This window comes from Neoarius graeffei, chromosome 12 (assembly GCF_027579695.1).
Source record: "Neoarius graeffei isolate fNeoGra1 chromosome 12, fNeoGra1.pri, whole genome shotgun sequence".
NCBI classification, from domain to species: domain Eukaryota; kingdom Metazoa; phylum Chordata; class Actinopteri; order Siluriformes; family Ariidae; genus Neoarius; species Neoarius graeffei.
This window is the reverse complement of record NC_083580.1, coordinates 10224116-10296204: the sequence shown is the minus strand read 5'-3', so window position 1 is coordinate 10296204 and position 72089 is coordinate 10224116.

Below are 72089 nucleotides of genomic sequence, written 5' to 3'. Positions count from 1 at the left end.
TGTTTGGATTTTTGTTTGTCTTGGGTTAACGTCACCATTTTTCAACGGATCTTCACCAAATTTGACATGGAAGTCTGGGGGCAACCTAGAATTTTGCAAAACCTGGACAACGCCGGGTAACCTATTATTCATCCATCCATCCATTATCTGTAGCCAATTATCCTGTCCTACAGGCTCGCAGGCAAGCTGGAGCCTATCCGGTAACCTACTAGTATATATAAATAGATATACACACACTCACTGGCCACTTTAATAGGAACTTATTGTTGATTCTAAGACTCCTGTTCTTGGCCGGCAGGAGTGGAACCCAATGTGGTCTTCTGCTGTTGCATGCTGAGATGCCTTTCTGCTCACCATGGTTGTAAAGAGTTGCTACGGTATGAGTTACTATATCCTTCCTGGCAGCTCAAACCAATCTGGCCACTTTCCTCTGACCTCTTATCACCCATAGAACTGTCGGTCACTCAATGCTTTTTGTTTTTGGCACCATTCTGTGTAAACTCTAGAGACTGTTGTGTGTGAAAACCCCAGGAGATCAGCAGTTTCTGAAATACTCACATCAGTCCATCTGGCTCAAACCAACACCCATGCCACAGTGAAAGAAAGTCACACTTTGAGATCACAATTTTTCCCATTCTGATGTTTGAACATTGCGAGCATTAACTGAAGCTCTTATTTTGATGCATTGTGCTGTTGTCAAGGGATTGGCTGATTAGAGAACTGCATAAAACAGCAGGTGGATGGGTGTTCCTAATAAAAAAGGCTGGTAATATATGGTGTATATATACATATTTTCTTTTGGGAAAGATATTGCTTTACATAGTTAACTTGTGTACTCAGTTATATTAGATAGAACATCGAAAGTTTGCCAGAAAGTTCTACAGGACATCTGGTTCAGGAACCCCCTGTGTGTTTTCAAGTGTTTCCAAGGATTAGTAGTAGGGAAAAAACAAATCTTCCAGTCTAGAGCATGCTCACTTCTGGTTAAGAATTCAGGTCTGAATATTTTGAGCATTAAACAAATCTAGATGCAGGTAGTAGTAGTCGCATTGCACCCCAGTCGTTTCCTATTTGAGTGAAGTCAATTAACTGGTATGACATAGTAAGCATTTCTTTTCATTCACACATGACTAATTTATTTGTAATTTCAATCCTGAACTTCAACTCTATGGCTGCTAAGAGTTTCCAAATACAGAGCAGAGATGTGTATTGATGTGTGTATATTAGCACGGCTATAGGGAATTGTTGCTGACTGGCCATTCACGGCAATTCCTGCCTGTGTCTTTAATCTGTTAAATGTCCTCTTTTCTTTAAAGCTTTGCTTTCTAGAGGTTTAATTCTGTAGAATCCCATAGCTCAGTACCATTTTCTTAAAGGTAGATTAATTTTGTCAATATATAATGAAGGTCTTGAAGTCAACTCAACAGGAAATGAGCATGTCAAGGCTGATTTTTCAGCAGCGGGGAAAAAACTCATCTCCAATTTCTCATAATTTTCTCCCTTGACACATAGCAGCCATGTATATGGCCATCTTCAATTTAAATTCAATTCTAAGCATTCAGCATGACTGAAGAAAGGCTTCTTAGAAAATGTGATTCAATAATCTTACTTTCTTGAAAACCTTAAATATCCGTAACCTTGAAAGTTGATTTATGACAGCGATGTCTCATACAAGACAGCAATTTTAGAAGATTTTTCTATACACCTACACAAAATAGCCCTGTGATGACCTGGCGACTTGTCCAGGGTGTACCCCGCCTTTCGCCCATAGTCAGCTGGGATAGGCTCCAGCTTGTCTGCGACCCTGTAGAACAGGATAAAGCGGCTACAGATAATGAGATGAGATGAGATGAGACCTACACAAAATGATTTGTGCTGGACATGTTGTACTGTTTATATCTGTCAATGCAAAAAAAAAAAAAAAATCCACCATATTGGAATGTTCACTTTGAATGTATTTTAAGATAAATCACTCAGTATCTCAGCATACTGTGTGTCCATTTCAGGAGCAGTGAACAAATTGGGCTGTATCTGGTTCGCATTGATATTTGTCCTCTTAACCAACTATCCTCAGTCCATGATTTTGGAACTTACATCAGCGTTGCTCAAATATTAGAAATTGGTTACAGTTCATTCCAAGCTTAAAGGTCGACTGACTTTCAGATTTTTCAAGTGTAGGTCATAAAAATAATTTTCCCTGATACCCAATTATTTTTGTTTAGTGGACTGAAAGCTACTGAATTCGAATCACAGACTTCCAATTTTATTAGTTTCTTTCTTTTTTTAAAATAGAACAATTAATGAATTTATAGCTACGTGTCGTAAAATTCTCTGCTATTTTTTCCTGCTTCACCATGATGCAATTCAAGATACTACATCATGCATCACGTGGTGGGCTTCCCCTGTTCGCACAAGGCATTGTGGGATACAAATTTGAAACAGGAGAGAAAAATGGAGAATGTGAGTGTGCGAATGAAACATGAAAGACCGACTACAGTAACGGAAAGTGAGAAGAAAAGACGTTATGTCATATATGAAGGAAAGGAAACACAGGACCTAACTAATAAATATTGGCACTCAGCGAGCACCTCGGTGTGATCAGCTGTTCGTTTAGCGACAGAACGATGGAACTGTCAGTGCATGGTCAAGGTAAACCTGTAGATGGCAGTAATGCAACACTGGATGCCAGCTGCCGTAAAACCCAAAAGAAGAAGAAGAAGGTAAACCTGTACATGTGCACATGGACTTCCTCTGTCTGCTTGACTGCGCAAAGCGGGCGATTTCATGCACATTATTTGCTCAGGAATCTCTTCAGATTAAATAACTTCCCAGCCACAGAATGGCCTGATTTTTTTTAGATATTACAGAAATAAACATGGCGGCACGGTGGTGTAGTGGTTAGCGCTGTCGCCTCACAGCGAGAAGGTCCGGGTTCGAGCCCCATGGCCGGCGAGGGCCTTTCTGTGCGGAGTTTGCATGTTCTCCCCGTGTCCGCGTGGGTTTCCTCCGGGTGCTCCGGTTTCCCCCACAGTCCAAAGACATGCAGGTTAGGTTAACTGGTGACTCTAAATTGACCGTAGGTGTGAATGTGAGTGTGAATGGTTGTCTGTGTCTATGTGTCAGCCCTGTGATGACCTGGCGACTTGTCCAGGGTGTACCCCGCCTTTCGCCTGTAGTCAGCTGGGATAGGCTCCAGCTTGCCTGCGACCCTGTAGAACAGGATAAAGCGGCTAGAGATAATGAGATGAGATGAGAAATAAACATATATCACAATGACCAAATTTCAGAAGGAACTAAATTTCAGCGGTTTTATGAAATCGAAAGGCCGTCTACATTTAATAGTTTAACATTTTTTTTTGTAATCATTGTAAAATCCAGTTCATTTAATTTAGTTTATCATTAATTTATTTTACAGTTAGGGCGCATGTTTTATTTTTGTTGCTAGCTTCAGAAAATCAGCATTTATTTCTGACCCATACATGGGTCTATCTGTTGCAACAACAATCAATGTTGTAGCCAGGAATTACAAGAAGAAGCCTTTAACCCTGCATTTAACCCATCTGAAGCAGTGAACACAAACACAAACCCAGAGCAGTGGGTAACTATGGTACAGCGCCCGGTTCGGTGCCTTGCTTAAGGACACTTCAGCCATGATGGAGAAGGAGGGGAAAGTGCTGCTTATTCACTCATCTCCTCTCACATTTTTCCTGACGGTCGCAGGAATTGAACCAGCAACCCTGTGGGCCCAAGGCTGCTTCTTGAACCTTCAGGCCATTTATAATTAGAATTAATTTAAAATTAATTTCTCTTCCATGTGCTTTCGTTTATGTTTGGCCACATTCTAGCTTGGTCTCCACCCCTTAATTACCCAACTGTGTTCACCTGTTCCATGTTAAGTCCTTGATTATTTTGTCTGTTTATGTCTTGTTATTACTTACTATCTTTGTGAAGTTTTGTTGATTTGTTTCATACATTTCTGAGTTTTGTATTTCCCAGTTTCTTATTCTATGCTGGTATCTTAAAGCTAGACGGCCTTTCGATTTCATCAAATCGGTGAAATTTAGTGCCGTCTGAAATGTGGTCATTGTGATATATGTTTATTTCTATAATATCTAAAAAAATATCAGGCCATTCTGTGGCTGGGAAGTTATTTAATTTGAGGGGATTCCCGAGCAAATAATGTGCATGAAATCGCTCGCTTCGCGCAGTCAAGCAGACAGAGGAAGTCCGTGTGTGCATGCGTAGGTTTACCTTTGACTGTGCACTGATGATTACATCATTCTGTGAACAGCTGATCACACCGAGGTGCTCGCTGATCACCGATATTTATTAGTTTGGTCCTGCATTTCTTTTCCTTCGCAACATAACGCCTTTCCTTCTCACTTTCTGTTACTGTAGTCAGTCTTTCACATTTCATTCGCACACTCACATCCTCCATTTTTCTCTCCTGTTTCAAATTTGTATCCCACAATGCCTTGCGCGAATGGGGAAAGCCCACCACATGATGCATGATGTAGTATTTTCTATTGCGTCATGGTGAAGCAGGAAAAAATAGTGGAGAATTTAGGGCCATGTGGCCTTAAATTCATTAATTGTTCTATTAGAAAAGAAACTAATAAAATTGGAAGTCTGTGATTCAAGTTCAGTAGCTTTCGGTCCACTAAACAAAAGTAACTGGGTGTCAGGGAAAATTATTTTTATGATCTACACTTGAAAAATCTGAAAGGCAGTCCACCTTTGATTTCACTTGGGTCTGCTTTATTAATTTAAATTATGGATTATCTTCGTTTGATGTTTGAGGTTGCCTACATGTGTTTTGTGCCCTGCCACAGACCTTGACAATGGCAGTATTGTTTGAAAATAAGGTTCGCACCTTATTAAGTTTACGCAGTTGCATACTGACTTATATTCCATAAGTTCAGTGGAAGTGATGAAATATTCAAAATAAAATCACAACATTATCTGGACAATTAAAATGACAAGCCTGATATACCATTTGTGGTCGATGTCAGATAGTAGGAATAGCAGCAGTAGTGATATGCAGACCTGGCCATGGGGAAGCCATGGCTTAATGGTTAGAGAAGCAGCTTTGGGGCCAAAAGGTTGTCAGTTTGATTCCCTAGAACAGCAAGAATAGCTGAAGTGCCCTTGAGCAAGGTATCTACCCTTAGCAAAAAGTAGTATACTTAAAGTTCATTTTATTAAGTATGCTTCAGTATGAGTATAAGTATAGCAAGTATACTACAGACCATGTACTTTTAGTGTACTAGAAAGTATACAAATTTAATACTTTTTCGGACTAAATTGGAACATTTCAAGTTTATAAAAGTATACTTTAAAGTTCATTTTAAGTTTGCAAAAGTACACTTTAAAGTATACAAGTACACTCATCTATATACTATCAATGTACTTGGTATATCCCTCTTGCATGCTTAAAGTATACCACAAGTACACTTATCGATATACTTCTTTTTTTGGGCTTTTTTCACCTTTATTGGATAGGACAGTGTAGAGACAGGAAATGAGCAGGAGAGGGATCAGGAAATTACCTTAGGTTGGAATCGAACCCAGGTCCCCAGATTTATGGTATGGCGCTTTAGTTGACTGAGCCACAACACCTCTTAGTTACATACTTCACGTCCCTATTTTTAGTTTATTATTGTATACTTTAAGTATACTGTTATAAACATTGGTTATTTCACTAGTTTACTTGTTATACTTTAAGTTTGCTTGGCATATTACTTGTAGCTTACTATTTATATACTGGAAATATACTCCTTAATGTATTCTTAAAGTTTACTCATACTGTATGTACACAAGAGTGTGATGCATTTACAAAATCACAAGACAGAATGTTGAAAACAAGTTTGATATATTTTCAAACATTTCAAAAATAAAGACCTATGAAATCAAGTCCTTCCTTACTGGAGAAATTGATCAATAAAGTCAAGTCAAAAGTTTTTCTGTTTTTGTGTATGATTTTAAGGTACATAAAGATAATGCAATTGAGCACACATACTATATACTGTAAAGTTTTAAACTCCAGCATTATATTATATTAATATATAAATTAAATGTTAAGCATGAGTCAATGACTTGACCTTATTATGCACTTGGCGCAAGATATACTAAGTATTAGTACTTTGTGGCAGAAAAACGTGAAAAGTATACTAAAGTATACGTTTTAGTATTAAAGTATAAGTCTTAGTATTAATGTACTTAGTCTTAGACTTTTATTTATACTTTTCAGTATAAGCCAAGTATACTTCACTATACTATTCTTAAGTATATAAAATATAGTTTATAAAAAGTCAACTTCAAGTATACTTCTGCAGTTTTAGTAAAAAATAAGTATACTCATAGTACACTTGAATAAACTTCTTTTTGCTAAGGGTAACCCCCGACTGCTGCTCTGGGTGTGTTGTATGTTGTTCTGGATAAGAGCATCTGATAAATGCCATTAATGTAATGTAATGGACAAATGTTTAAGATGCAATCTGCCATCAACCTGTCTTGCCATCATGCTCTTTGGTGGAATAAAAGTTCTGGTGAAAAAGATTGATAATAGTAATCAGGGAAAATGGAAAAATTACATATTATAAAAACAGATCTATCCTTATTTTTCTCTTCCATTAGACCTCCATTGGCTGTCACATCGAAATCCCTGAGCTCAGAGAATATCCTTGAAACAGAAATGGTAGAATCCTGTATGATCCTGATTGGTTAATCCTGTTTCTTAGCACAACAGCCAATAAAATGTTACGGGACATGTTCTTTTGATGAAGATAAAGCAAACCAGAAAGTTCACATCAACCCATTTTATCCCAAATCAACTTCAGGATTCCAATGAGTGAGCCAAAAATGATTGGTAGGATTTTGTTCCTCCTCAATTTTGCACTATGAAATAATAGAAATGTTACAGTGACATCCCGACCCCAACCTTAAGTGTTTGCAGACTTGATCTTGTCATTTGTACAGACATACTGTACCCGCATTCCTGTAGCATGTTAAGCTTCATTTTGATTGAAGGTCTTGTAAAAGATCAAAGGGAATCAAATGTGAGAAGGTGTCAGTGAACATGAAGATCAAGCCCTGCATTCGAAGAGGATCCTCGGTGTGGTTTGATGAGTCTTTCAAATTATCAAGCGCACATCAGCCACTCAGTCTTTTCCCAATGGGATTCAACCAATGCGAAGATCAAGCACTTGGTTTGAATTTGTAAGTGAAGTTCTCTAGTGGAATTCTTACCACTTAGAAACTTACAAACAGAAATTAAGGCATAAAATATGAATTTGGAAAATTTAAATAAGGAGTGTCACACTTCTCTTCCCATACTGAAGCAACAGCATTGCTTGATATATCCAATATCATGGAAATATGTCAAGAGTTTTTAACAGATTTGCAAAAACCCAGGTCTAGTATGCCTTTAGGATGACTTAGACAACAGTAATGCACGTATTGATGCTTACCTGTGGCTGTGCAATCACTTCATTTCTATTCATGGCACCAAGTTACCTTTACAGATTACAGATCCATCCTTGGATTTTGTCATCTAGCATTGCAAACTGACCTTCCATCCTGGAGGATTATCATGTATCTCACTTGGAGCACCTCATTCACTGGACCCATTGAAAGTGTTAAACCTTTCCCCTTTTAATCTCAGGCAGCTTGGATAACTGGATATGGCTTATGGTTCAGACACAATTCCCATGGGAGTGATTGCAATGCCTCTTTCTGAAGGATCCCAGTCCAATGTTCTGTCTTTTGTTGAACTCTTGTATTGTGTCATCTGCCAATTTATCGCAGGGGAGATTCAGTCTGAAAGGTGGAGTCTGGTATCTTTCTTTTCCCCAATCGGATTTTTCAATTGTTCCACTAGATGAGGTATTTGACCAGTCTTTTTATTCCAGGAGTGATTTTTTTTTAAGATTATGTTCTCTTTAAGAAATGTCTAAATTGTTGCAGTATTCTTCAGGTTTTATCTTTTGTTATAAATTCATTCAAGGATTTTTCATTCATGCATTTTCAGGAACCACTTTAGCCTGGTCAGGGACAGAGTAGATCCAGAGCCTGTCCTGAGAAATCTGGGTGGAATGGGACACCAGTCCATCGAAGGACAGGATTTATTCTAAACCCCCCAATTCTGCATTCACACCATCAGATAAATAGAAATAATAAAGGGATTATTTAATAAAAATGATCAAAGATCAAGATTGTTCCAATTGTTATTGGCGCCTTGGGTTCAATTCCAAGGGCGTTAAAAACATACTTAGACATGTTCGATGTGAAGTATGATATTATGACCCTACAAAAGTCAGTTCTGCTCAGAACTGCCCAAATATTGTGAAAGGTGCTGTTTGTCTGCGGTGCTTGTTCTGACTTGATAGATAGCTGAAAACTCCAGTACACTAATGTCACCACAATTTTGTACTGTGTGACAATGAAATAATAATAATAATAAGAAGAAGAAGAATCATGGGCGGCACGGTGGTGTAGTGGTTAGCGCTGCTGCCTCACAGCAAGAAGGTCTGGGTTTGAGCCCCGTGGCCAGCGAGGGCCTTTCTGTGCGGAGTTTGCATGTTCTCCCCGTGTCCACGTGGGTTTCCTCCGGGTGCTCCGGTTTCCCTCACAGTCCAAAGACATGCAGGTTAGGTTAACTGGTGACTCTAAATTGACCGTAGGTGTGAATGTGAGTGTGAATGGTTGTCTGTGTCTATGTGTCAGCCCTGTGATGACCTGGCGACTTGTCCAGGGTGTACCCCGCCTTTCGCCCGTAGTCAGCTGGGATAGGCTCCAGCTTGCCTGTGACCCTGTAGAACAGGATAAAGTGGCTAGAGATGATGAGATGAGAGAATCATCATCAAAAGTATTTTGACCAATGTTCATAGTTCGCTTTTTCATAGTTATGTTTGCAAAGCAAAAAAGTAAAAAGAATTTCAAAATAAAGACAAAGTAAAAAATTAGAGGGTTTAAAACATAGTTAATTCAGACACAGACAGAGAGAGAGAGAGAGAGAGAGAGACATGAAATAGATGAGGAAGTTAGATATTAACTGATTAGATAGATAGATAGATAGATAGATAGATAGATAGATAGATAGATAGATAGATAGATAGATAGAACCCTGATTCCAAAAAAGTTGGGACAAAGTACAAATTGTAAATAAAAACGGAATGCAATAATTTACAAATCTCAAAAACTGATATTGTATTCACAATAGAACATGGACAACATATCAAATGTCAAAAGTGAGACATTTTGAAATTTCATGCCAAATATTGGCTCATTTGAAATTTCATGACAACAACACATCTCAAAAAAGTTGGGACGGGGCAATAAGAGGCTGGAAAAGTTAAAAGTACAAAAAAGGAACAGCTGGAGGACCAAATTGCAACTCATTAGGTCAATTGGCAATAGGTCATTAACATGACTGGGTATAAAAAGAGCATCTTGGAGTGGCAGTGGCTCTCAGAAGTAAAGATGGGAAGAGGATCACCAATCCCCCTAATTCTGTGCCGACAAATAGTGGAGCAATATCAGAAAGGAGTTCGACAGTGTAAAATTGCAAAGAGTTTGAACATATCATCATCTACAGTGCATAATATCATCAAAAGATTCAGAGAATCTGGAAGAATCTCTGTGCGTAAGGGTCAAGGCCGGAAAACCATACTGGGTGCCCGTGATCTTCAGGCCCTTAGACGGCACTGCATCACATACAGGCATGTTTCTGTATTGGAAATCACAAAATGGGCTCAGGAATATTTCCAGAGAACATTATCTGTGAACACAATTCACCGTGCCATCCGCCGTTGCCAGCTAAAACTCTATAGTTCAAAGAAGAAGCCGTATCTAAACATGATCCAGAAGCGCAGACGTCTTCTCTGGGCCAAGGCTCATTTAAAATGGACTGTGGCAAAGTGGAAGACTGTTCTGTGGTCAGGCGAATCAAAATTTGAAGTTCTTTATGGAAATCAGGGACACCGTGTCATTCGGACTAAAGAGGAGAAGGACAGCCCAAGTTGTTATCAACGCTCAGTTCAGAAGCCTGCATCTCTGATGGTATGGGGTTGCATTAGTGCGTGTGGCATGGGCAGCTTACACATCTGGAAAGACACCATCAATGCTGAAAGGTATATCCAGGTTCTAGAGTAACATATGCTCCCATCCAGACGACGTCTCTTTCAGGGAAGACCTTGCATTTTCCAACATGACAATGCCAAACCACATACTGCATCAATTACAGCATCATGGCTGCGTAGAAGAAGGGTCCGGGTACTGAACTGGCCAGCCTGCAGTCCAGATCTTTCACCCATAGAAAACATTTGGCGCATCATAAAACGGAAGATACGACAAAAAAGTTCTAAGAGAGTTGAGCAACTAGAATCCTACATTAGACAAGAATGGGTTAACATTCCTATCCCTAAACTTGAGCAACTTGTCTCCTCAGTCCCCAGACGTTTACAGACTGTTGTAAAGAGAAAAGGGGATGTCTCACAGTGGTAAACATGGCCTTGTCCCAACTTTTTTGAGATGTGTTGCTGTCATGAAATTTAAAATCACCTAATTTTTCTCTTTAAATGATACATTTTCTCAGTTTAAACATTTGATATGTCATCTATGTTCTATTTTGAATAAAATATGGAATTTTGAAACTTCCACATCATTGCATTCCGTTTTTATTTACAATTTGTACTTTGTCCCAACTTTTTTGGAATCGGGGTTGTAGATGAGGACAGAGAGAGAGAGCGCTGTACAGACTGCAGCAGTGACACTTGACAGTGTTGAATGTTAGTCATGCAGTAAACACTGCACCTTTCATTTCAATGGGATTTTTTTTTTTACTAATTTTTCTTTAATATCTTAAAAAGTATAAAAAGTGCAGTGAAATTAAAATAGCATCGCTGAAGTATCATTTACAAAACCTACTTTGTTTTCCAAGCACTAAAATAATAAAGAGCTGAAGTTTTCCTTATTAAAAATAGTCCCAATAAGAAGCAGTTTATCAATCTGTGAGCCCTTAATGAGGCGAGTCTATCGATTTAAAGTGGATGTGAAAGTTAAAATGCTGTTCAGCGGCATGTTGTTGTGCCAAATTGCAATTAAACTAGTTTTAATCTTTAGAAGTTATACAGAATTTATTGGTGCAGAGGAGGAAGTGTGTTTAGAAACATCTTTGTGCTTTCAGAGAGCAGAGCGCATGTGGGATCTGAACGAGATTGTGTCCGACTGTGAGGGTTTATAGTGAGCAGGCCTTTTATAACTCTTTCTTATTCGCCCTCTGTCTCGCCACAAATCCCTCCTTCCTCTCTGCATGTCATAAATTATGAAGCCCTCATCACCACAGACTACTCTTATAATGTGGCCCTCGTGAAAGATTTCTCTGTCATTTCTCTGGTTAAATTCAGTCGCATTGCCTTGAACATGCATAGACAGGGACCCAATGGGAAGCAAGCATCATCCATTACTCTAGAGCAGCCTACTATATGTATATGTGAACGTACGTGTGTGTGTGTGTGTGTGTGTGTGTGTGTGCGGGCGCTCACTGTGGCCCAGATTCCCTCTCACAGATGCAAAAGGAACGATGATGGGAGCGCAACGTGAGCAGAAAAGCAATCAAGTGGTTAAGCTTCCTGTCAGACACTGTAGATTTGGGTTTTTTGTTTTTTTCCCCTCGCTTTCACAGAAGGGGTGGAAGAACATAAGCATTTGCAGCCTCACTTTCCTGCATCCATATCCTCGCCACCAAGTACTGATTCGGGCAATTTCAGGGTCAAAGCGATAAAGTGAATAGACGTTCGGGTCATACACCTGTAAATCCACCTGCCTGCTTGGCTTCTCGTTCACATCATTTAAGACTCTTGACATGAGAACAGATTTACTCTGGACAGATCCGAATCAGCAAAACTTTATTGTTGGTTACAAAAGGAGATGGGAAATGATCTTCGACATGGCCTTGTCGTATACGCACACACACAGAACACGGCCAACAGTATAATTAAAGTACAATTAATGGAAAATTCTAGCATTTTTCTTTCAAGCTGATATCTAAAGACTGTATTTCAATGATGCGAGACAAAGTGGGAAGAGTGAACAACAACAACAAAAAAATCAGGGTTCTCCAGAAAATCTGAAGTAGCCGGCTAAAAAAAGTCGTAGGTGGCTCTGGTATTTGTGGCGACAAAGCCGCGGCAGTGTGCTTAAGATGCGCTAATCTTAGGAGGGTCTGGGGATGTGACCCCCCAAAAAATTTTTTGAAATTTACATGTCTTCTGGTGGCTTCTGGTGCATTCTTAGCTAATAAATTACTAACCATTTAACTGTAAAATACCTGCAAAATATGTATGAAATTCCCGTCCAAGATGTATGTGTGCTTGGCTTTTAGTCGCCCTTTGGAGTATGCTCCCTGGCTCTGTAAAATAACTACATATGCTATGACATGGTCACATGGTCCGGCTCAGCCAATCAGAGTACGAGAATTGATCAACAAATATGGCATCGCTTCCGGTCATGTGAGACCCAAATCGAAGACAATTTCGTAGTGGAATAATTGGATTTGCAGCAAATTATGGGCAGCAGAGATTATATCAATCACTTGAACATTTGAAAGGCAAGTTTTAATTTTTTTCCTGGAATTGAGTAGCCAGTGCCAGTCTGTGTAGGTGGAGAAAACCGCCAGTCACCAGCGCTTGTGGACATCTCTGAAAATGGACAAGCACTTGCTTTTATCCAAATAAAAATTGGGAAAAAAATGTTGGATACCAATGTTAACACGGAATATCATAACAGGTTTTTATCTGTACTGTGAAAAAACATTACGTGTTTTTTTTTTTCTATTTCATGTTGCAGCACTTACAGTATACCAGGTTAGGGTATTGAAATATTTGTTTTATTAAGACATTTTATGTTTTGTTTTGTTCTCTTTTAACTGCATATGAAAATAACCAAGTGAAACCAAGATACAGCCTTGAGGGACACCTATATTTCGAATAAAGCAATGCAATATTATTTGACATAAAAACATTAACCACTACAGTTGTTGCCTGTAGATGATGTAAAAAAGATGATGATGGAGTAGTTTTATGATGGACCTTTTTCATTTTCTGGATAATATATATATATATATATATATATATATATATATATATATATATATATATATATATATATATATATATAATTTGTATATGCTATGTAGGAAAGCATAAATTATTGTGATTTCAATTTCTAGCCATTGCTGAAACACTAAAGTGCCATGAGGAATCAATTGAACTGCTTTCTATTTGTGTCTTTGTTTCTTGTCAAATCATAGACCATTTATTAAATTTGTTCAGAGGAAAACCTGCACAAAGTGACACTTAGAAAAACAAAGACAGCAAACAAAAAAGTATTAATATCCCCTGTCCCCATTTTCCCAATTGATAATGTCTGTTTAGTCATTATTTTTCAATCCATCCACATACTCTCCTCAATCATCATTTTCTTTATATGCACCTTTTTTCCTCTATCATCTTGAAATAGATGCCAGCACACATAATGGCTTCTGATGGCGGTAATTTGTCATCGCATTGTTCAGCTGTAGATTGTTCTCTGGGCATTGTCTGCCACTCTCTTTACTCTCAACATTTCCATATTTTGTTGTAGTATGCTTGATTAAACTATTGGCTGGGCAATTTCAGGACCAGAAGACATGACTCTTCCTGATAAGCATCACTAATTCTGGTTTAGCTCTAGTTGTTAAGGAGCCTTTGGTAATGAGTATCCTTTGGTTGGCATGATAACGCTTTACCCTGACAAGACCTGAACTCTCATCCTTCTCCTAGAGGAAGCTCATAAAAAAACAACTCTGATGAATAAGCAGAAGAATCCAAACTGTAGTGAAGTGATGATGTGCTTATGCGGTTAATGAGTGCACTAGAACTTTGTATTCAGTGTAGTGGCTAGCACTGTAGCCTCACAGCAAGAAGGTTCTGGGTTTGAGCCCAGTGGCCAATGGGGACCTTTCTGTATGGAGTTTGCATGTTCTCCCATGTCTCCGTGGGTTTCCTCCGGGTGCTCCGATTTCCCCCACAGTCCAAAGACATGCAGGTTAGGTTAACTGGTGACTCTAAATTGACCGTAGGTGTGAATGTGAGTGTGAATGGTTGTTTGTCTCTATGTGTCAGCCCTGAGATGATCTGGTGACTTGTCCAGGGTGTACCCTGCCTCTGGCCCATAGTCAGCTGGGATAGGCTCCAACTTGTCTGCAACCCTGAACAGGATAAGCGGTTATGGATAATGGATGGATGGATAGATGGATGGACTGTTGAAAATTCCAGTAAGTTATATGGTCTATCATCACCTGAACTTATCCTGTATGGGTTACAGAAATGTTGCCTTAATGGATAGAATTATAGCAAATCCACATCTATGTGGAGTACCACTCAAATATGAACTTGAAACTGTAACTTAAATGTATTGAATGTAGGTTTTTAATAAAAAAACAAATAAACCAAAAACCACATATAAATTTTGTCACAAATTCCCAGCATGGCAATGCTGTTGTGATGTTTATATTTTGAGTTCAGTTCCCTGTCCTTTTGTCTGTTTTTGTCATGCGTTTTTCTCCCTGTCTTACCTTTACCTTGTTTTCCTAATGTGTGCACCTGTACTGTGTTCAGCCCTGAATTAATTTGCGTATTTATTTATTTCCTGTTTCGTCCAGTTTTCCAACTCATGCCTGTTACTGTTTTTGATTATGGCTTGTCCGATTCTAATGTTGCTCTCCTGTGTGTCAGTAACGACAGTGAAAGCTTGACTTCGGAGCAGCCTCCAGACATGGCCACTCTGGACTACACTTCCCAAAAGTCACAGCCTCCCACCTTCACTAGAATTCTAATTACATCACCTGTCACCCATCTACCCGTACTTACCTAGCCCATATATACTCAGCTCTCACATGGAGTCATTGTGACATATTGTTCTGTGTCCCTGTACCTGACTTTACCAAGCTGTGTTGACTTCTGCCTGACTTCCTGTTTAGACCACTGTTTAAGTTTAGTTCTGACTTCATCTTCTTATCTTTCCTCTGTTATCCTGTTTACCGATTGACTGACCTCCCTGACAACGATTCCAGTTTCCCCAATTTGGCTCACTTTGTAGTTTACGATGCACCCACTCTCCCCTGTGATTGCATCCATAAATGCCTGCACACTGACACTGTATTGACTACGCTAAGGATTTTGATTATGAATCATAGATTTCCCAGAATAAATACCACCCTGGATTTACAATTTTATTTAGTTTTGCTATGATGGCTGAGGACTACAATCACCATGATAACTTTAGAACTGCAGTTGTCATCAACAGTTTTGCACTCAAGTCTCCATCAATGAACAGTTGGTAACTTCAACGAAACAGACTTCATGTTAAAACTATAATGAATTTCCTGGTTTCACAGTTATACTTTGTGACTATATAGGACACAGTTATAGAAGCAAGTTATTTATAATCACTCTATCTGTTATCACCAGATGAGGATGGGTTCCCTTTTGAGTCTGGTTCCTCTCAAGGTTTCTCCTTCATGTCATCTGAGGGAGTTTTTCCTTGTCACCGTTGCCACAGGCTTGCTCATAAGGGATAAATAAATTTATTAAGGATAAAATTAGCTCATATATTTAAAGTCTTTCATTTTCTGTTAAAGCTGCTTTGTGACAATGTCAGTTGTTAAAAGCACTATACAAATAAACTTGACATTTTTGCATTCGTGTCTTGGCTTGAATAACAGCTATGCATTTATTATGCACTATAAATAGCATATACATATCATGTCTTATATACCTGACAAAATCTGGATAAAAATAATAGGTGTTATTTACTTTTCTAGAACAGCAGCTCTTACATTAATGGTGTCTGAAAGGCAAATCACAGATTTACATTTCTGTGCTTGTTTTAATGCATTTTCATTTCTATAGTAACAGTAAATTTACGTGATTCTGACACAGCGCTCCACATAATTGAACACTTATAAAAAATGGATAAGAAATTATTTTTGTTGTTGTTCTTTTTTTCAACAAAGAAAAACATATATTTAACAGTTATTCCATGAAATCGAGTTGTACATGAACTGATAGCCGAAAGGGGCGTAGCACCTAGTCGGCTATAAGCCATGTACCGGTATGACAAGACTGAGTGGAATAATGGTTTTATTCTATCCACATTCATTGGATTTTGAGAAACAGAGCATTTTTATTTTTTTGCAAATTTGATAAATAAAAACTTTACACAAAACGTTCGACAAAATCATTTCCACTTAGAATGTCAACAAACCGGTGAAATGACAGGAGCAATTTGTGAAAAATGCTGTAATAATAATTCTTGAAAAATAAAAAAGATATGTTCTTACCATCAAATACTTTCATTCCATATTTTTTTTTTTGTATTTTGGGGGGTTTTGTTTTCAAGTAGAGTTTTTATTTCATCCTCGGTTGCTTCAGCAACATGCGCCGCCATTTTGTTTTTCTCTACTCACAGTATATGAGCTGATATCCTAGTCATAGAGTAGCCAATCAGAACGTGTGATTGCTCATATCCAGTGAATGTGGAGAGAATAATTGCTGATTTCTCGAAGGAGTCTCCAATGTCGGCTCTGTAACTGCCACAGGAAACTCTTCAGAATAGATGGCTTTGTGGGTTTGTTTGTTTGTTTGTTTGTTTGTTTGTTTGTTTGTTTGTTTGTTTGTTTGTTTGTAACAAGCTACATTTTTTGTCTTTCCAATTTCAAGAAAAAGTGAGAGAATGATTGTTATAGATGCAACAATGTAAGTTAAAACAGGAACTAACTTGTTTCACAGCCAACATTAAATGTAGCTCGAAATGGATAAAAATTACAATGCGTTCTTCTTTAATTAAAAAAATGTAATTATTGTGCTATAAGAGGACTCAAAAACTTCAGAATGTGCTGTTACAGGAACAGTAATTCTGCTTTGTCTCAGTCTGCATCACACGATGTTGTCATTGATTAATTTCCTAAAACAGCATGCCACTAATATATTAGTAAAAACAAGATATAACAATCCATTATGTCACTCTATATATTATGAATGGAACTACAATGTCTTATTATAAGCTATCATTACATGTATTATAAGGTAGCATTATAAGATATTCTCAAGATATGTCATTATACAGACATTAATAATGCATGATGAATACCTCAGAAAACTGAGTAAAGGCCAAGAGTGTGCAAAGCAGCCTTAAGACTAATAAAACATCGAAAATATAAAGTAATTTTGATTCTACCCTATGCATATATCAGTGATTTTGTTTCATTGTGCTCCATGATGACCTTACACAATGGCATTAATCATGTATTCTGAGAAACAAATGATAAACAAAGCCAATCTTTATCCTACGAATTACGCGAAATGTTAATATTGAACAAGGGCAATCCATTTCTCATAACAAATAGCTAAATAAACAGAATGCAGTTGGAAAGGTCAATTACTCTGCTGATTTTCTCCATCTGAATTTTGCATTTAAACTCAGTCAATAGCCTGAATATCGATAGCAACTGGCAGGCTTGTGTCAATGCTGAGGTTACAAAACCAGGGACAGAAATGCAGAAATGTCTCCTCGCCTTCGGGCACAGTATGAGATGAGAATCGATGCTTTTTCAGCATGATGGCAGAGCTAGGGTCTCGGAAGGGCCACAAGCAAATTGTTATGCCTCTTTATTGGAATTATATATCTGTTTTTATGCATTACTGAGCGCCTATATCTGCGATATTTACATTATCCAGGACACACACAATGGCAAGCACTCGCAAAGTGCCTGCAATCTAAAAACAATAAAGAGCAGTCTCTGTCTTTATAGCTGCCATTTGATGAAATGACTGGAGGCAGAAGATGATTTTATTGTTAGGGCTGAGGGCACTTCTTGGCTCTGTCACCAAAGCTTTTTAGAGTCATTTTTATGTATTGTATTTTAATACAGCTTCATGGCGAATGCCGTCTTCAAGAAGCGAGTGCGTCCCTCGTTTTGATGGATCACTTGCTGCTGGTGAACTTTTCGGCATAGCGGGTGCCATGTCTCGCTCTGTCTCTGTCTTTGTGCTCTATGACAGCTCAGTGTCATGGGAAAGAAAAAAGTTCTAAAAAAAATGTTTGACAACAAAATAACTTCACTGTGCCCACTCCTTTGCTATTTTAACAAGACTGGTACATAATCAATAGATTTAGATCTAGATCTAATGTCACCATATCACGTCCCAGCCAATTATAAATGCAAAGAACCGACTAGTCATGACCGTATTTAAGAATTCTGAAGTTTTCAAAATGTGGAAAGCGCCAAGACCATGTAGCCTACCCAAGATTGATTGATTTTTTTTGGAGGATCTCTGTAGCAGGCTTGTAGTACTCGAGTCCGACTCGTGCCCTACAGTAATTTTAAGGGCTTGTGACTCGACTTGGACTTGAGCACTGATAACTCGGACTTGGACTCAGACTTGTGCATTAACTGTATTCAGACTCGTAAATTGGAGACAAGGACTTGGATTTTTTCTTTATTTTTTGTAACATGCCATGATAATTTGGCATAAGATTTAAATATTTATATCTACATTCATTTTTATACTGATTTTGTGCAAGAGAATGCACATTCACCTGTTCATACATCAGGTTCAAGAACAAACTAATGTTAATGGTGCTAAAATGCCTGGAGAGGACACCCCTAGGATTGTCCGCTTTGCTCATACGGACTTCTCGTGCAGTGGGAAAAAATGCACTGCTATGTGTTCCATACTGTACAGTGGTGCTTGAAAGTTTGTGAACCCTTTAGAATTTTCTATATTTCTGCATAAATATGACCTAAAACATCAGATTTTCACACAAGTCCTAAAAGTAGATCAAGAGAACCCAGTTAAACAAATGAGAGAGAAATATTATACTTGGTCATTTATTTATTGAGGAAAATGATCCAATATTACCTATCTGTATTACCTATCTGGTGACTCGACTACAACACTGCTATGGAGTACTGTCTTGTCATGTTACTGCAAAACCCATAAGCTTTGTCACCTCCGAACCTTCCTAGCTAACCATACACATAAAGGTAATAGGCCAAGTTGAAATATGCCCCATGGATAGTTTAAATGCCAATTTTCTGGATTTATAATCTATTTTGACATTTTATGACATGTTGATTAGTTATGAGGAATTCAAACACGACTACATATCACCCCTTACAGAAAAACCACATGAACTTCACATGTGATTTCTCACATGTGAAATATGTGGAAAATGTTTTGCACATGGGAAACATGTGGTTTTGGCCAAATTTTATGTGAATCACATGTGGGAATGTTTTACACATGTGGTAACATGTTTTCCACATGTGCTCTACATGGTAACACATGTTACAAAATCTGATACCATGTATTCCACAAGCCCTGTGATGACCTGGCGACTTGTCCAGGGTGTACCCCGCCTTTCGCCCGTAGTCAGCTGGGATAGGCTCCAGCTTGCCTGCGACCCTGTAGAAGGATAAAGCGGCTAGAGATAATGAGATGAGATGAGATGAGATAATGAGATGAGATGAGATGTATTCCACATGTTACCACATGTGGTAACATGTGATCACATGTGAAATACATGAGAAATTCATGTGTTTTTTTCTGTAAGGGACATAAACACAATTTTGGGTAATACTGAGCTGCGACGAGATGAAAATGCTTTACTTTAAAATAGCAATGGCTGATAATAAACACAATGAACATGTTATAGTATGTGTTTGTGATGCAGCCCAACACAAAATAATAAGCTCAAGTTCCAACGCTCCAATAACAGCAAGTTCTGGATTATTCTGTAGCTTTCTTTATATCATGGCATGGTGGTGTAGTGGTTAACACTGTCGCCTCACAGCAAGAAGGTCCTGCGTTTGAGCCCAGCACCTGGCGAGGGCCTTTCTGTGTGGAGTTTGCATGTTGTCTACGTGGGTTTCCTCTGGATGCTCCATTTTCCCCCACAGTCCAAAGACATGCAGGTTAGGCTAATTGGTTGCTCAAAATTAACCATAGGTGTGAATGGTTGTTTGTCTCTATGTGTCAGCCCTGCAATGACCTGGTGACTTGTCCAGGGTGTACCCCGCCTCTCGCCCGTAGTCAGCTGGGATAGGCTCCAGCTTGCCCATGACCTTGTAGAACAGGAAAAGTGGCTACAGATAATGGATGGATAAATAACAAAACATTTTAAAAAAATTTAAAATAATCAGAATTTGTCTCAGTTTTTACCGATTCAGTTCACCAATACATATAAATTCCAGACAGCAAACATATTACTTTGTCTGCTTTTAGTACACATTTAATTATCTCATCTCATCTCATTATCTGTAGCTGCTTTATCCTGTTCTACAGGGTCGCAGGCAAGCTGGAGCCTATCCCAGCGGACTATGGGCGAAAGGCGGGGTACACCCTGGACAAGTCGCCAGGACATTTAATTATGTAGATTAAAATTTAAAAAAAGTTCATTTTCCACTGACAAGAGGCGAATATAATTGTTTGATTAAGCATATTCGTTTTTTCGCATGTCATTAGCCAGGTTTCCATTGCAGTTCTGAGAAAAATTCAACAAAACACAATTGTGAATGAGGCGACATGGTGGTGTAATGGTTAGCACTGTCGGCTCATAGCAAGAAGGTTCAAGTCCAGAGGCTGACAGGGGCCTTTCCATGTGGAGTTTGCATTCTCCCTGTGTCATCGTGGGTTTCCTCTGTTGCCCCTTTTCCACCAAAGCAGTTCCAGGGCTGGTTCGGGGCCAGTGCTTAGTTTGGAACCGGGTTTTCTGTTTCCACTGACAAAGAACTGGCTCTGGGGCCAGAAAAAATGGTTCCAGGCTAGCACCAACTCTCTGCTGGGCCAGAGGAAAGAACCGCTTATGTCAGCGGGGGGGCGGAGTTGTTAAGACCAACAACAATAACAAGACCGCGAAAGATCGCCATTTTTAAGCGACGAGAAGCATCAGCTGTACAAACGCAAAGTCAGCCATTATTATTATTGTTGTTGTTGCTGCTGCTGCTTCTTCCGTGTTGTTTTTGCTTCGATATTCACGGCAAGGTTTAAGCAAACGTAGTGACATAACTGACGTATACAGCGACGTAATGACGTATACAGCGACGTAATGACGTGGCACCACGAGCTATGGAAAAGCAAACTGGTTCTCAGCTGGCTCGCAAGTTGAACAAGTTGTGAACCAGCACCAGCACTGGCCCTGAACCAGCCCTGGAACTGATTTGGTGGAAAAGGGGTATGGGTGCTCTGGTTTCCCCCACAGTCCAAAGCCATGCAGGTTAAGTTAACTGGTGGCTCTAAATTGACCGTAGGTGTGAATGTGAATGGTTGTTTGTCTCTATTTATCAGCCCTGTGATGACCTGGCGACTTGTCCATAGTCAGCTGGGATAGGTTTCAGTTTGCCTGCGACCCTGCACAGGATAAGTGGATAATGGATGGATGGACAGTTGCAAATGGTCTGTGTTTCCATTGAGTGAGGTTATGCGATTGAAGTTGGGTTTCTCCTCTTGAGAGAGCTTCACAGTCCACTCTTTTTTTCAGAAAAGTAGCATTTCCATTTGCTCTTCATGTCATATCTATCTTAAATGCAAAAAAAAACATGTTTCTGTTTCACTTTTTGCAAAATATTGCTTTTCAAATTGTCTAAAAAAAACACCTCATGTAGCTTATTTGTGAGATATAAATCCCATTGAAAACCTGTGGGCTGAGCTGAAGAGGAGAGAGCACAAGAGAGGGCCTCAGACCCTGGATGATCTGGAGAGATTGTATAAAGAGGAATGGTCTCAGATGCCCTGCTCTGTATCTCCAACCTTATAAAATGTTATAGGAGAGACTCAGTGCTGTTTTACTGGCAAAGGGAGGTTGTACAAAGTATTAAATGCAGGGGTGCCAATAGTAGTAGCACATGTGTTTTTGTAAACATGTGAAAATAATTATTTCTTGATGAGGAATTTGTTTTTCTTTGAATACATTTATTTCAATTAAAGGTTGGATTTTTCTCATTTTTTTCACTATTAGATGACGCGACTTCACCAAAAGGTGGTTTTATCTAACCCTTTTTACTAATCTTTACAAGGGGTGTCAATATTCATGGAGGGCACTGTATATATAGCTAATATAACACCATAGGCTTTGCAGCTAAAAAAAAACGAAGAGTGAATCACTACTGCACCTCATGCTTGACAATTAAATGATAAACATCTATGCAGTTTGGTTGGCTGCATGTCCTCTTAATAAAGATAACTGATGTTTGCGACCTAAAGAGCTAAAACCATTACACTCCCCCAAACACCATCCCCCACCCCTCAACACAGTGGGACCACTTCGATAACAATATCTTTAGTTCTAGCGGAGCACTAGATCATGAGGGAGCTTAAGCACCCACACTATTTGGGCACAATTCCACAACAGAGAGATGGCTGGTAGGCATTCTCTAATGCCCCTTCTAATGGCATGGCTCTAACGAGAGGCTAAGCACTTTGGAATGAAGTCACAGCAGAGAGAGAAAGAGAGAGAGAGAGAGAGAGAGAGAGAGAGAGAGAAAAGAAAAAGAGCGAATGGAAAATGATAATGCACTCGGCGGTCGTACTCCAAGCCAGAGGAGTGGCGCTCGTTGTCTTGGTGACATGGACTGCAGAAATCTAACTGCCTCCATAACAACCCTATTTGGTTGGTGATATTTATGATCTGCTTCTCAAATGGCTTTTCTTTCCTTTAAAACGTTTTGCTTTTCCTGATTTGCACTTACGTTGAAAATGAACCACTAATAGATGTGCAAAATGGATAAGAAATATCATCTTTTGAATTCCCAAATCTGATTGGTCAGAAGGTGGTGATTAATTTTCGATAACAGCAGCTCTGAGTAGTTTAGGCTGTGAGGAGTTTCAAAGCCCTCATTCTAATACGCTGTCATTTCTGTTTATTTTGAGGTATTTCACTCTGCTACAATTTCAATTGTCTCTATTATAGAATAAAAAAAGTCTCTGTGAACTACAGTGGTGCTTGAAAGTTTGTGAACCCTTTAGAATGTTCTATATTTGTGCATAAATATGATCTAAAACATCATCAGATTTTCACACAAGTCCTAAAAGTAGATAAAGAGAACCCAGTTAAACAAATGAGATAAAAATATTATACTTGTTCATTTATTTATTCAGGAAAATGATCCAATATTACATATCTGTGAGTGGTAAAAGTATGTGAACCTCTAGGATTAGCAGTTAATTTGAAGGTGAAATTAGAGTCAGGTGTTTTCAATCAATGGGATGACAATCAGGTGTGAGTGGGCACCCTGTTTTATTTAAAGAACAGGGATCTATCAAAGTATGATCTTCACAACACATGTTTGTGGAAGTGTATCATGGCACGAGCAAAGGAGATTTCTGAGGACCTCAGAAAAAGCGTTGTTGATGCTCATCAGGCTGGAAAAGGTTACAAAACCATCTCTAAAGAGTTTGGACTCCACCAATCCACAGTCAGACAGATCGTGTACAAATGGAGGAAATTCAAGACCATTGTTACCCTCCCCAGGAGTGGTCCACCAACAAAGATCACTCCAAGATCAAGGTGTGTAATAGTCGGTGAGGTCACAAAGGACCCCAGGGTAACTTCTAAGCAGCTGAAGGCCTCTCTCACATTGGCTAATGTTAATGTTCATGAGTCCACCATCAGGAGAACACTGAACAACAATGGTGTGCATGGCAGGGTTGCAAGGAGAAAGCTACTGCTCTCCAAAAAGAACATTGCTGCTTGTCTGCAGTTTGCTAAAGATCACGTGGACAAGCCAGAAGGTTATTGGAAAAATATTTTGTGGACGGATGAGACCAAAATAGAACTTTTTGGTTGAAATGAGAAGCGTTATGTTTGGAGAAAGGAAAACACTGCATTCCAGCATAAGAACCTTATCCCATCTGTGAAACATGGTGGTGGTAGTATCATGGTTTGGGCCTGTTTTGCTGCATCTGGGCCAGGACAGCTTGCCATCATTGATGAAACAATGAATTCTGAATTATACCAGCGAATTCTAAAGGAAAATGTCAGGACATCTGTCCATGAACTGACTCTCAAGAGAAGGTGGGTCATGCAGCAAGACAACGACCCTAAGCACACAAGTCATTCTACCAAAGAATGGTTAAAGAAGAATAAAGTTAATGTTTTGGAATGGCCAAGTCAAAGTCCTGACCTTAATCCAATCGGAATGTTGTGGAAGGACCTGAAGCGAGCAGTTCATGTGAGGAAACCCACCAACATCCCGGAGTTGAAGCTGTTCTGTACGGAGGAATGGGCTAAGGCCCTGTCCACACGGCAACGGATTCAGGTGACTCCGATACAATTGCTTATCGTTTAGGCCTGGCGTCCACACGGCACCGGCGTTTTGGGTGCCCAAAACGCAATCTTTTTGAGAACGGGTTCCAGAGTGGAAAGATCTGGCAACGTTGCCGTTGTGAAGTCGTCTGGATGAGTAGAACGGATTTGTTTACGATGACGTCACAACCACATGACTGTGAGTGCTTCACGCCGGGTAGAAGTGTAACGAACTCGATGCGAGTTGTCAACAAATCCTATAACTTGGTTCATGAAACGTGCTTACAAAATATTTTCACTGTGAATATTTATTGTGTAATGGTGCAAAGTGAGAGAGAGAGAGAGAGAGAGAGAGAGAGACTCTGCCCTTAGGGCAGAGTCAATCCCGCCAGCAAAAATAGGGAAAAAAAGGAGCGATCTCACCCCTTCAGATGTTGGTTTAAGTCCGACAATACATTCCTCAAAAAGGGCGTAGAAGAGCAAATTAATCCATCAACATGTATCATTCAATTTATTCCGGACCATTAAAGACGCCGCCTTCCATGTAGAATCATACGTCATCCTCGCCACCATATTGGATAGGTCAAAGTGGAGAATAAAGATTCATGTGCTGCGTTTAACTGTACCAACAGGTTTACCGTCCAAACAAGATCACATGGGATTACCTTTCACAGGTGAGAAACAACAAATTAATCCATCAATGTGTAGCATTCAATTTATTCCGGACCATTAAAGACGCCGCCTTCCGCATAGAATCATACGTCATCCTCGCCGCCATATTGGATAGGTCAAAGCGGAGAATAAAGATTAGCTGCGTTTAACTGTACCAACAGGTTTGCCGTCCAAACGAGATCACATGGGATTACCTTTCACAGGTGAGACTGGAAAAATACTTTTCATTGTATTTGGTCATTATAATGTAATTTTACAGATTTTCCTGACTTTGTGGCTAATATGAAGTCTCGCGCATAATAGTTTATGCGCATGCGTCCTTACTTCTTCTATTGTTCTGGTGTCTCCGAAGGGACCGTCTTACAGCGCCACTAGAGGTGTGGCATGTGTATTGCATCGTTTTCAGCAAGCGTTGCGTTGCCATATGGACCTGATATTTTACTGATCGTTGCCCATTGGGACGCGATATATTTTTAAATAACATCTCGTTGCCGTTGTCTTGTGGATGTAGCCTAAAACTCCTCCAGTCCTCCAGTGTGCAGGACTGATCAACAGTTACCGCAAACATTTAGTTGCAGTTATTGCTGCACAAGGGGGTCACACCAGATACTGAAAGCAAAGGTTCACATACTTTTGCCACTCACAGATATGTAATATTGGATCATTTTCCTGAATAAATAATGACCAAGTATAATATTTTTGTCTCCTTTGTTTAACTTGGTTCTCTTTATCTACTTTTAGGACTTGTGTGAAAATCTGATGATGTTTTTGGTCATATTTATGCAGAAATATAGAAAATTCTAAAGGGTTCACAAACTTTCAAGCACCACTGTATGCACCATGAAAATGACATGATCATCTATGCCAAGAAGACAGCAGGGACATGTTCAATCTGAAAATGGTGTGCACCAGTGTTGTAGTCAAAACCACCTAAACTGAGGCCAAGTCATGACCAAGACCAAAGTGTATTGAGAAAGAGACAAGACGAAGACTTTGAAGGGTTGTGATCAAGCCAAGACCAAGCTCAAAGTGTATCAAGACCGAGACAAGACCAAAACTTTGAAGGGTTGAGATCAAGCCAAGACCAAGATCAAAGTGTATCAAGACCGAGACAAGACCAAGACTTTGAAGGGTTGATATCAAGTCAAGACCAAAATCAAGGCAGGGCAAGACCAAGTCAAGACCAGGACTAGACCAATGTGTTTGAAGGTAGGTGGGGTGGGGTGATGGCTGTTAACAGGAAGAAGAATTTCAAATTAGCAATGAGTCATGTTTTTGGTCGCACTTGAAGCAGGACATTTTACATCCAATCACAGTACTGATGTTAACAAATAGATCAGACAATGCACAGGCAATTTAGTGAAATCCCCACAGTTGTGGTCTTGACCAGTCTTGAAATAAAATCCCGAGTCCTCTATGTCTGAGACCGAGATAAGACCGAGTAAAAATGTGGTCGATTCCAAGACGAAACTGAGACCTTCAAAAAGTGGTCTTGAGACCGGTCTCTAAGCCAAGACCGGTCTCAAGTACCACAACACTAGTGTGAACAGTCTTGCTCCAGGTTGAACGACATGTTTCCTCATTAAAGGTTCTGCGATGGGCTTTGAGGTCCATTTTCTCTCGTTTGCTGGGTGTGTCTGAGGTGTTACCCAATCAGGAAAGATATCTATACATTAAAAAGGCATAATTTAAAAGGCAGTGTACACAACAGATCCTAATAATGTTCTCTACAAATGCATCCTCTGCAGCTTGGTGTGTGCAACAGCTGAAGACACTGGAAGACATTTGTCCTAAGTATATCATAAAATTATATGTAATGGAATAAGATACAGGCTCCAAAAGGTCTGAGAAAATGGCCTTTGCAGTTTCAACACTTGTGTAACAATGCACCATCATTTCTGATTAAACAAATATTTTGCTTTGGATTTGGTTTTTTTGTTTTGTTTTGTGGGGGGGGGGGGGGTGCCGCAGGAAGCCCAAGTCAGCTGTTCCATAGGACCAGAGCAATTATCCAGGAACTTTCATGCCGTGGTGTGGTTATTGCCCCTTTTTGATGGATACTTTTGAATCTGAATGGTGGATAATGGATTCCGCAGGTATTTGATGATGAAATACATTAAAAAAATGTTTTTTTAAATGGTAAAAGTATAGTTGCAATGACATACCAGGAGAGTTACATGGGTACTTTGGCAACTGATGACAGGTATTGGTATTTAGATAAACTTCATGGTATTAGTGGCCATTGTCCTTTTAGCCAAACACTGGAATGGATTAATGATCCCTCCTAGTCAATGGCCAGAGGTGTCATATCCTGACATTTACAACAACCTCATCAAGTGTCTAGGCAAGGTCGATTTCTGTCATCTATGAGTTTTTCTGTCTCAAGATACTTCTATCTAGCTGCCTTCTTCGTCTGTCCACATTGTTTACCTTATTGCTGTTAACTAGAGGATCCAGTTTAGCCTCTGCAAAACTAGACTGGACTGAAGACAGCACTATTTCACCCTCTTCTTCCTAGTTTATGTAGATGTACATTTACTACCACTGTCATAAAATCTGCCTTTGGTCCTCCCTTTCCCTACTCGGTAGCAAGGAGAAATGGATATGTGGGTGTGTTTTACTGTTGATGGTCCAGGACACAACACAGCAACTTTTACACATGGTGACTCCTATTTGTCCCTAGTCGATTTTACCGCTTTGTTTTCCCACATAAAGGGGCGTGTCCGCTAAAATTACTTCAAGCTGACGTCATGTTGCTCTGGTCTCTATTTTATCACAGAACTGAGAGAAGTTTTTCTGTGTAGGAGTATAAATGATCAGAATCGTTTTAATACAACCTAATTGCTAAATGAAAGGTGTATGTGCACCCTTAGAGGGCCCTGTTTAGAAATTACAATATGAAAATGGGATAGGATCAGTTGTTTCTAAAATAAATACTATGGCTTGATGTTCATCATTTCAAGCAGTTTGTAACTTTATCTTCAACATATCTGTAAGCAAGAAATGTGCTTTATCAAATGTTAGTGTCGAAAGTTTTGTGTGAATGCAATAAATCCCAGCTGTACTGTATGTTATGTACGTGTTCTAGGGACTCATTTAGAGGAACTACACACTGGGGAGCTCCCCCGAGAACTACATACCTTCTGTTTGCATTTGCACGTGATGTAAGCCCGTTGACTTTTGCTACAGTAACATCACTAGTTTGAACTAGCACTACTTCCTCCAACAGTTCTACAGGCATTTAGCAGACGCTCTTATCCAGAGCGACGTACATCATACCGGAGCAGTTGGGGGTTAGGTCAAGGGCACTTCATCTAGCATTCCTGCTGGTCCAGGGAATCGAGCCGGTGACCTCTTGGTCCCAATGCTGCTTCTCTAACCATTAGGCCATGGCTTCCCCATAGTTCTAAGAACTATGAAACCATTCCTCCAGTCTGAAAGCTTCTTATCTGCATCTCGCCAACCACACAGTTGTTAAAAAAAGGTAACAAATTGACCTTTACTCAAAGTAAATTTTAAATAAGTTACTTTTTTACTTTTATTTGACAAGTAATTTTACTTTAGTACAAATTACCATAGTAACAGTATTTTTTACTTGAGTAAAATTATTTAGTACTCTTTATACCTCTGGGTACTTGTATGGTTAATACTTCATACAAGAAAAAAAAAACTTAATTGATAGTTTTAGCATTTATGGAAGGAGTCTCCAGTGTCAGCTTTTTGAAACAGTCCGAGATAAAGCTATAAATTTCAGTTTCCTGCCAAAGGAAAGTCTTGAGAACAGACTTGAGCCTTGAGCCTTCTCAGTAAAATGACAAAGCATTTGTTTGAAAACTTCATGAGGAACAAAGAGAGTCTGGTGAAGGTAGAACTGTTTACTGCTGCTATAACATAAGTGATAAACAGACCTTGTTTTATTAGACTTTCCACAACATAACTATAAATGGGGGCGGCACGGTGGTGTAGTGGTTAGCGCTGTCGCCTCACAACAAGAAGGTCCGGGTTCGAGCCCCGTGGCCGATGAGGGCCTTTCTGTGCGGAGTTTGCATGTTCTCCCCATGTCCGCGTGGGTTTCCTCCGGGTGCTCTGGTTTCCCCCACAGTCCAAAGACATGCAGGTTAGGTTAACTGGTGACTCTAAATTGACCGTAGGTGTGAGTGTGAATGGTTGTCTGTGTCTATGTGTCGGCCCTGTGATGACCTGGCGACTTGTCCAGGGTGTACCCTGCCTTTTGCCCGTAGTCAGCTGGGATAGGCTCCAGCTTGCCTGCAACCCTGTAGAACAGGATAAAGCGGCTAGAGATAATGACATGAGATGAGAACTATAAATGGATAAAAAGTATGACCTGTTGATGTAATGTTGGCAAGTTCCTGCTGTATAAGATGAATAAAACAGTTAAGAAATTGCTATTATTGTTATTGGAATATAATCCAGTTTATGCTCTGCTTCATGTCAAGCTGGATCATTGATTATTTTCCGATGATGGCATGTCTTCCTTAATAAGTATATTTCAAATTCATGACAATTAAGAGGCATCACCCAATACATACTCACCCTGCCTCCCACAGGCTAGCACTACCTACCGACTAATCAGAAAGTAGGATTTTCTCTGGTCATGACATGACAAAGATATAACGACATGGATAAGAACTTCATTTTTCATGATGTTGATTGATATTGATTGACTTTTTCTTTTTTTAAATTAACTTACATGACAGAGACTTGTAATGGCACACTGCTGGGCTGATTTAATCAGGCATCCAGCACTAGTGTGCAAACACACATACGCACACAGTACATAGTTGTACAAAGGTCCTCACAAAGCTCCCTAACCAACCGACTCTAACTTTTTTTGTTTGTTTGTTTCTTTGTTTGTTGTTAAAAATGTTTGTATATGTGACACTGTACGATAATTATGAAGACATTTGTTTGATCCTTACAAATTCTTACACACACACACACACACACACACACACACACAGAACATAGTTATACAAAGGTCCTCACAAAGCTACCTAACCAACAGGCTCTTTTAATTTTTGTTTTTATTTGTGTTTGTTTGTTTATTTGTTTGTTTGTTGTTAAAACACTGTTTTGTATATGTGACATTACATTATGATTATGAGGACATTCGTGTGGTCCTTACAAATTCTTACACACACACACACACACACACACACATTATATAGCTGTACAAAGGTCCTCACAAGACTACCTAACCAAAAGGCTCTTTAAACTTGTGTTTGTTTGTTTGTTTGTGTTTGTTTGTCTGTTTGTTGTTAAAACACTTTTTTGTGTATGTGACACCACACTATAATTGAGGACATTTGTTTGGTCCTCACAAATTCTTACACACACACACACACACACACACACACACACACACACACACCGTATATAGTTATACAAATGTCCTCACAAAGCTACCTAACCAATAGGCTCTTTAAATTTTTGTTTTGTTTGTTGTTAAAACACTTTTTTGTGTATATAACACCACACTATAATTGAGGACATTTTTTTGGTCCTTACAAATTCTTACACACACACACACACACACACACACACACACACACACACACACACACACACACACACACTCACCACAGTACATAGTTGTACAAAGGTCCTCACAATGCTACCTAACCAACAGGCTCTTTAACTTTTTGTTTTTGTTTGTTGTTAAAACATTTTTGCATATGTGACACAACACTATAATTATGAGGACATTTGTTTGGTCCTTACAAATTCTTGCACACACACACACACCACAGTACACAGTTGTACAAAGGTTCTCACAATGCTACCGAAACAAGTCTATTTTAATTTTGTTTTTGTTTGTTGTTAAAACACTTTTTTTGTATATTATGTGACACTACACTATAATTATGAGGACATTGTTTGGTCCTTACAAATTCTTACACACACACACCACAGTACATTGTTGTACAAAGGTCCTCACAATGCTACCGAAACAACAGTCTATTTTAATTTTGTTTTCATTTGTTTGTTTGTTGTTAAAACATTTTTGCATATGTGACACGACACTATCATTATGAGGACATTTGTTTGGTCCTTACAAATTCTTACACAGTACATAATTGTACAAAGGTCCTCACAATGCTATCTAACCAACAGGCTCTTTTAATTTTTGTTTTGGTTTGTTTGTTTATTGTTAAAACACTTTTTTGTGTATGTGACACCACACTATAATTGAGGACATTTGTTTGGTCCTTACAAATTCTTTTACACACAAACACACACACACACACTGGGGCTGGACAACATAGCAAATCCAGAAACATCTGTTGTATTCTTCTCTAGACCGTGTGTTTGGAGATTGGAGTGTACTGAGCAGACTGTGCACTGCAGGGGAGAATGACTAATACCTACTCAGCAGGTCTGTATATTACTCTCTCGCTCTCCAACATGCATGCAAACTAATTTAAAGGATATCTTTGGAAGGTTAAACAAGTTGATTCTTGTTGATAAACTTATGGCTGAAACATTTAGATTCACTATTTCCCACCCCAACTGTCATGAAGATGTAATGACTCAAATTCCTGAGCACTAAAAGTTACGGCTGTGTGGAAAGTAACTCTCAATTACTAGATAAAAAAGACACAATTGTATGACGTTATAATTGGGCGGCACGGTGGTGTAGTGGTTAGCGCTGTCACCTCACAGCAAGAAGGTCCGGGTTCGAGCCCCGTGGCCGGCGAGGGCCTTTCTGTGCGGAGTTTGCATGTTCTCCCCGTGTCCGCGTGGGTTTCCTCTGGGTGCTCCGTTTTCCCCCACAGTCCAAAGACATGCAGGTTAGGTTAACTGGTGACTCTAAATTGACTGTAGGTGTGAATGTGAGTGTGAATGGTTGTCTGTGTCTATGTGTCAGCCCTGTGATGACCTGGCGACTTGTCCAGGGTGTACCCCGCCTTTTGCCCGTAGTCAGCTGGGATAGGCTCCAGCTTGCCTGCGACCCTGTAGAAGGATAAAGCGGCTACAGGTAATGAGATGAGATTAGATGTTATAATTGCAAAATAAATAAAGAGGATAGTTTCCTCGAGAATGCACTTAAAGTGACTTGCTGAAGACTCCAACTCCCAGGGTTCATCGTGGCCATCAAACATGGCCACCATGGACTACAATAACCAACGTGCACTGCACCGCCAGGTCTCTCCGGAATTCTGATTAGTGCAACACCTGTTCCACATTTACCACAATCACAGTTCAAGTATATAAGGACTTTCAGAACACATGGTTTGGATTTGGCTCACCAGTTTACTGAATAAACTCTCTCACACATTTACATCCATCTGTCATCTGCACTTCTGACATTGGTATGGTGGAGATTATCCCACAATTGCAAGTTTTCTTCCCACAATTGAGAGATAAAATCACACAACTCTGACTTTTTATCTTGCAATTGTGAGTAGATCGCCAGGTCATCACAGGGCTGACACATAGAGACAAACAACAATTCACACTCACGGTCAATTTAGAGACACCAGTTAACCTAACCTGCACGTCTTTGGACTGTAGGGGAAACCGGAGCACCCAGACATGGGGAGAACATGCAAACTCCATACAGAAAGGCCCCCGTCAGCCACTGGGCTTGAACCTAGAACCTTCTTGCTGTGATGCGACAGTGCTAACCACTACACCACCCACAATGAACAGTTGAAAGAAACATTTGCATTTATATTTAACTTTTATATTTACAGTTACGTTCATCATTTATATATCAACACACTATTTACGTTTACAGATAATGAGTAACTTTACACAGCGAGTCATTTTACATGGAAAAATAATGTGAGGATATGGAACACTTTGTTTGCATGTATTTATCTGTAAATTTATGAGAATTGTGGTAAATGATTAAAAAAAAGATACCCATGAAATTATTAAACTATTTTTTTTATAAACAGCACCCAGTAAGAAACTTAACCTAACCTCAAATAGCCTAACCCCTTATCCACGTATTTAACCTACCCTGGTCAGCCGAAGACGTTGTCCACATACAGTATGAAATGGGTAAACAGCATTATCAAAAATTGATGGAAATAGGTACGGGTCCAATCCAGGAAAGTGGGGAACTAGTAAACACAGAGAACAGACAGTACCAAAGCACGATACGACTTTGCAAAGAAAGTAAAGACAGTAGGATATGCAGTACATCGACAAAGTAATCAAGAACTAACACGAAACAGGTGAACACAATCAGATAACAAATAAATGACAGGATGGGAAGAGATAAGAAAACAAACATGAGCATGTGCCACTTGTTAATCAATTTGGAAAAAAAAATAACTTGTACAGTTATTACCCATATTTTTTTTTCATTCTTCATCACTATGAAATGAAAATGGGTGTTTTTTTTTTTTTTCCATCATGTCATTTCACCACCATCTCCTCTGGCTTGTTCATTACAGATCTTAATATAAGTCTACTTCCTGATTTCTGTAAAGCTGTTTTGTGACAATGTCTATCGTTCAAACTTCTCACCTTTCGCACCCTGTGCAAGGTAAGCACTTAAGTGCTTGTCAGTTGATCAGCCTTTTACTCAAGCATCTCCATTTCTGCTGGTCAAGGAACAGCTCCTCCTCCTCCACTTTCTTCAAGGTTGTTCCCCTTTTCTCCAGAGCTGTTTTGATGTTATCTGTCCATCTTATCCAGGGCCTTCCCACGGGCCTGGGACCCTCAGGCTCGTAGTGGTAGTACTTCAGTGGGAGCCTGTTTTCATCCATTCTTCTCAAGTGGCCAAACCATCTCAGTTGTCATCGCTCTATGAACTCTTCTATAGACCCTTTTCAGTCACGTGACCTTCGTAAACGCGACCACCATTTTGGACATGTAGTGGACTTCGGCTCGAATCGGTTTGAATGCGAGGAAGGCGACAAACGAAAAACATAAAAGAAAAAGGAGCGAGATGCAGAAAACACCTTCACTATCCAGCGACGTAGGACATTTACAGGGCGAGCAGAGGGAGAGGTATTTGCAAAAATTGAGGTTAGCAGGCTTAGAGAACGACGTTTACCTGCTTCCACCAGGATTGTTCACTGACGTACGGAAGTACACGAAGCCCTCGTCTTTACCTGACTTCGGCCCACATGATCTGTATACCTATGTCGTTAAAAACCCATCGCCATACACAGGTATTGATCTGAAAGCGTATAAGAGTTTGGATGCCTACAAATATTTTGTGTCAGGCTGGGTAACATGCCTACATCAGTGGGTCGTCCCTGGAGCCGGTGGTTGCCATCTTATTACAGCTAAGGTTTGTTCACATTTTCATTTACTTTCGGTCCTCAGGATAAACAAAATGTTATTAAATGTCATTGAAATAACTTCTTAGTCTGTTGAGACATGGCCCGTTATAAATTTGCTGTTACCAGGCAATGACCAAGAACTGTATTATTAGGGTTGGTGTCTGTGTTGTAGCAGTGTACTAGCAGCTAGCTGTTAGCACTAGCTAATGTCAACAACATAGTAGCTAGTATGTTACTGTAGCAATGTTTACGTTCAGTCATTTGGATGACTGTTAACCTTTCAGTCTCAAGTTTTTCCTTTACTGTATTTACTAGTTTACTGTAATTATGATCCGGCAGCTATTTACACCGGATCCAGTGTAAATAGCTGCCGGAGCCAACGTCCAAGGTTCCGGAGCGCGCTCCGGCTTGCTCCCCCTCAAATTAAGCCCCGTACAGGTAAATAGCTGCCAGAGCCAATGTCCGAGGTTCCGGAGCGCGCTCCGGCTTGCTCCCCCTCAAATTAAGCCCCGTACAGGGCTTAATTTGAGGGGGAGCAAGCCGGAGTGCGCTCCGGAATCTCGGACGTTAGCTCCGGCAGCTATTTACATGGATCCGGTGTAAATTGCTGCCGAATCATAATTACAGTAAACTAGTAAATACAGTAAAGGAAAAACTTGAGACTGAAAGGTTTTAACAGTCATCCAAATGACTGAACGTAAACATACAGTAACATACTAGCTACTATGTTGTTGACATTAGCTAGTCAACAATAGCTACTACAGAAGAACAAAGAGGTTACAATGGGTTATTTTAACCTATTTGGTTACACACTCGCCGCCACAGAATGTTAACAGCAATGTAATGCCTTTTCTGGCTAATTTTATTCGTCTTACCTCCAACAAAGTGGTCACTACACAAGCGTTGGTATGCCGAGGGCTGCCAATCTTTCCTGTTAATGGCTGCTATCCATCTTCTCTGTCGGGATCCGATAAAATGATAAACCTTGCCTTGTTTGTTGATGGTTACTACATCCAGGTGCACAACAATATAGTGGCATGATGGAAGTCTTGCTGAAAGTAAAAACTTTCTTTGCTGCCGTTCCTCAATGTTGGCTGTGGTAAACTACTGGTAGTACATGTCCAAAATGGCGGCCGAGTTTGTCGTGACGTCACGTGAAAAGGGTCTATACCAAGTATGTTCAAGTCCTTCTTTCTGTCATCGTTCCTCACTCTGTCTTTATGGGTCACCCCTTTTATGATTCTTAACACACTCATTTCGGCAGCGTTGAACTTACTTTTGGTTTTGGAGTTTAATGCCCAAGCTTCAAGTCCATATCTGAGGATTGGTTTGAGTATGGAGGTATATAAGATGGTTTTGATTTTGACAGGGATGTTTCGGTCTTTGAGTAGAGGATATAAGAGGCCAACAGTGCTGCTCATCTTGCTGATTCTATGATTGATCTCTTTTCATGAGTCATTTGATTGTGAGAACATAATTCCAAGGTATTTGAAGGTTTTGGTCTGTTTCAGTTGTTCTTCTTCTTCTTCCAGATAAATTGAGATTTCATGTGGCTGTCTTGATAGGTGGAGCACCTCGGTTTTGTCCCTGCTAATTTTCATTCTGTTGTCTTTGAAGGTGTTGTTGGTCCTATTAATAGAGTTTTGGAGCCATATTGTTGAAACTAAAGGGCGATACAGATACAGTTGAATTGCACATCATTGTAGTCACATCGTGTTGCATTTAATGCTGTCACACAGACCAGCAGTCAAACGCGTTGAAAAATAAAAAATAAAAAATCCATGGTCTCCGTGTGTTCCCTCCCGCTGCTGCTCCCTCGATGCGCAGTGAGAATCTGACAGGGTGCCATGTCATTATCTGAAGGGAGAAGAAATGTTCCAGTCACCACTGAATTGCTCTTTCTTTCTGTCTTTCCGTCCCTTCTGCTCTCTCACTCTTCCTCTCTTCACGCCTGTTCTCTCCATTTAACTTCTTCTTTTCTCTCACCCACAATGTCACAGGTACATCCTCGTTCTTGGTTTCTCATCTCACTCCTCTTCACACATATATATTACAGAGTACATACCGTACCTCTTGTTGCTTGGGGTGGAGAGAATGAAATCTAGAATTGTGCAAAAGTATCAAACAATATTAAAATATTACATGTCAAAAATGGGAAATTTTCTAAATACTTACCATAGGAACCATGAAACCGAACTGAACTGCTTGTACTACTCCCACTCTTTATCTCGTTTTTGTCATTTTTTTCCATGGGTAGAGTTTAAAAAAAGAAAAGAAGACACCATAAATATTGATTGTTCAAATATAATCTAAAGCTTCTTAGCCATGCTAATCCCTAACCTTGAATCGTAGCTATTATCAGTTTCTTTACATGCATAACCATAAGCACTTTTAAACAAATATGATTAGCTTGCATTTTATGAAAACAGATACTGCTTTTCATGCATTTTAGTCATAAAGGCGTCTTTAACCCTTCAGCAATATAACAGCAACAACAAAAGAAGAGCAGTGAATGGTGTCTACTCAGCATCATGTGCAACCCAGTTATTATCATTTACATGTACAATAGCCCACATAAAGGCACACACATACACACTAGAACATGCTAGCAAACACAGAATCTAATCGTATTTTCCTCAGTTAATTGCATTATTTATATTAACTATATTTTTTTGGACAGCGAAAGAAAATCACAGAGAAGGAAACAAGATGGTTCAAACATAGGGTGACCAGACGTCCCGGTTTTACCGGGACAATCCCGATTTGGGGTTGTGTGTCCCGAGTCCCGACAAAAGTCTGTCGGGACACGGATATGTTGCGGTTTTCGCCACTCGCGACGTTTGCGACTGAGCAGCGTGGGAATCATTAGTGGAGAAATGTCTGCATTTACTATTTTGATGAATTGACAGGAATCGCAAACTTTCCTGGTTACTGCCCCCTGGCCCTGTGGCATGGGTGTTTATTTAGCCACATTATTCCAGACAACAGAACGTGTTGCCATGCAACAGTAAAATAAACATTAACTGGCGCGAATGTTCTTTGTCTAGCAGCTAGCAGCAGTAATGCCGCAGCAATTATGCCGAAAAGAAAATGTACCTTTTCCAAAGATTTACAGGGCACCTACCCCTTCCTCCGAGAGGTGCAGAACAATGCGCACAAAGCCTGCTGCACACACTGTAAGTGTTTTGTTCTTGTACTGAGTTGGGTAGCCTATGTTGCAAATGATGTGCGCTCCTATGGGGGCTTTCCTCGGGCTGTCGCCCCTCTCCTCCTTTACTGCTGTTTTGTTTGAGTGTATATTCTCAAATCACTTGTCTCTTTTTTGTTTCTGTTTAACATACCATTCTGACAGTTTGGCCATATTGCTGTGTTGAACAGCTTGTTGCACCTTCCATTAAAGTGTTCACTTTTGTACACATCATCTTGCTTTATTCATTCAGTTGTGGGGAACGGTTAGTAAGGTTGATTCTGACCTAGGCTGTGTTGAGGTCACATATCTACTTTCTAAGTTCATGCTATAGTGCATACAATTTTAGAGATATAGCCTACATGTGCATATGCATTCTTTTTGGTGTTCTCACAAACAGGTGAAATAAATCAGTTTAAATTTGGCCTATGGACATAGCCTGGCCTATTCTCAGCCATTACAAAATCTGTTGTCTGACCATAATTTAACTGATCTGTATACCACTATGCTACTAGATAACAAAATGCCTGTTTGTTTTATTTCATGTGAGATGTTGATAAATGTGAGCTTCAACAAAATAAGAGCACCTCTCTGAGTGTCACGTTTACGTAAAAAAAGGTGTGCATGGACGAGCATGGTCGCGTGCAAAAGTGTCCCGGTTTCAGACTAGGGAAATCTGGTCACCCTATTCAAACAACAAGTGCCCGGAGTGCCCTTTGAAATGAACAAGCTAGCTTCAATGAATACATAAATATAGAATAAACATTTACCATTTTAAAGCTAGACGGCCTTTCGATTTCATAAAATCGGTGAAATTTAGTTCCCTCTGAAATTTGGTCATTGTGATATATATGTTTATTTCTGTAATATATCAAAAAACAGGCCATTCTGTGGCTGGGAAGTTATAGTATTTAATTTGAGGGGATTAAAGCAAATAATGTGCATGAAATTGCTCGCTTCGCACAGCGATTGCAAATATGCACGAAGAATATCTAATGAAGTTTTGGTAGTCTTTTGGGTGCTCAACTTGTCTTTTTCTTTCCCGGTGAACAAAGAAATGGTTGAGCGCATGTACAGCAGAAAAGTTTCTCATTGAATATTTGCATCAGCGCCGACGTGTGATGTCATGTTGTCTTTACAACCATGCAATATTGTAAACCATATTCAATGCTCATTCTTCATTGGGTAGAGTGATGTAATACATGTAGGATAAGCGATATGCTAACAACATTGCATGCTATCAAACCGAATCAATGAAACCCGCTAGATGTTTTTACTCCAATGAAAAAGTGTCCTGTATGTATAATAATTTCATTTGGTTCCAAAATGCGATAAACGGCAAATTTGAAAAATTGAAACTCCCACCACCAAACCATCAGCAATTATTATATCTTACTGAATATCATACCATATTCAGTTTTTGCCAAAACACGATATCTGCTATTGATTTACACACTGCATTATGGCCTTTCATTCCAAAACGCAACAAGTGCCATCACTGATTTTTCTCAATACCAGACATATCCATTTGGCCAATCAGAGGCCGCCATTGGCATGAAGTCTTCTAAGATGGCTGCGCCCATGAAGTAGGAAATCGCTTCGTCACTTCTCGCATTTATTGGACAATTTCACACTGAATTATGAATAATTTCGATGGAACAGAAGAGGCCATGATGATTTCAGCAGTGGGGAAGAAATGTAGGCCGGCAAAAGCAAATCATAATCGAGAACACGTTAAGAAAATGTGGCATTCGGGTGCCGGGAAAATTTTTGTAGTTTATTATCATTAAGGAGGTAGTCAATAAATTTTAAAACAGGATACAGTGGTTTTCCTTTTATCACTTCCCATAATCAGAAAAAGTGATTTTTTTTTTCTTGAAACAATGGAATTGGATATATAGCATTTTGGAACCAAACTCTTCATTTACTTTGACATTTCCATACTTCATATTTTTCTTGTTGCTCGTAGAATTTTGTTTGATGTTCTTACATCTTAATGACCTCCATGATGAAACTCTTCATAATCCAGCACTGAGAATGTCGAACAATTGTTCCGCTGTCAGCTCAGACACAACTGGACGTCCACTATCCATGCATGAGTGAGACAATGTCAGTTAGATCACTTTTACATATGTCTATCCTCATACAGGAAATATCCATAATTCAAATGGAGAATCTACCAAGATGGTCTCTTTATCCCAAAAGGTCTCCTGACCTAATTTTTGTGTTCAGCCTCAGCTCACATCCAGTAGTTGACTAAGGTTTGTTATGTATGAGGAATATATTCATGACCCAGTGTAATCATATGCTTCAAAAGGAATATATGAGGCATGTCTGAAATATGATGTCTCACATGGAACTGATATGGATTCACCAGTTGATTCTGAATATGAACCCTGCAGCCGTTTGTTGACGACTTTACATCTCGGTTTCTAGGTGAGCTGCCCTGGAGTTTTCACTCCTGACCATGAAAAATGCATTCAGTTATTGTGCAGGGGTGTTGCTTAAAAGCGTCCCATATTAGAAATGCATAAAATATGTGCATATCTGTTCTGCACTGGCTGAAATGTTTGTGTTTCCATTGATTTTTTTTTCCAAGAAATCCCAGTGTTTGTGTATGAAAATGAAAATGCATTGTGAATATTCCACACCAAAATGGGAGCAATAGTCATGGATTATATAATTCAAATGAAAATATTTTGTATTCGGTAACATTTACAATTTAAAAAAGCAAAGAAATTGGGAGCTGGTGGAGAAGTAATAACATGAGGTTTCTTTTCTTTCTTTTTTTTTTTATTTTCCAGGGAGTGGAAAAACTGCAGTGGAGAAGAAATTCCATATCTGAAAGTCAGGTCAAGTTAATTTTTACTGTCTAATACGTTATGCCCTCCAGAGTTACTGGCAACTATAAAAGTAAGCAAAAAAGTACTACAACCCCGATTCCAAAAAAGTTGGGACAAAGTACAAATTGTAAATAAAAACGGAATGCAATAATTTACAAATCTCAAAAACTGATATTGTATTCACAATAGAACATAGACAACATATCAAATGTCGAAAGTGAGACATTTTGAAATTTCATGCCAAATATTGGCTCATTTGAAATTTCATGACATCAACACATCTCAAAAAAGTTGGGACGGGGCAACAAGAGGCTGGAAAAGTTAAAGGTACAAAAAAGGAACAGCTGGAGGACCAAATTGCAACTCATTAGGTCAATTGGCAATAGGTCATCAACATGACTGGGTATAAAAAGAGCATCTTGGAGTGGCAGCAGCTCTCAGAAGTAAAGCTGGGAAGAGGATCACCAATCCCCCTAATTCTGCGCCGACAAATAGTGGAGCAATATCAGAAAGGAGTTCGACAGTGTAAAATTGCAAAGAGTTTGAACATATCATCATTTACAGTGCATAATATCATCAAAAGATTCAGAGAATCTGGAAGAATCTCTGTGTGTAAGGGTCAAGGCCGGAAAACCATACTGGGTGCCCGTGATCTTCGGGCCCTTAGACCCGAAGCATCACATACAGGCATGCTTCTGTATTGGAAATCACAGAATGGGCTCAGGAATATTTCCAGAGAACATTATTTGTGAACGAGGGCGGCACGGTGGTGTAGTGGTTAGCGCTGTCGCCTCACAGCAAGAAGGTCCGGGTTCGAGCCCCTTGGCCGGCGAGGGCCTTTCTGTGCGGAGTTTGCATGTTCTCTCCGTGTCCGCATGGGTTTCCTCCGGGTGCTCCGGTTTCCCCCACAGTCCAAAGACATGCAGGTTAGGTTAACTGGTGACTCTAAATTGACCGTAGGTGTGAATGTGAGTGTGAATGGTTGTCTGTGTCTGTGTCAGCCCTGTGATGACCTGGCGACTTGTCCAGGGTGTACCCCGCCTTTCGCCCATAGTCAGCTGGGATAGGCTCCAGCTTGCCTGCGACCCTGTAGAGCGTTATAAAGCGGCTATAGATAATGAGATGAGATTATCTGTTAATACAATTCACCGTGCCATCCGCGGTTGCCAGCTAAAACTCTATAGTTCAAAGAAGAAGCCGTATCTAAACATGATCCAGAAGCGCAGATGTCTTCTCTGGGCCAAGGCTCATTTAAAATGGACTGTGGCAAAGTGGAAAACTGTTCTGTGGTCAGACGAATCAAAATTTGAAGTTCTTTATGGAAATCAGGGATGCCGTGTCATTCGAACTAAAGAGGAGAAGGACGACCCAAGTTGTTATCAGCGCTCAGTTCAGAAGCCTGCATCTCTGATGGCATGGGGTTGCATTAGTGCGTGTGGCATGGGCAGCTTACACATCTGGAAAGACACCATCAATGCTGAAAGGTATATCCAGGTTCTAGAGCAACATATGCTCCCATCCAGACAACGTCTCTTTCAGGGAAGACCTTGCATTTTCCAACATGACAATGCCAAACCACATACTGCATCAATTACAGCATCATGGCTGCGTAGAAGAAGGGTCCGGGTACTGAACTGGCCAGCCTGCAGTCCAGGTCTTTCACCCATAGAAAACATTTGGCGCATCATAAAACAGAAGATACGTACGACAAAAAAGACCTAAGACAGTTGAGCAACTAGAATCCTACATTAGACAAGAATGGGTTAACATTCCTATCCCTAAACTAGAGCAACTTGTCTCCTCAGTCCCCAGACGTTTACAGACTGTTGTAAAGAGAAAAGGGGATGTCTCACAGTGGTAAACATGGCCTTGTCCCAACTTTTTTGAGATGTGTTATTGTCATGAAATTTAAAATCACCTAATTTTTCTCTTTAAATGATACATTTTCTCAGTTTAAACATTTGATATGTCATCTATGTTCTATTCTGAATAAAATATGGAATTTTGAAACTTCCATATCATTGCATTCCGTTTTTATTTACAATTTGTACTTTGTCCCAACTTTTTTGGAATCGGCGTTGTATATAAAATAAACATTAGTGCATAAAATTCAGATTTTCTACTTAAATAATAGAAAAAAACTTTGTTTTACTAAAAAATCATTCAGTTCTTTTTAGAACTACTTTTTTTTTTAAGGTAGACTGCCTTTCAGATTTTTCAAGTGTAGGTCATAAAAAGAATTTTCCCCAACACCCAATTATTTTTGTTTAGTGGACTGAAGCTACTGAATTTGAATCACAGACTTCCAAATTTCTTATTTTTTTTTAATAGAACAATTAATTAATTTAGGACCATGTGGCCCTAAATTCTCGGCTATTTTTTCCTGCTTCACCATGACTCATCTCATGTCATCTCATTATCTCTAGCCGCTTTATCCTTCTACAGGGTCGCAAGGCATTGTGGGATACAGCTGACTACGGGCGAAAGGCGGGGTACACCCTGGACAAGTCGCCAGGTCATCACAGGGCTGACACATAGACACAGACAACCATTCACACTCACATTCACACCTACGGTCAATTTAGAGTCACCAGTTAACCTAACCTGCATGTCTTTGGACTGTGGGGGAAACCGGAGCACCCGGAGGAAACCCACGCAGACACGGGGAGAACATGCAAACTCCACACAGAAAGGCCCTTGCCGGCCCCGGGGCTCGAACCCAGGACCTTCTTTCTGTGAGGCGACAGCGCTAACCACTACACCACCGTGCCGCCCCACCATGACTCAATTCAAGATATTACATCATGCATCACGTGGTGGGTTTTCCCCATTTGCGCAAGGCATTGTGGGATACAAATTTGAAACAGGAGAGAAAAATGGAGGACGTGAGTGTGTGACTGAAACGTGAAAGACCGACTACAGTAACAAAGTGAGAAGAAAAGACGTTATGTTATATACGAAGGAAAGGAAACGCAGGACCAAACTAATAAATATCGGCAAGGTCAAAGGTAAACCTGTAGATGGCAGTAATGTAACACTGGATGCCAGCTGCTGTAAAACCCAAAAGAAGAAGAAGGTAAACCTGCGCATGCGCACACGGACTTCCTCTGTCTGCGTGACGCGAGCAATTTCATGCACATTATTTGCTCGGGATTCTCCTCAAATTAAATAACTTCCCAGCCACAGAATGACCTGGTTTATTTTTTTTTATTTTTTTTATTTTTTTAGATATTAGAGAAATAAACATATCACAATGACCAAATTTCAGACGGGACTAAATTTCACCGATTTGATGAAATCGAAAGGCTGTCTAGCTTTAAACGAGAACATTTATACTCGTACGTGCCAAAATAGTTGATAGATATACAAAATATTTTAAATATATGCAAATGAATCATTCTCCGCAAAACAGAACTTGCTCTCTGTCCTTTTAATCATGTCGTTTTTGTATTGTAGGTGTATTGTGATATCAGTTCAGAGTGTGTTTTATTTAAGGCAATCCAAGAATCATAATCAGTATACATATCGGGGTCATAACACAAGCAGGCTAGGTAATTGCGGACATATCCGGAAAACCTAATTTAAAATAAAATTTAAAAAAAGCATGAAACAAGAGAAAGAGAAACTAGAATGTGGAAATAAAACTGACAGTAGATGTACAGTAACAAATGCATGATACAACTTTTCAAAGATGCTCTACCTCTGTACACACAGTACAGGTGAACACAGTAGAGCAGCAAAGACAATAACCATAGACATATGGGAACGTAAAGAAAAACTCATAACATGAAAGAACTGTCAATATGAAAAGACAAATGATTGGTGACTTAAATAAATCAGTCTATGGATATAAAAATGCATAAGTAGAAATATATCATTGAGCAGAATTCGGGCCTTAATATCCATTTTTAAAAATGGTGGATATTACCTAGGACCATGAGCATATTGAAAATGAGGATCATTATCCACGAGCATATTGTCCTCCCATACAGTGATGAAGATGATGAAATCAGGAAAAAAAAAAAAGCTCAAATACACTCAGCAGCCACTTGAAGAGGTTTACTTGTTCTTGTGGTCTTCTGCTGTTGCAGGCTGAGATGCTTTTCTGCTCACCACGGCTGTAAAGAGTTGCTACAGTATATCCTTCCTGGCAAAAAGAAAGTTTGAACCAATCTGGCCGTTTTCCTCTGACCTCTCTTATCAACAAAGCATTTGTTTCTATCCACAGAACTGTTGTTCACTCACTCAATGGTTTTTTTTTTTTGGTTTGTTTTTCGCACCATTCTGTGTAAACTGTGTATGAAAACCTCAGGAGATCAGCCGTTTCTGAAATACTCAAACTAGTCATTCTGGCTCAAACCAACACCCATGCCACAGTGAAAGAAAGTCACACTTTGAGATCGTAATGTTTTCCCATTCTGATGTTTGAACACTGTGAACATTAACTGAAGCTCTTGATTTGGATCTGCACAGTTTTATGCATTGTGCTGCTGTCAAGGGATTGGCTGATTAGAGAACTGCAGAAAACAGCAGGTGGATGGATGGGTATTTCTAATCAAGTGGCCTGTGGGTGAATTACAATTGTAGAATTGCAAAGTTTAGTTGATTCTTGAATACCAACTACACCATTTCCATAAAAAGAAGCTGTAACGGGCAGAATTGTGCTGCTATTTATTCTCTGTAGATTAATAATGCTGCTCATTTTGACACCCATGTGTTGTCGGGGGGGGGACCTCATCTCATCTCATTATCTCTAGCCGCTTTATCCTGTTCTACAGGGTCGCAGGCAAGCTGGAGCCTATCCCAGCTGACTACGGGCGAAAGGCGGGGTACACCCTGGACAAGTCGCCAGGTCATCACAGGGCTGACACATAGACACAGACAACCATTCACACTCACATTCACACCTACGGTCAATTTAGAGTCACCAGTTAACTTAACCTGCATGTCTTTGGACTGTAGGGGAAACCGGAGCACCCGGATGAAACCCACGCGGACACGGGGAGAACATGCAAACTCCGCACAGAAAGGCCCTCGTCGGCCACGGGGCTCGAACCCGGACCTTCTTGCTGTGAGGCGACAGCGCTAACCACTACACCACTGTGCCGCCTGGGGGGGGGGACTGTTCATCTTTAAAAAATGGATTTAATATACAAATGTTCCTGTATGTTTGAGCTTACTATGATGTTGTTATTATTATTATTATTTAAATATAATATACAGTATTAATATTTGTTCATTTACCAAAGGGTGCCAATAACTCCTGAGACTATTACAACATAGAATCAAGCCTAGAGAGGCGTTCTAGCACACCACGATATTGGATTATAAACAGACACAGGTCCAGGAAGCCTGCGAAAAAGTTGGAAAGAGTATGTGGAGAGGTGTGATGGTGAGAGAAGCGTGGTTACTGCAGCCTCCCTGATGACATAATGAGCATTGATTGATAATTAAGTCAGGCTAGTGAAAGCTTAAGCTCCTATTATGAAGTGTGTGAAGACATGTCCATTAAGAGCCTCTTTTAGCCTCGCTCACCAGAGACTGTGGGGTGTGTTGATAAAGTTAGTCATCATTTCTACTCGATTTATAGGCTCCATTACTTTGTTTGTCTTGGACCATATGGCCTATAATCCCTCACTTCTTCCTGACGTGCTTCTAGTAGTCTGACTTTACTTTAGTCCCTTAGCTGCGTTTGTTTTGTCTCATTCCACTTTCACTAAAGCACAGGACCAAGGCTATTTCAAACCACAATCTAGTCCAGGTATGTTCTTTTTTACTTTGCCCATGATGGAGTAAGCAGGGCAAGGTATTGTTATCAGTTTGTTTGTTTGTTTGTTTGTTTGTTTGTATTTTTGTTTGTTTGTTACTCGCGAAAATCGGAGATTTTTGCATGTTGATTTGTCCATTTGTTTGTTTGTTGGTGCTCTAGCATCGTCATTTATTGACCAATCTTCACCAAAATGCACAGGGAAACTCACTAGGGTCACACAAAGACATCCTTAGTTTTTGGTGGGTCAAGTTCAAAGGTCAAAGTCACCAAGGCCAAATCTTGTAAAAACACCTAATCGGCCATAACTTCCGAACCAGCGTTCATATCGAGATGGGACTGGTGGCGTTGGAAAGCATTTTTGAATCCCTTTTGAGTACACCATTGATATTTTACCTGTGATGTCATTTTGAGGTTGAAAAATGAGGTCAAATTTCACAAGATTTTTTGACAAATTTGACCTTTGTTTGATCTTGACTTCAAAAACGTGTTTATCGATTTGATATCGATACTCTGACCATGAATTAGCATTATGGGCCTAATTCTAAGGTCATATGCAAAATTTGGGGTCCAAAGGTCAAGTCACACTACCGGTTTTTAGTGCCGATATTTCAAGTGTCTATAACTCAAAGTTGAACTCAGAATTTGATGGCTTTTTTTTTTTTTTGGTAGGTTCCCCATTAAAACACCTTTTGATCGATGAAATAAAATCTTGAGCGAACTTGATAATGAAGTCACAAAAAAATCACGTTATATTCCATCGAATTCCCATTATAATCATTTTGTCTGTCCACCTGTCCGTCCGTCTGTCCATCACACTTTGAGGGGAACTACTTTGTGAACACCATAACTACCAAAAGGAACGATGGTACAGCCTAGTAAGTAGGACCAATGGACTCTGTGAACACTGTAGTTGTGCACCTATATGAGACATTTGACCTTGACCCAAATATAACCTACTTTGAACATTACGAAAAACACTTAAAATATCATGAAAATCGAGCTGACAGGTACTACTTTGTGAACACCATAATTCCCAGAATAAACAAGGATACAGCCTAGTGAGTGGTACCAATGGACTTGGGGAACTTTGTAGTGGGGGACATTTGACCTTGACCCAATTATGACCTTGTTTGAATGTCACGAAAATCAACTTGACGGGTACTATTTTGTGAATACCATACTATCAGAAGGAACGATAGTGAGTGATGGCAATGGACTCAGGAGACGACGTAGTTGTGCTGCAAAACAACCATTACCTGTTTTGATTGCCACATGTAACCTAACCATATCGTTGCCCTGAGCAACATAGCTCCTTGTTTTTCTTTCCTTTAATCTGTCGCTGTTAACATGATTGATCTGTAGAGGTCAATGAGTGTAAAACAGTGCTGTTAACACAATAGCTCCTGAACCGCTGTTCCAATTAACTTTAAATTTTCAGGAAAGATTCTTTCATGTAACCGTAAACTCCCTATTGATTTTGGATACTTATCAATCAGAACTGAATGATCTGTGATTTTCGCAAGTATCGTGCTCTGCATGACTTTTCATTTGTTTGTTTGTTTCTCTGTGTGTCTGTCTGTCTATTAACAATCTAGCGTCTAGACGGTTGCACCGATTGACTTCAAATTTTCAGGGTAGGTGAGCAATGGTCCGTAAATTACCTAATTAAATTGTGGCGGTAATTGGGTCAAGGTGAAGGTCAACGTCACTGGAAAGGTCAACCTTTCACTCAAAATATATATTTTCCATTATAACTCAAAAATGGTTGCCAATAGACAGATGTTTACCATTATGAGCATATAGGAACTCCCATATGGCCTTTCATCAATTGGCACCATGATCTTTGGCCTTGAGTGACCTTGAAAGGTCAAACACAAGGTCACAGATTTTCAGAGGGCTGTAACTTGAAAACGACTGATAGTAGACAGATATTTACCATTATCAACTAATAGGGAGTGCCATATGGACTTTCATTTGGCACCATGGTCTTTGACCTTGAAATGTCACTCTGAGACAAAAATGACACTCTGAGACAAAAAGGAAGACAGTCGTCCTCTTCTGGGCGACATGCAATTATAAATCATTCCTCTTCTACAAATGTGTACTATAAGTGAAAAAACTGGACAATCTTTCTGATTTCAGAACCATCTCATCAGTACAAATGCCACCGGGTCTTCGAATATGAGGTGCAGAGACCAGTTCAAGACTTATCAGAGTCTCCACATCTCCTGAAACACTTTACCCCAAACCCATGCTTTAATTTCAGTGGCTTTTTTCCCCTCCATCCTTTTAAGTGAAACCCAATATTCCAGTGCCATCCCTAATAAATATCATTAACTGATAGTATATGCTTATTTAATACACATATTGATCAATTTAATTTCTTTATTTTAAAAAAAACTCCATTTACTGTAACAGAAAGCGAGAACACCATGTCAGAGCATGTTTCAAGTGGAAAACTCACAACACCCATACAACTGTTAGTCACTCCAGCTTCATGTGTCAATTTTCTCATCTGCTGCTTTTATTTAGGGGAAAAAAAGAAGCCTGGTTTTTTTTTTGGTATATTTATGAGTCCCGCTTTTAAAATCAGAAGCTCCTACGCAAAACTGGTCTGAAATGGTCATTTAAATATTTATTTTTTGATGTTTTTCATTTCACCCATGCCCCCTTGCAGTTCCTTCGTGCCACACTGTTTGAATACTTCTGCTCTACTTCATACCATTCTATGTACAACCCCAATTCCAAAAAAAGTTGTTAATTTGAATTTGATGCCAGCTACACTTTAAAAAAAAAATTGGAACAGGGGTATGTTTACCACAGTGTTGCATCACCTCTATTTTTAACCACACTCTGTAACTCGTTTGGGAACTGAGGAGACCAATTGCTGTAGTTTTGAAAAAGAAATATTGTCCCATTCTTGCCTGATGTACAACTTCAGTTACTCAACAATTCAGGGTCTCCTTGGTTGTGTTTTGTGTTTCATAATGAGGCAAATGTTTTCAATGAGAGCCAGGTCTAGACTTCAGGCAGGCCAGTTTAGCACCTGGACTCTTTTACTATGGAGCCATGCAGAAAGCGGTTTGGCATTGTTTTGCTGAAAGAAGGAAGGCCTTCCCTGAAAAAGATGTCATCTGGAAGGCAGCATGTTGCACCAAAACCTGAATATATCATTCAGCATGAATGATGTGTTCCCAGATGTACAAGCTACCCATGTCATGTGCACTAATGCACCCTCATACCATCACAGATGCTGGCTTTTTGAACTGTGCACTGATGATAAGCCAGATGGTCCTTCTGCTCTTTAGTTTGGAGGATGTGGTGTCCATGATTTCTAAAAAGAATTTCACATTTTGATTCGTCCGACCTCAGGACAGTTTTCCACTTTGCCTCAGTCCATTGTAAAAGAGCTCGGCCCCAGAGAAGGTGGCGATGTTTCTGGACATTGTTTATATCTGGTTTCAACTTGCATTTGTGGATGCAGTAATGATCTGTTTTCACAGATGAAGATGGTTTTCTGAAGTGTTCCTGAGCCCATACAGTGATTTCCACTACAAAATCATCTCGTCTCGTCTTCTTCCGCTTTATCCGGGGCCGGGTCGCGGAGGCAGTAGTCTGAGCATGGAAGCCCAAACTTCCCTTTCCCCAGACACCTCGGCCAGCTCCTCGGGAAGAATACTGAGGCGTTCCCAAGCCAGCCGAGAGACATAGTCCCTCCAGCATGTCCTGGGTCTTCCCCGGGGCCTCCTCCCGGGGGGACATGCCTGGAACACCTCCCCAGGGAGGCGTCCAGGAGGCATCCGAAAAAGATGCCTGAGCCACCTCAGCTGATTCCTCTCAATGTGGAGGAGCAGCGGCTCTACTCCGAGCTCCTCCCGAGTGACTGTGCTTCTCACCCTATCTCTAAGGGAGTGCCCAGCCACCCTGCGAAGGAAACTCATTTCGGCTGCTTGTATCCGCAATCTTGTTCTTTCGGTCATTACCCAAAGCTCATGACCATAGGTGAGAGTTGGAACGTAGATCGACTGGTAAATTGAGAGCTTCGCCTTTTGGCTCAGCTCCTTCTTCACCACGGTGGACCGGTAAAGCGACCGCATCACTGTGGAGGCTGCACCGATCCGCCTGTCGATCTCACGCTCCATCCTTCCCTCACTCGTGAACAAGATCCCGAGATACTTAAACTCCTCCACTTGAGGCAGAACTTCTCCACCAACCTGGAGAGGGCAAGCCACCCTTTTCCGGTCGAGAACCATGGCCTCGGACTTGGAGGTGCTGATTCTCATCCCAGCTGCTTCACACTCGACTGCAAACCACCCCAGTGCATGGTGAAGGTCCTGGTTTGAAGAAGCCAACAAGACAACATCATCCGCAAAAAGCAGAGATGAAATCCTGTGGTTCCCAAACAGGATTCCTTCTGGCCCCTGGCTGCACCTAGAAAGTCTGTCCATAAAAATTATGAACAGAACCGGTGACAAAGGGCAGCCCTGCCGGAGTCCAACATGCACTGGGAACCGGTCTGACTTACTGCCGGCAATGCAAATCAGACTCCTGCTCCGTTCATACAGGGACCGGACAGCCCTTAGCAAAGAGCCCCGAACCCCATACTCCCGAAGCACCCCCCACAGAATACCACGGGGGACACGGTCGAATGCCTTCTCCAGATCCACAAAGCACATGTGGACTGGTTGGGCAAACTCCCATGAACCCTCGAGCACCCTATGAAGGGTATAGAGCTGGTCCAGTGTTCCGTGACCAGGACGAAAACCGCATTGTTCCTCCTGGATCCGAGGTTCGACTATTGGTAAAATTCTCCTCTGGTACTGGAGAGGAGAATTCGACTACAAAATCATGTCTGTGTTTAATCCAGTGTCGCCTGAGGGTCTGAAGATCATGGCCATCTAGTGATGGTTTTCGTCCTTGTCCCTCATGTACAGAGATTTCCCCAGATTCTTTGAATCTTTGAACGATATGTACCATAGATGATGTATGTGATCCCCAAATTCTTTGCAGTTTTACACTGAGGAACGTTATTCTTAAATTGTTACACTGTTTGTCCATGCAGTCTTTCACAGAGCAGTGAACCTCTCCCCATATTTACTTCTGAGAGACTCCGCCTCTCTGGGATGCTCTTTTTATACCCAATCATGTTACTGATCTGTTGCTAATTAACCTATTTTTTATGATTATTTTTTAATAACACAACTTTTCCAGTCTTTTGTTGCCCCATCCTAACTTTTTGAAATGTGGTGTTGGCATTAAATTCAAAATGAGCATATGTTTAAAAAAAAAAAAAATTCTCTATTTTCAACATTTGATATGTTTTCTTGGTACTATTTTCAATGAAATATAGTGTTTCCATGATTTGCGAATAAATCGCATCATGTTTTTATTTACATTTTACACAACATCTCAACTTTTTAGGGGGATTTGGGGTTGTATTTTTACTTATGAATATTAGTGGTGCTGCCTGCTTTTTCTTGGTTTTCAATAAAAGGTAAAAAAAAAAAAAAAACACTTTACATCAGCAAATCAGATGACATGAATGTCAGCCTGGATGCTATGATCAGTTATGTGATAAACATCTGAAGACAGCCATGTATTATGATTGGCAAAATTTAAAAAATAGGTTTAAATCCACATTCAGAGACAGATATTTCAAGCACTAATTAGATACTGATACCAAGAGTGGTATTGCACATGTGTGCATGATGTTGCATACAAGTACTGTATGTGCAAACATGTATGACTAGCTAGTGCAGGTAATTAGGGCCCGAGCCCTATAGGGCGAAGGCCCTATTGATCTTGTTCGGTTTTTTATTATTATTATTATTATTAGGGCCCGAGCCCTATAGGGCGAAGGCCCTATTGATCTTGTTCGGTTTTTTATTATTATTATTATTATTATTATTATTATTCTTATTATTATTATTATTATTATTATTATTCCTTAGTCGCGGTCGCTGTTCGGCCTTTTTTGGGGCACTTCCTGTGGACGAAAACGCGCATATTTTGGATCATTTTATCGGCATCCCCTACGCTACTCAGATCCAAAACCCCAGATCTGGGCGGGGCTCTGGGCCTCTATAGCGCCCCCTAACGCCTTGAAAATTTTGCCTTTTTTCGAAGGCTCCTGGTTGCCATATAGTTTGTCGTAGAGGAACGAAATTTGGTTCACATATGTATCTTACTGAGACGAACAAAAAACGTTCTATGAATGCATAGCCACGCCCAACAGGAAGTGAGGTAATTTTACTTTTGTGCGAAATGCATGGCCACGAAGACGGCGCAACTCCTCCTTGACCGTTCATGGGAATGTCACCAAAATTGATACACATCATCTACAGACATGGCTGACAAAGGTTACTAAATACGTTTCACGTAGGATAAAACGTTCAGAAGTTATACGTCAATCAATTTTCACTTCAAAATTTTACATGCTAAAAAATTCATAACAAATCTTCTAATTGCTCAAAACTGCTCATACTTCACACGCAAATCACTCATTGGGCTTCTGACATGTTACCCAATTTCTGTGATATTTCGCCACTGGGGGCGCTATTTTTGGGCAAAAAATCCAATCTTTCCTCAAATTTGGTCAAACTTCACGGCCACCCTCTTACTACCTCCCATGTCATGTATACCGCATTTTGGGAATTTTCGTCCATGGGGGGCGCTGTTTTTGGCCGACGCAATTGCTCCAAAACGGGTTTTTGGTAAATAATTCCATAATGCTTTTCCTTCACACCACTACCTTGTGATAGTGCGTTCCTGTTGTGGACACTTATTTTTCCAACTCATAATCGCTCATGTACAGCATAGCGCCACCTTCTGACATGGGAAAAACCAAAAAATTTATTCTTCAAAAATCTATATCTCATCTTCTATTTACTCAATTGTCATCAAACTTCATACGCAAACTCTTCATAGCTCACCTGACATGTCCGCCAAATTTTGTGCACTTTTGCCCCTGGGGGTGCTGGTTATGACGGAAATGATATTGCAGCTTCTGATTTGTCAAACTTGGCAAGCAAACTCTTTTCAAGACCCTTATTGGGGCGCTTGCCATGGTCGACAACGCACGAAATTTGGCTCCTTTTTCTTAGACTGCCACCGCTACTGAGAACCAAAAGCCCAGATCCAGCCGGGCCTCAGGGCCTCTATAGCGCCCCCTAACTCGTTGTGATTTTGGCCTCCCGCTTTAAGGTGCCTGGTTGCCATGTAGTTTGTAGGAGTGGCGTGCCATTTGGTACGCATATGTATCTCACTAAGCCGGACAAAAATGTAATGCCAATGCATTAGCCACGCCCAACAGGAAGTGAGGTAATTTCACTTTTGTGCGAAATGCATGGCCACGAACACGGCGCAACTCCTCCTAGACCGTTCATAGGAATGTCACCAAAATTGATACACATCATCTACAGACATGGCTGACAAAAGTTACTAAATAAGTTTCACGTAGCTTGACCCGCTCAGAAGTTATACGTCAATCAATTTTTAATGCAAAATTTTACATGCTTAAAAATTCATAACAAATCTTCTAATTGCTCAAAACTGCTCATACTTCACACGCAAATCCCTCATTGGGCTTCTGACATGTTCCCCATTTTCTGTGATATGTCGCCACTGGGGGCGCTATTTTTGGGCAAACAATCCAATCTTTCCTCAAATTTGGTCAAACTTCACGGCCACCCTCTTACTACCGCCCATGTCATGTATACCACATTTTGGGAATTTTCGTCCATGGGGGGCGCTGTTTTTGGCCGACGCAATTTCTCCAAAACGGGTTTTTGGTAAATAATTCCATACTGCTTTTCCTTCACACCACTACCTTGTGATAGTGCGTTGCTGTTGTAGACACTTATTTCTCCAACTCATAATCGCTCATGTACAGCATAGCGCCACCTTCTGACATGGGAAAAACCAAAAAATTTATTCTTCAAAAATCTATCTCTCATCTTCTATTTACTCAATTGTCATCAAACTTCATACGCAAACTCTTCATAGCTCTCCTGACATATCCGCCAACTTTTGTGCACTTTCACCCCTGGGGGTGCTGGTTATGGCACAAATGATATTGCAGCTTCTGATTGGTCAAACTTGGCAAGCAGACTCTTTACGGTATTTCGCGGGGACGCATGCCCCCGCCCCCACTGGCCGCTGGCGCGAGGGCCCGTCAAGGCCGCTTGCTATTGATCTTGTTCGGTTTTTTATTATTATTATTATTATTCTTATTATTATTCTTATTATTATTATTATTATTATTATTATTCCTTAGTCGCGGTCGCTGTTCGGCCTTTTTTGGGGCACTTCCTGTGGACGAAAACGCGCATATTTTGGATCATTTTATCGGCATCCCCTACGCTACTCAGATCCAAAACCCCAGATCTGGGCGGGGCTCTGGGCCTCTATAGCGCCCCCTAACGCCTTGAAAATTTTGCCTTTTTTCGAAGGCTCCTGGTTGCCATATAGTTTGTCGTAGAGGAACGAAATTTGGTTCACATATGTATCTTACTGAGACGAACAAAAAACGTTCTATGAATGCATAGCCACGCCCAACAGGAAGTGAGGTAATTTTACTTTTGTGCGAAATGCATGGCCACGAAGACGGCGCAACTCCTCCTTGACCGTTCATGGGAATGTCACCAAAATTGATACACATCATCTACAGACATGGCTGACAAAGGTTACTAAATACGTTTCACGTAGGATAAAACGTTCAGAAGTTATACGTCAATCAATTTTCACTTCAAAATTTTACATGCTAAAAAATTCATAACAAATCTTCTAATTGCTCAAAACTGCTCATACTTCACACGCAAATCACTCATTGGGCTTCTGACATGTTACCCAATTTCTGTGATATTTCGCCACTGGGGGCGCTATTTTTGGGCAAAAAATCCAATCTTTCCTCAAATTTGGTCAAACTTCACGGCCACCCTCTTACTACCTCCCATGTCATGTATACCGCATTTTGGGAATTTTCGTCCATGGGGGGCGCTGTTTTTGGCCGACGCAATTGCTCCAAAACGGGTTTTTGGTAAATAATTCCATAATGCTTTTCCTTCACACCACTACCTTGTGATAGTGCGTTCCTGTTGTGGACACTTATTTTTCCAACTCATAATCGCTCATGTACAGCATAGCGCCACCTTCTGACATGGGAAAAACCAAAAAATTTATTCTTCAAAAATCTATATCTCATCTTCTATTTACTCAATTGTCATCAAACTTCATACGCAAACTCTTCATAGCTCACCTGACATGTCCGCCAAATTTTGTGCACTTTTGCCCCTGGGGGTGCTGGTTATGACGGAAATGATATTGCAGCTTCTGATTTGTCAAACTTGGCAAGCAAACTCTTTTCAAGACCCTTATTGGGGCGCTTGCCATGGTCGACAACGCACGAAATTTGGCTCCTTTTTCTTAGACTGCCACCGCTACTGAGAACCAAAAGCCCAGATCCAGCCGGGCCTCAGGGCCTCTATAGCGCCCCCTAACTCGTTGTGATTTTGGCCTCCCGCTTTAAGGTGCCTGGTTGCCATGTAGTTTGTAGGAGTGGCGTGCCATTTGGTACGCATATGTATCTCACTAAGCCGGACAAAAATGTAATGCCAATGCATTAGCCACGCCCAACAGGAAGTGAGGTAATTTCACTTTTGTGCGAAATGCATGGCCACGAACACGGCGCAACTCCTCCTAGACCGTTCATAGGAATGTCACCAAAATTGATACACATCATCTACAGACATGGCTGACAAAAGTTACTAAATAAGTTTCACGTAGCTTGACCCGCTCAGAAGTTATACGTCAATCAATTTTTAATGCAAAATTTTACATGCTTAAAAATTCATAACAAATCTTCTAATTGCTCAAAACTGCTCATACTTCACACGCAAATCCCTCATTGGGCTTCTGACATGTTCCCCATTTTCTGTGATATGTCGCCACTGGGGGCGCTATTTTTGGGCAAACAATCCAATCTTTCCTCAAATTTGGTCAAACTTCACGGCCACCCTCTTACTACCGCCCATGTCATGTATACCACATTTTGGGAATTTTCGTCCATGGGGGGCGCTGTTTTTGGCCGACGCAATTTCTCCAAAACGGGTTTTTGGTAAATAATTCCATACTGCTTTTCCTTCACACCACTACCTTGTGATAGTGCGTTGCTGTTGTAGACACTTATTTCTCCAACTCATAATCGCTCATGTACAGCATAGCGCCACCTTCTGACATGGGAAAAACCAAAAAATTTATTCTTCAAAAATCTATCTCTCATCTTCTATTTACTCAATTGTCATCAAACTTCATACGCAAACTCTTCATAGCTCTCCTGACATATCCGCCAACTTTTGTGCACTTTCACCCCTGGGGGTGCTGGTTATGGCACAAATGATATTGCAGCTTCTGATTGGTCAAACTTGGCAAGCAGACTCTTTACGGTATTTCGCGGGGACGCATGCCCCCGCCCCCACTGGCCGCTGGCGCGAGGGCCCGTCAAGGCCGCTTGCGGCTTTAATTATTATTATTATTATTATTATTATTATTATTATTATTATTATTCCTTAGTCGCGGTCGCTGTTCGGCCTTTTTTGGGGCACTTCCTGTGGACGAAAACGCGCATATTTTGGATCATTTTATCGGCATCCCCTACGCTACTCAGATCCAAAACCCCAGATCTGGGCGGGGCTCTGGGCCTCTATAGCGCCCCCTAACGCCTTGAAAATTTTGCCTTTTTTCGAAGGCTCCTGGTTGCCATATAGTTTGTCGTAGAGGAACGAAATTTGGTTCACATATGTATCTTACTGAGACGAACAAAAAAAGTTCTATGAATGCATAGCCACGCCCAACAGGAAGTGAGGTAATTTTACTTTTGTGCGAAATGCATGGCCACGAAGACGGCGCAACTCCTCCTAGACCGTTCATGGGAATGTCACCAAAATTGATACACATCATCTACAGACATGGCTGACAAAAGTTACTAAATACGTTTCACGTAGGATAAAACGTTCAGAAGTTATACGTCAATCAATTTTCACTTCAAAATTTTACATGCTAAAAAATTCATAACAAATCTTCTAATTGCTCAAAACTGCTCATACTTCACACGCAAATCACTCATTGGGCTTCTGACATGTTACCCAATTTCTGTGATATTTCGCCACTGGGGGCGCTATTTTTGGGCAAAAAATCCAATCTTTCCTCAAATTTGGTCAAACTTCACGGCCACCCTCTTACTACCTCCCATGTCATGTATACCGCATTTTGGGAATTTTCGTCCATGGGGGGCGCTGTTTTTGGCCGACGCAATTGCTCCAAAACGGGTTTTTGGTAAATAATTCCATAATGCTTTTCCTTCACACCACTACCTTGTGATAGTGCGTTCCTGTTGTAGACACTTATTTTTCCAACTCATAATCGCTCATGTACAGCATAGCGCCACCTTCTGACATGGGAAAAACCAAAAAATTTATTCTTCAAAAATCTATATCTCATCTTCTATTTACTCAATTGTCATCAAACTTCATACGCAAACTCTTCATAGCTCACCTGACATGTCCGCCAAATTTTGTGCACTTTCGCCCCTGGGGGTGCTGGTTATGGCGGAAATGATATTGCAGCTTCTGATTTGTCAAACTTGGCAAGCAAACTCTTTTCAAGACCCTTATTGGGGCGCTTGCCATGGTCGACAACGCACGAAATTTGGCTCCTTTTTCTTAGACTGCCACCGCTACTGAGAACCAAAAGCCCAGGTCCAGCCGGGCCTCAGGGCCTCTATAGCGCCCCCTACCTCGTTGTGATTTTGGCCTCCCGCTTTAAGGTGCCTGGTTGCCATGTAGTTTGTAGGAGTGGCATGCCATTTGGTACGCATATGTATCTCACTAAGCCGGACAAAAATGTAATGCCAATGCATTAGCCACGCCCAACAGGAAGTGAGGTAATTTCACTTTTGTGCGAAATGCATGGCCACGAAGACGGCGCAACTCCTCCTAGACTGTTCATAGGAATGTCACCAAAATTGATACACATCATCTACAGACATGGCTGACAAAAGTTACTAAATAAGTTTCACGTAGCTTAAACCGCTCAGAAGTTATACGTCAATCAATTTTTAATGCAAAATTTTACATGCTTAAAAATTCATAACAAATCTTCTAATTGCTCAAAACTGCTCATACTTCACACGCAAATCCCTCATTGGGCTTCTGACATGTTCCCCATTTTCTGTGATATTTCGCCACTGGGGGCGCTATTTTTGGGCAAACAATCCAATCTTTCCTCAAATTTGGTCAAACTTCACGGCCACCCTCTTACTACCGCCCATGTCATGTATACCACATTTTGGGAATTTTCGTCCATGGGGGGCGCTGTTTTTGGCCGACGCAATTTCTCCAAAACGGGTTTTTGGTAAATAACTCCATAATGCTTTTCCTTCACACCACTACCTTGTGATAGTGCGTTGCTGTTGTAGACACTTATTTCTCCAACTCATAATCGCTCATGTACAGCATAGCGCCACCTTCTGACATGGGAAAAACCAAAAAATTTATTCTTCAAAAATCTATCTCTCATCTTCTATTTACTCAATTGTCATCAAACTTCATACGCAAACTCTTCATAGCTCTCCTGACATATCCACCAAATTTTGTGCACTTTCACCCCTGGGGGTGCTGGTTATGGCACAAATGATATTGCAGCTTCTGATTGGTCAAACTTGGCAAGCAGACTCTTTACGGTATTTCGCGGAGACGCATGCCCCCGCCCCCCCTGGCCGCTGGCGCGAGGGCCCGTCAAGGCCGCTTGCGGCTTTAATTGTAAAGTATAACCATATGCTGTTGGAACGATGCCCATTCATCTCAGGTTATAATGAACAGGGAGCCGTAAATGCAGTGCTGTTGAATTCTGCCAACTTATTCAAGCTTATGTCAAACGTAGTGATGTCATCTTTTGAAAATATGACCTCCATACACAAACACACTCGCACGCTTCTGTACACAACCCCTTCTTGTATTCTCATATTTCCTGGGATTTCTCATCACCTCACATAAGCACATTAAGTGTTGGTGACAGCCAAGCGTGGTTTTGCTGACTGCTCAGATTCCACTGCTGGTAATGATGGATTGGTTGAGATGGAACATATCCATACCAGTCATTAACCATGTGTCCTTTTGAATGCTGATTTTTATTTTTTTGTCACAGTGTTTGTTTTTTTTCTTCTTCTTTTGCCAGATTATCAATTAGGTTAATAATGCTTAACAAAATTTATTTTTCTTTTAACTTCTCATAGTTATCACCATTAATCCTATTTTAATTAATTTAGACTATTCGCTTATAAATCTCGATCTGTATCAATAAAAATACTCTCTATAATGTATGTTTTAGTATAAATCTTTAGTGATCAATTGTCCATCTACTCTATGAAGGATTAAACTGTTGCCTCAGTGGTGCTGTTGGTGTGATAGTAGACAGTGAACTCTGAAGGATCGTTTTACTATGGCATGCCAAGTGTAAATAAAAAAAACCTCTCTTAGCATTTGACATTTATATTTATATTGAATATTTATATTTAACATTTACATTTAATATTTGTGTATATATTTAAAATTTACACAGAAACCTTACATTAAAACAGAAAAATACTAGAAGGGCACTCGGTAGAAAGTATACCTCTGTCAAGTCACATATTACCGACATCAAAATCAAATCACTTGATCCTATAATAAAATAAAGCTGTCCACCAAATTTCATCCAAATCCATTCATTACTTCTTGAGTTATGTTGGGGGGGGGGGGGGGGGAATCCCTGGATCCACACACATATCTGGATCCACAAACATGTCCGGACTTGCCTCAAACTTGGAACAATTGTTCTTTGCCCCATGGCCCACCTTTCTTCAAAATTTCATCAAATTCTGTTCACTACTTTTTGAGTTACACTGAGAAAAGACAAACAGATGGAGGCAAAAACATAACCTTCTCCAACAAAGTTGGTGGAGGTAAAAAAAAAAAAAACTATTACACATTTTACATTTGGTGCGCCACATTTTACACGAGACACCTTTTAAAATTTTCTAGGAGGAGAAAAACTGCGGGTGGCATGGTGGTGTAGTGGTTAGCACTGTCGCCTCACAGCAAGAAGGTCCGGGTTCGAGCCCCGTGGCCGGCGAGGGCCTTTCTGTGTGGAGTTTGCATGTTCTCCCCATGTCTGCGTGGGTTTCCTCTGGGTGCTCCGGTTTCCCCCACAGTCCAAAGACATCCAGGTTAGGTTAACTGGTGACTCTAAGGCTCTGTCCACACAGCAATGGATTCAGGTGAATCTGATAAAAATTTTTTATCGTTTCGGCCTGGCGTCCACATGGCACCGGTGTTTTGGGTGCCCCAAAATGATATTTTTTGAGAACGGTTTCCAGAGTGGAAAAATCTGGCAACGGCGCCGTTGTGAAGTCGTCTGGATAAGTAGAACGGATATGTTTACGATGACGTCACAACCACATGACTAGAAGAAGGGGTTTATGCGCATGCGTCCTACTTCTATTGTTCTGGTGTCTCCGATGGGACCGTCTTACAGCGCACGTAGAGGTGTGGCATGTGTATTGCATCATTTTCAGCAAGCGTTGCATTGCAATATGTACCTGATTAAATTGACCGTAGGTGCGAATGTGAAGGTGTGTGAATGGTTGTCTGTGTCTGTGTCAGCCCTGTGATGACCTGACGACTTGTCCAGGGTGTACCCCGCCTTTCGCCCGTAGTCAGCTGGGATAGGCTCCAGCTTGCCTGCGACCATGTAGAACAGGATAAAGTGGCTAGAGATAATGAGATGAGATGAATGAGAAAAACAGCAGTCAAAAAGGCAATCTTTTTTTTTTTTTGGCCACTTTATGTGCGCAACATAGACCACAGTGATATTTCTGACTTGTAACAAAGCATTGTGAAATTGTTCCACTGTTCCATTCCAATCATCCCATTGTTCCCTTCTTTTTCAGCAACAACCTTCCTTGAGACACACCTCTGCCAATCATCAGTTGGAAAATCATATTGTCTGTAGTTTTCAACGATATATTAAATGAGTAAATAATTTATTTGAATTATTGCTGGGACGTAGCAAGGTTTTGTTTGTGTGTTTTACAGCTGATTATTTGATTTAGATTACACAAATCTCTGTGGAGGTGGCACGATGGTGTCGTGGTTAGCAGTCACCTCACAGCAAGAAGGTTCTGGGTTCGAGCCCAGTGGCCGACGGGGGCCTTTCTGTGTGGAGTTTGTATGTTCTCCCCGTGTCTGTCTGGGTTTCCTCCGGGTGCTCCAGTTTCCCCCACAGTCCAAAGACATGCAGGTTAGGTTAACTGGTGGCTCTAAATTGACCGTAGGTGTGAATGTGAGTGTGAATGGTTGTTTGTCTCTATAAGTCGGCCCTGTGATGATCTGGCGACTTGTCCAGGGTGTACCCCGCCTCTCACCCATAGTCAGCTGGGATAGGCTCCAGCTTGCTCGCAACCCTGCACAGGATAAGCGAGGATGGATGGATGGATGGAAATCTCTGTGGATTAGTTGTTACTATAGACACAATGGCATACTCAAACATTGATTGATTGATTATAAACCTACCATTTGAGTTCTAGCATTATTATCAGAGCTTCTGTCATAAAAACCCAACACCTTCTGACCAATTCAACAGTGCTGTATGATAACATAACTTGTTTCTAACATTTTTTTTTTGAGCAGGCTACAATAAAATGCCACCTTTCACCTCTCACCCATAGTTTAATGGACAGCTTTGGACTTTTCTGAAAAATAAATAAATAAAATATTTCAGGATATCAGAAGCACTTCGCCAAAGCATTAACCAGGATTTATCATCACACTAAAACATGAGTTTGGAAATCCACTCCATGTTAAATTGCCTCAGTAACAGTAATGATAGCAATAACGGCAATGACAACAATGCTAACACCGGCCATAGTCATCCGCAGCATCATCATTTTTCCGTGCATGTTACTGCTCTCAGTGCTGCTCTGAAGGGGTTCCCACATGGTTCCTCCTGATCTGAGCCCTGCCTCATTCTGTCAAAACAGGTGTCTTGTCTTTCTGTCATCTGTGGTGAGACTTACAAGCTTTTCTCTTTCCTCTTTACCCCCTGGAGTTTTCCTCTCCCCGAGCCTGAAATATTCATCCCTAAATCTCAGCGTTCATCTTCTGATCATTCTTTTTAACCTCAGAACACAGATCGCGTACACACACGTGCATGCAAACACACACCCCGCCCTCCTGAACTGTTGTCAGCCTCCTTTTTATGAGGAAAGAACATCTATTTTAGGCGCTGCACCAAAGATCAGCCACCCACACACTGCTAGAGAGCGAGACAGAGAGAGAAAGAGAGAGAGAGACGAAGGAGAGAGAGAGAGATTGGCACTTGGCACATCTCATCCTGAGGAGCAAAGATGATTTGGGTGGAGTGGGGTGGGGAGGCAAATAGAGAGGATGGGGAAATGGGAATGGAGGTTGTAAGCGAACAGTTCATCAAAAGCAACAGAACAGTCACCACTGCAACAGTTTATCGAACACACACCATATACACGGGCAGATCTGTTGCAGATACATCATCCTGAGTTATGAGCCAGACAGTGAATCCTGAAACTCGGGCAAAAAGGAAAAGAGAAAAGAAATGGAATTGCCCTGACTTTGCATCAACTATTCCCCTCTAAGGGAGGTATATACGATGCTGGCAGGGGATTCAGTGCCACAGAGAATTTGAGAGCGTGTGTGTGTGTGTGCGCTGCCTTTATCTGTTATATCATACTGTGACCAGTGGGAAAATGACTCTAACATGCCGGACTGTAGCAGAGAGATTTAGTGATTTGCAGCAGTAGAGACTGCACTATCCAGCAGCCTGCACTAAAACCCTGACATGATTACAGTCATTATAAACCCCTTTTTATCCCAATTTTATCGCAAGTGCTTTCACTATACGATGCCGTTTTTCACATTTTACATTAATTCATGTGACAGATGCCTGAATCCTGGCAGATAACGGCACAACCAAATACGACTGCATTCACACACTGAACAGATAACATGTTCGAAATGGATACAAACAAGAAGACAGAGCCATCTATATGCCCCGCCCTATATACCAAACTATATTCCAAGTTTCAAGATATTATTTGTCACATTTTTCAAGTTCTGCTGCAGGAAACCAACCCTACTTCTTTACACTGACCTCAGCAGCCCATCGCATAAGCCCATCGTACCTTTGGTCCAGGTGAGCTAAAAATTAACATTTCTCGCATTTCTTAGTATCAAAAGGCACATATATATTACTTAATCAACATACCTACCAACTTTCAAGACCGTACCACTCATAGTTTTCAAGTTCTGCTCCAGAAACAAAACCTACCCCGAAGACTAACCTGAGAGACTCAGTCTGACATTGTTTCCATGGAAACATGAGCAATTAAAATTTCTCAAATTTCTTAGTATGAAAAGGCACATCTACATCACCTTGTTAACATATATACCAAGTTTCAAATGTGTATCATGAATGGTTTTGGATATCTCATCTCATTATCTCTAGCCGCTTTATCCTGTTCTACAGGGTCGCAGGCAAGCTGGAACCTATCCCAGCTGACTATGGGCGAGAGGCAGGGTACACCCTGGACAAGTTGCCAGATCATCGCAGGGCTGACACATAGAGACAAACAACTATTCAGACTTACATCTACAGTCAATTTAGAGCCACCAATTAGCCTAACCTGCATGCCTTTGGACAAAACCGGAGCACCCAGAAGAAACCCACACAGACATGGGGAGAACATGCAAACTCCACAGAAAGGCCCTAGCCGGCCGCTGGGCTTGAACCCAAGACCTTCTTGTTATGAGGCAACAGTGCTAACCACTACACCACCGTGCTATCCCTGGAAACAAACATTGCTCTTAGAAACTAAGTCAAAATCTATTTTTTATGTAAAAATTTGAAAATTTTTTATTTCCTCAAAAATCCAAAAATAGCAAAAGGCACCAGTTCACATGTTGCTTTATATGTATACAAAGTTTGATGAAGATATCTTCAGCAGTTTTAAAGATATGGCCTGGAAACAAAAACATGACCAGACAGACAGACAGATGGAAGTTTGTCTGGGCGGGGGATAATAAAGATTCACACTACTGAGAAAGCTTCACATGGTTTGTGCAACAGGACTAACACCGAAAAGGTCCAGTTAGTAGGTTGGGCTAGACTGGTAAATACCGGTATGGACACACCTTCAAATTCAATGTTTTTCCTTTCTTTGTATGAATTAAAAGACACTCCATGTCTTAAAGTAATGATGGATGTCATTTCTCTTTACTTAGCTGATCGGCTCTTGCCATAATATAGGTTACTACAGTTGTTGAACATTGCTATTTACTGTATTTTTATTCTTTAATTTGCACTAGCAGCGGTAGCGCAAATTGTTACTCTCACTCAGGATCCTTCTACTTTATTAATCTATTATTATTATTATTATTATTATTATCATAATTTTTTTTTTTAGGATGCTATTTCTCCCTCAGGTTTTCAACCAATCATCACCAAATTTCACATGAAGAATACCTCTGGGCTGAATTACATTGCTATGACTTTTGGTGCTGATCCGGATCACTGAACCGGAATGATCCATGAAAAATGGGATTTTTTTTCCTCACTAAGCATCATTCTCTATCTCTTACCGTTCCAGATCTACAGGGTACAATGACCAGATGTCCCGGTTTGTAACATCTAGCACAAATCACTGTGACTTTAGTCACAGTCTCTATCTAATTATTATTATTATTATTATTATTATTATTATTATTATTATCCTAACTTTTTATGACACTATTTCTCCCTCAGGTTTTCAACTAATCATCACCAAATTTCACATGGAGAATACCTCTGGGCTGAATGACATTGCTCTGACTTTTGGTGCTGGTCTGGATCACTGAACTAGAATGATCCATGAAAAATGGGGGTTTTTTTCAATCACTTACAACTGTCAATTTTTATGATTTTTTCAATCTTTTTTTTTTATTTTGTTCAGGGTGGTAGGGCACAACTTTTCTTCACTAAGCATCATTTTCTATCTCTTATCATTCCGGCTCTATAGGGTACTGTCACACCAGCGCGAGTTGGCTGACTCTCATGCACACTCTGGATGGAGAGTGCTGCAAACTGATTCATGTGCACGGCTAATGACTCACCCCGGCACTGGATTAAGGCGCAATTAATGTGCATGTATAAGGACGCCAAGGACTAACTCAGATTGCGAAGTATTGAGTTGTTTAGACACATTACCGAGCCATGCGTTGTTTTGATTTCCTGGTTTCCAAATTCCTATTTCCTGTTCCTAGTCCTTTGATTCTGCCTTTGTCTGTGCCTACAATATTCTGTTTGTGCCTTGCCCGGCCTCCTGCTTGTTTGTCGTTTCTGATTTATTTCCTACCAATTTGGACTGTCTGCCTGATTGCACTTTTCTTAATAAATATCTTCTGCACATACATTCATCTCCATCCATCCCTAACCGGTACAGTGACCAGACATCCTGGTTTGTAACAGCTAGCACAAATTACTGTGACTTTCGTCACAGTATCTATCGCGTTACTATTTACTGTTTGATCTCAGGCACATTAAGAAGGCAATTAACTCATCCACTAATTAACTTTTGATGAGGCTCATGTGTTAACTGAAAAGCATTCCAGGTGACTACCTCATGAAGCTAGTTAAGATAATGCCAATAGTGTGCAAAACGTCATCAAGGGAAATGCTGGATACTTTGAAGAATCTAAAATATGAAACATATTTTGTGGTTTTAACACTTTTTGTTTACCACATAACTCCACATATGTTCCAGATGTTATTTCATGGTTTTGATGTCTTCAGTGTTGTTCTACAATCTAGAAAATAGTCATAATACCTGTCAAAATACTGTACCTATGAATGAGTAGGGGTGTACAAACTTTTGACTGGTACTGTATGTCAAATATCGGTCTTGTTTGTTCACACTCATTTACAGTGTTCATTCACTGATCTTTAGTAACTGCCTGGTCAGGGCTGGAGTGGTTTGAATTAAGCTACTAGTTTACTGGTTTATATTGTGGGAAATGAAGCCAAATATGTTTATTAGAAAACTGAATTTGAAATTTGTTCAAAATTGATCAGATACAAATCACAATAGTAATAAGTATGTAGCAGAAAGTCCAGCATGCCCAACTTTTTAGTTGAGACAAATTATAAATTTGATTTGAGGAACCGTCAAAACCACATTATACTGACCAGTGCTGGTATTTCTACCTTTCTAGAAATGCTTTGATATTGCATGGTAATGTGTTCTGAACAGCAAACGAAAGAAACATAAACATGATCTGCTTCTTCGGTCCGCATTTTCTATCCCATTGTAAAAGCTAGTGCTTGTGTGTAAAGGCAGTGGGCTAAAATCTATTTAAAATTCACTCTTCTACTCAAGAAAAATGGCAACCTCAGACGTGTGAAGTCCACCCAGATGATTTTAATTGTACAGAAACGCAACTTAAATGTGCGTAACCCGACTCTGAATATGAGGAACTTTCCTCACATAACTTTTGAACTTAGTATCTGAATATGCTCTGAATGAGATCTGAATGAAATCAGCGCAACTTTTGGTGCAAAGTTTTCAGTACACATGTGTAACTCATCTCTGAATATGGCCTTGATTTGTGATGTAAATCCTTCAGCATTGCTTTAGAAAAGATTTACACATTGTGTGGCTGGCATTTTGATCTCGAATAATATGAACGTGAACAAAGAGATGCAGAGAGAGAAAGCGAGAGAGAGAAGATTCTCCTCTTCATGGAAGCGTCTCTCGGCGTGAGTGCAGCAGCGTGAACCGGTAACCTGTTTGTGAACGCCAGAACCTGCTGAGATGGAATTCACAGTTGGAGATTGGTTTTGGAATTTGAATGGGAGTGTTTGGCCTGCAGCCTGAATTGGCCAGATTGAGTTGAAATGGGTTTTAGAGTAGGAGCTAGAGATGAGGTTGACCTGCACCCTTTCATTTTTGCCCTCCATCTTAACGGAACTTCCTTTTGTCTGGACGCAGCAAAAGTACTTTTAACAGTGTGGACTGAGAGTGTTCTTTCAAATCTATATCTCTTTTCATCCTGCTTTCTCTTCTCTCACTCGCCGTGTGTGTGTGTGTTCGGGCATAAAGGGCTGTCTCTGCCCCTAGACAGATGCCCAGACTGAGTGATTCACGCTACTGAAGCACAGCCAAGACCACTCTGCCCTGTGTGTGTGTGTGTGTGTGTGTTTACATGTTGGATACTGAGGCATAGATCAGGAGTGTGTGAAGGAATTTTCAGTGTCAGGTATCGCATTAAAATTGTGGTCACCTTAAACCCTTACAAAAAAAAAAGGCACATGAACTCCATGTGTGAAGAATCACACGACTCATTTACAGGATTAATTTTATTTTCATGTGATTTTCCTACATAATTCATTAATTCCCATATGATTATTTACACGGCGGCACAGTGGTGTAGTGGTTAGTGCTGTCGCCTCACAGCAAGAAGGTCCGGGTTCGAGCCCCGTGGCCGGCGAGGGCCTTTCTGTGTGGTGTTTGCATGTTCTCCCCGTGTCTGCGTGGGTTTCCTCCGGGTGCTCCGGTTTCCCCCACAGTCCAAAGACATGCAGGTTAGGTTAACTGGTGACTCTAAATTGACCGTAGGTGTGAATGTGAGTGTGAATGGTTGTCTGTGTCTATGTGTCAGCCCTGTGATGACCTGGCGACTTGTCCAGGGTGTACCCCGCCTTTCGCCCATAGTCAGCTGGGATAGGCTCCAGCTTGCCTGCAACCCTGTAGAACAGGATAAAGCGGCTAGAGATAATGAGATGAGATGAGATTATTTACACAAATATTACTTACTTATTTCACATGTGATATCTTACGAGTCATTTATTTTCACATTTTTGATGATTCATATATTTTAACTTTTTTTTACATGATTCATTTATTTTAACTTTTGATTTTTTACGTGATTCATTTATTTTGAATGTTTTTTGACGATTCATTTATTTTATTGTTTTTTAACATGATTCATTTATTTTGACACTTGATTTTTTTTTACTTGGTTCATTTATTTCAATGTTTTTTTGACATGATTCATTTATTTTCACATTTTTAACATGATTTATTTTAATGCTTTTTAACATGATTCATTTATCTTCACATTTGATTTTTTTTTACATGATTCATTTATTTCAAAGTTTTTTGACATTCATTTATTTTGACATTTGATTTTTATGTGATTCATTTATTTCAACTTTTTTTTTGACATTCATTTATTTTGACATTTTTTAACGACACCTTTATTTTAATGCTTTTGATGTGATTCCTTTATTTCAATGTTTTTTGACATTCATTTAATTTAACATTTTTTTAACATGATTCATTTATTTTCACATTTGATTTTTTTTACATGATTCATTTATTTCAATGTTTTTTTTACATGGTTCATTTATTTTTATTTTTTTTTACATGATTCATTCATTTTCACATTTTTTGACGATTCATTTATTTTAACTTTTTTAAACATGATACCTTTTTCACATTTGATTATTTTTACGTGATTCATTTATTTTCCCTTGTGAAAACCACATTTTTCTCATCTCATCTCATTATCTCTAGCCGCATTATCCTGTTCTACAGGGTCGCAGGCAAGCTGCAGCCTATCCCAGCTGACTACAGGTGAAAGGCGGGGTACACCCTGGACAAGTCGCCAGGTCATCACAGGGTTGACACATAGACAAAGACAACCATTCACACTCACACCTACGGTCAATTTAGAGTCACCAGTTAACCTAACCTGCATGTCTTTGGACTGTGGGGGAAACCGGAGCACCCGGAGGAAACCCACGCAGACATGGGGAGAACATGCAAACTCCGCACAGAAAGGCCCTCGCCGGCCACGGGGCTCGAACCCGGACCTTCTTGCTGTGAGGCGACAGCGCTAACCACTACACCACCGTGCCGCCCAACCACATTTTTATGTGATTAATTAATTTTCTACATTTTCCCTAGCCTGGCAAGCCAGACTAAATGTGAATATTTAGTCTGGCCTCGATCCGTAGACATTTCCGAAGTGGGTAGGAGGAACAAACCGCTGTCTTTCAAACTGTCTCTGTGCGTATAGGCCAACGCTCTGACCAATCAGCGCAACAGTGACTGTGACGTATTCAGAGCGACAGAAAGCAGTGGGGGTGGCCTTGAAATTAAATAATTTTTCAAAATGCGTATTAATTAATAAACAGGTTCTAGATATTAAGAAGTTTGGAGATAATGACCACAAGTTTGGAGTCTGTACCACATACACATTTTTTTCCAAGGGTTTGCTTAAACTGTTTTTGAGAGTTTTTATTTAGTGGTGTTTGGTGAAATAATTTCCCTTAAATTTAAAATAACGGGAAAATAAGAAACAATCAAAAAGTAATGTTTCAAAGCTGTTTATTAATTCTTCGTACTGCATAAACTAGCCCCATCCTTTTGGCTACGAGCAGAGCTAGCTGGTAGATCAAACTTTTGCCATAGCCAGTCAGCAAAACGGTGAAAACGTCCTTCTTGAAAAGGAATGAGCGGAGAGCCTCTTCCTGCTCATGTTTCAACCAAAACTCCAAGTCTAATTCTTCTAAAACTGGTTCCAAAGCGGAGTCAAACGCGCGCTGTTCACTAGCCGTAGCCATCTTTCCTGCTGTGCTTTCTCCAGCGTCGCGCAGCTTTGTCGTCACTCCTGCAAAAGCCCGCCCAAAGAATCCAAACAAAAACCTTGCGTTGTGATTGGCGGGCACGATTTGATGCCCGGGGTGTTTTTGTTTATATGGTGCGAGGCTAGACCCATTCGCTAGGCAAAAAATATTTTTGGCCGCTAGGCGGTTGGGTCTAGTTTACTAGGCTACATTTTCCCCCAATTTATTTTCACATGATTTTCACAATTCATTTAATTTTCACATTTTAACATCAATCAATTATTTTCACTTTTTTCATTTATTTATTTATTTTTTTATTTTATTTTACACATGATTAATTGATATCGACATCCTCCTGACTCGAACACTGACTTTTGGTGGGGTTCTGTTTGTGCCATATGCTTTCCCTTTCTAATCACAGATTTTCATGCTCTGTACGTTACGACACAACCAAACCCTGACTGATACTTTTCCAAACCTGGTCTTCATGATGCTGTTTGTTTATATGCAGCAAACTTCAGGAACAGGTTTATTTATCCTAAGATCATGTGACATTTTAATTGCCTGCAGATGGACACCAGTGATTAATTATCCGTTCATATTTCTTAACGTAGCTGTGGAACGAGAGCCATATTCTCTTTCTATTCTGCAGAACCCAGCCGTGTCCAGGGATATGAGTGGAACAATCCTCTGTTTGCTGATTGGATGTAACAGATTGTTACATGACTACAAGCTTTACCTTCAACCCCGAGGCTGGTCACGTAGTTCCTCTGTGCCATGTGTGAATGGGCCTGGGGCGAGAGTTGGGGTGCAAACAGATAGAACATACACAACTCTGACCTCCCCTGAGGCACATATACATAAACACAAGTGTACACACATATCCACACACGACTCCAGATACAGAAGCTGCGACAGATGTGCAAATCCATCAAAAGTTGATGGTAGAGAGTCTTTCTCAGACCAGGGAACATTTACTGGGATCGTTCAAGGATTGGGATGCAACACTCGATTTCCAAAACTAGAGTTTATCTCGTGTAGCCCTTTGCACCATATTCCCAGGGTTTGGTCGTGATTTTGCTCATAAACAATTGTATCCTGGACTTGATCAACCATTTTGTCCTGAGCGAATGAAAATAGACTGCAAAGAAGATACTCACTTTATCCCAGTGTGGTTACACTAACCATAAGCACTCTTGGAACCTTGCTCGTCTAATCAAATTAGCAGACTGGAACTAACTGCTATGTAAATAGCCAATAAACCACTTTTTTAAACAGTTCTGGATCTGAGCATCTACCAAACTGCATAAAGGTACATAACATGACCTCCTTGACTGGGACAACAGTGAAAAGAAGGTGACAAACAGCACAATGTACCAAACACACACACACACACGCATCTCTTTTCACGTTTTATCTCCCTGATACAGAAGAATTTGCCATAAAGGAAGAAACTGTATATTTCTTTTTCACTGTATTATTGTTATCTCTTTCACTCCGCTAAAATTTTAATAGGCCCCGAGGATAAGGAGGAGAAAGAAAGAAAGAAAGAAAGAAAGAAGGGGAAAAAGGACGCGGCCTTGGTGAGAAAAGAGGCTTTTGTTTTTTTAATCAGCTCTCTTTCTTTTTCTCTTTCATTCTCTCTTATCAGGATGACAAGAGACATAACGTCCTGCGAGATGCTCCTGGACAGAACAAGCATCTGTCAAAACAGGCTGGCCTCGGTGGATGCCTCGCTAATGGTAGCCGAAGCGTGCAGAGAAAAAGAGATGGAGAGGAAACAAGAGGACAAGCAGGAAATACGGAAGACAAGGAGGATTCGTTTAGCAGGAAGTCTGTGTTTCAGAAATTGCAGAAATTTGAGAAAAAAAAAGACATCTTCGGATTAAAAAAAAACAGGGAGGAATGTGCGTGCGTCATTTTCCATGATTCAAATGAGTTGTGACATCATCATGGATATGACATGATGGAGTACATACTGTATGAATGCTCTTTCTGCTGCAAAGGAATTGCTCTTATGGGGGAAAAAAATCACATACAGTTCACGTGATCAGAAGACAATGTGAGTGTTATTTGAAAAGTATGCAAAAGTGCACTTCATCAAGTCATACAATGGAATTGCATACGAATATGTGATAAATAATCATGTGGACAAAGCAATCACATGTGAAAATCAATTAATCGTGTGGGGGGAGAAATCACATGCTGAAAATAAGATTCATGTCGGGGGGGATATACTTGTAAAAGTAAACAAATCACGTGAAAAGGAAAATCGT